The 72,089-nt window shown below is 49.6% G+C and overlaps 1 long non-coding RNA gene across 1 annotated transcript; it reads right to left on the bottom strand.

Annotated features, from left to right (window-relative positions):
- Positions 1 to 14,631: 14,631 nt before the first annotated feature.
- On the bottom strand, positions 14,632 to 66,512 carry LOC142301792 (uncharacterized). The gene is made up of 3 exons (XR_012752883.1): positions 66,428 to 66,512; positions 18,808 to 18,877; positions 14,632 to 17,535 (listed from the first exon to the last, which is right to left on the bottom strand). It is a non-coding gene; the product is annotated as an uncharacterized LOC142301792 (long non-coding RNA).
- Positions 66,513 to 72,089: the final 5,577 nt, after the last annotated feature.

The following is a 72,089-nucleotide window of genomic DNA, read 5'->3' as shown; positions in this document are numbered from 1 at the left end:
GGACACTGAGGCTTTCTGCGAACTGATGGTGCCGGCCATCCCTCAGAACTCAGTCTCAAGCCACTACCATTTTCCACTGTGTCCTGTCACCGACTTGCACATGTCCCATGTGTCCCATAACAACACCTATACTTTGACCAAAGCAGTTACTGGGAAGGTCCACTTAACCACTGACATGTGGATAAGAACTTGTAGTCAGGGACACTGGGTGAACCTTACGTAGGCCGGGCCCGAGTCGGACCCTGGGATGGAACACATGCTGTCTGTGCCTGATATTGCCTAGTTGAAACAGGGTTCCCCCCTACATCCTACACCAATTCCTGCACCCCCTTCCCATCCTCATCCGCCATCTCACAATTACTGTATCATCCATATCAGTCACAAGCAGGAAGCACTGCAGCACTGCCTCTGTGAAGTGGCAACAGACTCTGCTGAAACTCATATCTTTAAGTGACAAACAGCACACCACTGCAAAATTGATGAAAGGTCTACCAAACAGATCTGTGGCTCTCCCCACTGAATTTCAAACAGGCATGGTCGTGTGTGATAATGGCTGTAACCTTGTGGCTTGACAAGATGCCACACGTACCATGCCTGGCCCACATACTCAACTTAGTGGTTGGAATGCTGCTCACACGGCAAGCAAGGGGTAAGTTGATAAATTGGACGAATGGTACTGATAACTGACCTGGAGGAGCGACCTGAACATTTACGGAGTCTTCAATAAAGCCACTTGAAGTTGTGCTAGGCTGACACGCAGGTAGGTACCCAACAAGGGCAGCCCCAGGAGATCACGGTCCCAGCAGCTGGCACCACTGGTATATACAGTGTGTCCACCCATATCCTGTCCACCGCCATTAACTTGAGAACGGCGGCAGCTACAGGCATAGAAGTGGTGTCTAGGTATAGTAATGTAGTCATGCGCTACGCAATGAAACCACCTATAGAACCACCTGGTGGCAAACAACGGAGTTAGCATTTTTATCTCGAAAACGAAATGAGATAGAGAAAAAAAGTGAATTAAAAAATTGTAGGGCATCATCAATTCAATACGAATCGCTACCATGCATACAGAAATGCTATGATATGAAACTCATGACCCCCCCCAAAACATTGAATGCTGGTCACACATAAGGCGCTCATTTAATTTGATGCTCAAAATGGCCACCGTCAGCTGCAATGCACATCTGGACTTTGGACAGCATACTGTATCTTGCTGCACGTTGTGCAATATGGTAGGTGACATATTTGTGTGGCGCCCCTGAGGCTTCCGTCGCCACAGAGATATTGCACCTCAGCCAGAGGTGTGGTATCCCATCCTGGGTAAGAATGGGGTCAACTACCGGTGTACAGACTAAACTTGCACACATCAATTGGTAGGCATACACTTTGTATGGGATAGTGGCAGCAACCCCCATAGATGTATTCATGGGGCCGTAAGTCCCATTTCTGGTCCCAATAGTGTGGGTGGGGCCTAGTCAGTGGGTGTGTGGGAGGAGTCAGAAAGTGAGAGTAGAAAAAGGAACTAGGAAATTCAAGTGCCGTGAAGTGTAGTCAGCCTGTCAGGCAGTCAGAGAGAAGGAGTGAGGAGGTGGGCTGTCAGGAAAGGACAGCAGAGAGAAAGGACAGAAACAGAAGGTTCCTGGTGGAGAACCTGGGGTCTAGCTAGGCCCAGGTGACATCGACAGAAATAAAGAAAGGATTCCATGGCCACGGAAGGGCAATTGTCCCGTGACCTGTTCCACTGATAACATCGGGTGGAGGGATCTGGCTGCATTCAGGGACGGTCCCTAGACAGAGGGAAGAAAGACAATTCCTCAAAAGTAAAACCGAAGGCCTGGGAGATCGTTGCAAGTGCCCAGGGCCACTTCCCGCCACAGATCCCCGGTGAAGAGGGCAAGATACGACTGCGGTCAGCCCCCTTTGTACAGGTCCTGTGGTGAAGGCCAAGACCAGGAAAAACAGTTGAAGGCTAAGAAGTCAGTCAGAAAAGGAAACACACAAAAAAGGGTACACTGGGACTGACCCTTGACCTATCCGGGATCGGCAGCGGCCCTTGACAGCGGATCCTGGCATTCCGTGGGTAACCGGGTAGCTACCACATTGAACTGAACAGTGAGTAAACATCTTAACTGCAAGCCGTGTGTCGTCTGGTTTATCCTACACCTCGTCCATAAACACCATAGACTTTACCAAGCAGCCAAAGGTTGCCCTGGGGTACCCGCTCTACCTGTAGAGAGCAAGAAACACCTCAACTGCCATAACATCAGCCCCGGAGGTCCCTTCCAGCAGCTGCGGCTCCATAGCCGCAAATTACCACAGGTGGCGTCACGAATACTCATATAAACATTATTATCATCTCCCCAATACCGCCACATTAACTGACTCCACCAGGGTCACGGACTCGGGCCCCGCCACCGCTGACTACCCCGGACTAGTCCGGCCCGACATCGAGTCACCTAAGGCCCTGGGGTGGGTGAGTCATTTGCACAAGCATCTGTAATACATCGTCGTAGGTCCTGCAATGTTGGTGGAGGGGTCACATATGTGGCGCCCTGGACTAGCCAGGTCTACGCCCCCCTTTCACTTACGGGCGAGGAGCGCCACTCGAGTCCCCGGATCCGGCCCACCGCTCGAGCCACCGAGCAGCAGCGCCGGACCCGAGCGTGGTGAGCACAGCGCTCCGCCGCCCGCGACAAACCTGGCGTCACGAACAGGATCTTACCGTTCTACCGGCTGGTAGAAGTGCGCCTTGTGTCCCGCCGGCGGTGTCCGGCCGAAAAATTTCAGAATCCGCCATCTTGGGCGCGAAGATTTTCCCGCTCCAGTGTCTTCTCGAGCAGTGGAGGCGCGAAAGCCGAAGCCCCGCCCCTGAAGAGGAGGTGCTGGGAAATGACCAAGGGGGTGCGGATGGAGAGATGGCGGCGTCTAAGCTCTGTAGGGGCAGAGGAGGAGTAGCCTTTGAAGACTGCGGCCTGGGTGAGCTCCCCGCCGGGACTGCTGCGTGGCTGGAACGGGAGCTGGGCCAGTTCTGCTTGAAGGTGAGAGCACAGAGCTTGCAGCAGCTGCTGGATTGGAAGACGGAGGTGCGCAGAATGGTTGCCGTGGTGTGGGCCCGTGAGCAAGGGGCCGCGGCGGCCATGTCACATCGTGATCACGCCACCCAAGTTCCTGAACCAGCCTTGATTGAGTGGGAGCCGGGGGCCGGTACCGCAGCAGGAGGTCCCGAGAGAGTGCAGCTGATGGAAGATGAGGTCCCGAGCACGCTGCCCCCGCCACTGTTCCCAACAGCGATCAGCGGTTCTGGACTGCACTGCCTATGGAAGGAGAACCCGATGTACCGTCCGGTCCCCGATTGGGCCCACCCCGTGCGGTGGAAGCCGCCCCAAAGTCAGCGGTCCCTCCGTTGCACCGTTGTTCTCGTTGGGACCACCAGTACCGTTAACCTGTTGAATGAAAGTAATCAACCGAAGTTTTACCTAATTGTCGACTGTGATTGATCCGGCCGTTGCCGGCAAGTAGTCCCCGTAGGGACCCTTTGTACCGTTGCATAAGAAACTGCTTATGGACATGCCTGAGAACTTGCAGGGCACAAACAAACTAGTGGAAATGTAAATATGTTGGGCATAATTCCGTTGCTGCCTCCGGAGAGGCTGATTTGGAGGATGGGCCTAGAGGAAAGTGTTGGCCCAGGCCCGCCACTACCGCAACCAGTGGCCATCCTCCGGGGGTCAGGGGTCCCCCATGGACGTGGGGTTCCCTGAAGTGACAGTAGGGTACGAGACACCGTACCCGTTCCCGCTCGGGCAGCCTGGATCCTGACTGGGGTCAATGGGTGCTACCCACTTTTTAGGGGCAGCATCAGGGCCAGGTTGTTTGGGTGGGAGAGCGGAAGCCGACCGTTATTAATAAAAATGTGTTTGTAACGTTAAAGTACCGTGCCTCCCGTTAAGGGAAGATTCATAAACATGCTTTTGTTGAATGTTTTCATATGTTTTCTACCTTTTACAGTTGAAAAATAAAACCGGTGATGGACGAGCAGCCCGAGGACGGTCTGCATTTAACCAAGGGGAATGTTGCGCCCTGGACTAGCCAGGTCGTCACAGGGACTACAACACAACACCCCCACCCCGAGATAGGCACATCAGTCAGACACAAATCCTTGTTGCCCCCCTCCAGGGGCTGATGTCCACACCAGGTGGGGTGGAGCCAGGTGGTTGGCCCCACCCACTGAGGAGTTTACAGTCCTGGAGGCAGGAAAGGAAGTTAGTTCAGCTCGGGCAGAGCTCGAGTGCAGTTAGGGAAGTGGTAGTAGAGGAGCAAACTGACCATGTCTGGGTACGTGGCCCGGGCACCGAGAGCAAGGTTGGCAGATGGTGGTGGGCGTCTGCAGGAGAGGCAGATCAACGCGGAACCGTAGGACCGGGGACGGGCGGTGGCCCGCCGGTACCGAACCGGGGACCGAAGTGAAGTTAGCACAAACCGGCAGGGCCTGCGGACCCCGACCAGGCTTGGAGTCGCCGTTAAACAGGTCAAATCCATTAGTGACCGGAACCCCAGGGGTTTCCTAACAGCCAAGACCTGATTGAAGGCAACCGTCCAACCAGCAAAAGGGAAATACAGCTACCACCACAGCTGGAGTTCCCAGGACCGGAGCCTGCGGGCAAGGGGGCTCCTCCGGCACATATACACGCTGGGGAGCGGGTTACCGGTGGGAAGCCATCGGGACCGAAAATACACAAAAGGTGCAGGGAAAGGCAGCCACCACCACCCGTCTGGGAGAAACCACAGCAGCCGGCTGCGGGACACGTCCATCCAGCCGTTTGTTTTACCAGAGACTTTGCATCCATTTGTGGCTGAGTGAGTACTACCGTGCCATCCGGCACCGCACTGCACAGTCCGAGCGACCCTGCACCTTGCCAACCCTGCCTCCCCGACACCTCACCGGGCCCCGGGACCACCAACCCCCTACCCACGGAGGGGAGAGAAACATCCCAGCTGCACCCTGCCATCGCTCCCGGGATCCCCGTCAGTAGCAACGGTGGTGCCCAACCTCACCACGACCCGTGGGTGGCGTCATGGACCAAATCCCCAAACCGAACTACCCCCCCCTTTCACTCACGGGCGAGGAGCGGCGCTCGAGTCCCCGGATCCGGCCCACCGCTCGAGCCACCAAGCAGCAGCAGCAGCGACGGACCCGAGCATGGTGAGCTCAGCGCTCTGCCGCCCGCAACACATACACCTGTTTGATGTGACCTCACAGAAAGAAGTCCAATGGGGTAAGGTTAGGTGAGCGTGGAGGCCACTCCACGCAGCCACCATACCCAATGACTTGTAGGAAGGTCTCCATGAGGTATCGCTTCAAGTCCGCAGCCTTGTGAGATTTACACATTCTAATCTTAGCATTTATGTATGCAAGGTGTCGATTCGTATTGAATTGATGATGCCCTACAACTTTGTAATTCACTTTTTTTCTCTATCTTGTTTCGTTTTCAAGATAAAAATGCTAACTCCGTTGTTTTCCACCAGGTGGCACTATAGGTGGTTTCATTGCGTAGCGCATGGATACTTTAATATACCTAGACACCACTTCTATGCCTATAGCTGCCGCTGTTCTCAAGTTAATGGCGGTGGACAGGATATGGGTGGACACACTGTATACCAATAGTCTCTGTTAGTAGGTTCGGCCATTCAGGTCGCTCCTCCAGATCAATGATCGGTGCCATTGGTTCAGTGGATCCACTTACCCCTTGCTCACCCTGCGAGCATGCCAACCATTAAGTTGAGTACATGGGCATCATTAGGTTACAGCCATTGTCACACACGACCATGCCGAGTTGCAGCAGCGGTGGCCAGTGTGGACAATTGCAGCAGCAGTAGGTATGGATAGTTGCAGTAGCATGCACTGGAACACAGAAGAGCATCAGCAATACAGCACACATAGCAATAACAGCAGCAGCACAATGGGATCTGAAAACTAGCTACATCTCTTAAGGGGAAGGTGCCTTAAAAACCTGATGCCTCTTGGCCATAGGCTGAGAGGTACTTTTGGGCAAGTGCGTACTGGTCCTTTAAGAAAGGAGATGTGTGCAGGTGCCCTATGAACACTCCCTGGAGACCTGTGCAGTGTGCTCAGGCCCCGGGAGTCAGCGGCAGGAGCTGGGGACAGGGCAGTCGCAGCTGGGCGGCCGGGAAGGGGAGAGTGATGGCATGACTACCAGGGAAAAAGAGCAAGACAGTGCGGGGGTGTGGGAATAGGCATTACAGTGGTTCAGATCTTTCTGAAAACCTACCCATATTTGCCTGAGCTACTTATCCAGGAATGCCGCATGCGTGGCTATTTCTGCAAGTCACCTACAGTTGCCACCAGTCTGCCAGTGCAGCAGCAATAGCAAGTGCCACCTCACGAAATGATTTGCGACCTGCCCACATGCTGGGAATCAACATTACATATGTTTAGCAAGGCTTTGTGATCAGCAGAGGACTATAGTTGAATCCTAGTATTCCGGTCAGTCTACGCACATAAGAACCGAAAAGTGGCCATGGATGTCTGACATCTGTGTACATCTCCAAAAGTTTGAGTAATCAACCAAGATAGTGAGCGGCGATGACACCATAATCAGAGTAACCATCCTGCTACTGTGTCTACTGAAAAGCTCACTGTTCACAATTAAAGAGGAAGCTTTGCATGTGGACCAGAAGGAGATAGAGGAAGAAAGTACACAGGGTGATACTACTCAGCCTCATCTAATCTGTTTGGCCCTGGCTCGGTAACTCGAGCACTTTCCCCAAAAGTTGGTAATGTTCGGTTTTGTTTGATTGTTTTTAAAAAAATGCTTTTCAAATAACATGTTATGCTTTTAGATAGGATTGTGGTGCTGTATGATGAATGGGGGGATGTGTTTAATGAGTAGAGGGGGTGGGGACTCGGAACAAGCCAGATGCGCACTGCGCCATTTTTTTTTAACTTTATTTGTGGATGTTCCTGCAGCCAATCATGGCGCAACAAACATCCACAAGGTTCAGACACAAGGGCTTGGGTCATTGGCTGCCTAAGTCACATGTCATTCTGCATATAAATTGCGGGCATGCTGCATCAGCGCCATTTTGTGAATGTGAAACGTTAGGGAAAGTGCTCCTGGCAGGGCTGCTAGACAGTTAGCTTAGCTAAGGGTTTAATGATAGGTAGGAGAGCGATAGTGTAGGGAAAGCTGTAGTATAGGAACGTGCAGTATAGAGAAAGCTGTGTAACACATATCAGCATTTAATGATTGAAATAGGGTTAGCTACTTGACAGTACCTGCTAAAGAATTGCAAGTAAAGGAACTAAGTAGCTATGGCTACTTATTACAGATTGCTCCCAATTATCCAGTTAATCATATTTTTAGGTATTGTTAGTTAGTACTGGTTCTGTAAATTTGCTAGTGCACTAGGTAAAAAGGTCTTGCCAGTTTTCATTGCTTGGTCAAAATTACACAGTCAATCACATTTCTAAGTATTGTTAGTTAGTACTGGCTGCTGCAACTTTGCTAGTGAACTAGGCAAAAAGATCTTGGCAGTTTTCATTGCCTGCTCAAAATTATGCAGTCTATCACCTTTGTAGGTATTGTTAGTACTGGCTGTTGTCAATCTGCTAGTGAAACAGATTTAGAGTTATTGGTACTAGTTATTGCCAAGTGAGGCAGGAAATAAATAATGAAGCTTTTGGTGGAAGAGTAAATAGGAGGGCTGTTGTGGGTGTATGCTTGGAAAGTTCTGTTAGTCAAAGCTCTAGTGAGCAAACACTGGATCATCCTATCCCAAGAGTAATGAAAACAACTTACGTTACTGGACAGCCTACTCCACTAGATTTCTTTGGCATCGTTTCAACTTCCAAATGAGGCTGAAAAACAGCATGTGGTAAAGTGGATGGCAAGCGCTGCATCTAGTGGCCTCTCCTACTCTTCCTTCACTTCAACATCAAACCCAGTTCATTCCTTAGAGGTGCAATCTCAATTATGCTTGTTTCCCTCTGTGTCACAAATCTCCAATTGGCAAAATGACTGTGGGGAACCAAACATGGGCGAGTCTGCAGAGATGTTCAGACAGTCTCTCCCATGGGCATCAGAGGTCCGCTTCAAAGATTCTCACACTCATGAGGAGGAAAGCATCTGCACCAATGCCCCAAATCTTCGTCAGTTGGATCCTGTCTCGGATGAAGTAGGGTCCGAACAAGAGCTTAACCCTCGTCAACTGATGTTAACCCCTGGGGGTGGAGGTGATGATGATGAGACTCAGATACCTGAGGTGCCCGCATACTGTTATGTGATGTCAAGTCAGGAAGAAGAGTGGGACAAATAGAGCCTTATACTGAAGTTGTAGATTTCACTTGGTGTGAACCCAGAGGCATGCAGCTGTGTAGCTGAGCAGATGAGGAGGAGGGAGGAGGAAGCCGAGGAGGTTACATTGGCAATTCCCATACAAACACATAGTGATGCAACCATGAGAAGTACTGCATCCTCAGCCACAACTCTGGCTGTAGCCAGCAGCGGTAGCAAGTCTGCAGATTGCAGGAAGGGTTGGCTAGCCTGGGTCTTTTTGGATACTCAACTTTCGTTATCTGCCAAAGTTGTAAACTATGACTCAGTAATGCAACATGCATTACTGTGGGAATCTTACTATGCTAAAATGCAGAATACCAGGCCTACCCAACCACAGGCTGCCAAATCAACTGTGTCTGCTCCTTCTTCCTCTCCCTGCATCACCATAAAAACTATTCTCACACAGGTCTCCGACCGCAGAATCTTCACTTGTTTACCCGCTGTTACGAAAGTGAGCATGCCTGGTGTTTTTGACCCATGTGCGACCTCGAGGCCACATCATGTGTGTTACATGGACCATACCTCCCTGCTGTGTAAACACACTATGGGCAAATGATGCCACTGTCCTGCTGTCTGGCTGCAGTGTTTTTAAAAAATCAGGACTCCAATATAGGCTTCCAAGTTGTATCTTGTCTCTAGTGCCAGGGTTATCGGAGCAAGAGGCCTACGCCTGTCACTCATGCATCTCTTAATTTTTTAATTTTTTAAAATGTAAATGCCAGCCCACATCCTGTGTGTTGCATGAACCATACTTCCCTGGTGTGCAAACACAATATGGAGAAATGAATGGGAGGGAATTGATGCCCCTATCTGGTTGTCCTGCTGTCTGCTAGAAAGGTTTTTAATCTCAAGACTCCAAGATGGGTCTTCAAATTGTCTTTTGTCTATATTGCCAGGGTTCTGAGAGCAAGAGGCCTATGCCTGTCACTCATTTATCTCTTGATTTTCAACCCCTTCACCTCCCGGTCGATTTTCCTTTTTTTTTTTTGCTTTCCTGCTTCTGAGAGCCATAACTGTTTTATTTTTCATTAATCTTGCCATATAAAGGCTTGTTTTTTGTGGGACAAGTTGTACTTTTAAACAACATAAACATAAGTTTTACCATATAGTGTACCGGAAAACAGCAAAAGAATTTCTAGTGGAAAAAAATTTGCAAAAAAAAAGATTGCAATTGCATAATTATTTTTGGGATATTTCGTTCACTGTGTTCAACATATAGTAAAATTGATGTGTCTGTGTGATGTCTTAGGTCAATGCGAGTTCGTAGACACTAAACATGTATAGGTTTATCTATATATATAATTGCCTTATTCTGTCTGTCTGTCTATCTATCTGTCTGTCTGTCTGTCTTGCTCCAAAATTGTGTCCTTACGGTGACACAAAGCGGATTGGCCACTGGCCTCGCCATGGCCCCGCCCCCCCGCATGGATTGGTCGCTCGCCCTGGCTCCCCCCCTCACACTGATTGGCTGGCTGCTCGCACAGGCTCCGCCCCCCACATGGATTGGCCTCTCGCCCCGGCACCCTGCACGTATTGGCAACTCGGCCACGCCCCGCCCCCGTCACGCAATGCATGCTCGCTCTGGCCCCGCCCCCACACGCATCCCCCGAACTGACACGGAGACACGACTACCAGGTGAGTACTGTACCCCCGGGAGCCCACACCAGCATACTCCGCCATCCCAGCCGACACAAACCCTCGCATTGCTGGGGTTTGCCGCCGTATGCTGGTGTGGGCTCCCGTGCGAGTGGGGGACGTGATGCGCTGGTAACCATGGTAGCATAGTTACCAGCGCATCAAGGTCCTGCAGCGGCAGAAAATACACACACGCACACACATAACAACACACACATACACACACACACATCAGATCACACTCACTCTCACACACACCTCACACACACCTCACATCGCATCCACACACTCACAGCATCCGGAGATATCGCTTGCTTCTCGGCCGCGATACTGTGCTGTGAGCTTCCAGGACCTGCCGGAGGATCACATGGCCAGAAGCATGTGGTATCTCCGGATGTTGTGAGTATGAGCGCGTATGTGCAATATCGTCAATGTGTGTGTGCGTGAGTGTATGCGATCGGGTGTGCGTGTGAGTGTATGCGATCGGGTGTGCGTGTGAGTGTATGCGATCGGGTGTGTGTGAGTGTATGCGATCGGGTGTGTGTGTGAGTGTATGCGATCGGGTGTGTGTGTGAGTGTATGCGATCGGGTGTGTGTGTGAGTGTATGCGATCGGGTGTGTGTGAGTGTATGCGATCGGGTGGGTGTGAGTGTATGCGATCGGGTGGGTGTGAGTGTATGCGATCGGGTGGGTGTGAGTGTAAGCGATCGGGTGGGTGTGTGTGTGTGTGAGTGTATGCGATTGGATCTGTGAGTGTCGGCAGAGGAGCACGGCGTGCTGGAGGAGGCTGGGAGGAGAGAGGCTGATCCTGGGGAAGGCTGGGAGGGGGAGGCTGATGCTGGGGGAGGCTGATGTTGGGGGAGGCTGATGCTGGGGGAGGCTGATGTTGGGGGAGGCTGATGCTGGGGGAGGCTGATGTTGGGGGAGGCTGGGAGGGTGTAGGCTGATGCTGGGGGAGGCTGATGCTGTGGGAGGCTGGGAGGAGAGAGGCTGATGCTGGGGGAGGCTGATGCTGGGGGTAGCTGGGATGGGGGAGGCTGATGCTGGGGGAGGCTGGAAGGAGAGAGGCTGATGCTGGGGGAGGCTGATGTTGGGGGAGGCTGGGAGGGTGTAGGCTGATGCTGGGGGAGGCTGGAAGGAGAGAGGCTGATGCTGGGGGAGGCTGATGGAGGGGGAGGCTGATGCTAGGGGAGGCTGGGAGGAGAGAGGCTGATGGTGGAGGGGGCTGGGAGGAGAGAGGCTGATGCTGGGGGAGGCTGGGAGGAGAGAGGCTGATGCTGGGGGAGGCTGGGGGAGGCTGATGCTGGGGGAGGCTGGAAGGATAGAGGCTGATGCTGGGGGAGGCTGATGCTGGGGGAGTCTGGGAGGGGGAGGCTGATGCTCGGGGAGGTTGGGAGGAGGGAGGCTGGGAGGAGAGAGGCTGATGCTGGGGGAGGCTGATGCTGGGGGAGGCTGGAAGGAGAGAGGCTGATGCTGGGGGAGGCTGATGCTGGGGGAGGCTGGAAGGAGAGAGGCTGATGCTGGGGGAGGCTGATGCTGAGGGAGGCTGGGAGGTGGAGGCTGATGCTGGGGAAGGCTGGGAAGAGGGAGGCTGGGAGGAGAGAGGCTGATCCTGGGGAAGGCTGGGAGGAGGGAGGCTGGGAGGAGAGAGGCTGATGCTGGGGGAGGCTGATGCTGGGGGAGGCTGGAAGGAGAGAGGCTGATGCTGGGGGAGGCTGATGCTGGGGGAGGCTGGGAGGTGGAGGCTGGGAGGAGAGAGGCTGATGCTGGGGAAGGCTGGGAGGAGGGAAGCTGGGAGGGGGGAGGCTGAGAGAAGAGAGGCTGATGCTGGGGGAGGCTGAGGCTGGGAGGAGAGAGGCTGATGCTGGGGACGGAGAGGCTGATGCTGGGAGGAGAGAGGCTGATGCTGGGAGGAGAGAGGCTGATGCTGGGAGGAGAGAGGCTGAGGCTGGGAGGAGAGAGGCTGATGCTGGGGGCAGAGAGGCTGATGCTAGTGCAGCATGGGGGATGGAGCACGATGGGGGTGCGCAGCATGGGGGATGGAGCACGTTTGGGAGTGCGCAGCATGGCGGATGGAGCACGTTTGGGAGTGCGCAGCATTGCGGATGGAGCACGATGGGGGGTGCGCAGCATGGGGGATGGAGCACGATGGGAGGTGCACACCTCCCCCCAACACACACACACACAACACACCACACACACACTGGGAACCACAAACACCGCCCTACACAGACACCCACACACACAGACAATGCTGCAGACACACAACACCCAACACACAAACACTGCGGCATACATACATATACGCACATACCACGCAACACACACATTGCACAAAACATACCTCCCCCCAAAACACACCACACCCACACAAACCGCGCAACACACACACACACAACACTACAGACACACAGCGCTCCACAAACAACGCAACACACGCAACACACATACAACACCGCTCTCACCCCCCGCCACACCCAGACAACACCCAGAACATGTACAGCGCCCTACACAAACACTTGGTAACTACACACAACAACATCTATATATATATAACAAAAATCATACATTAACTACACAATACGTAAATTCTAGAATACCTGATGCGTAGAATCGGGCCACCTTCTAGTTTTTATATAAGGGGTTAAAAAAAAATCATAAGTTTGTCCAAAAAAAGAGGCACACTTTTTGTGCCATATTCCATGACTCATAGCATTCTCATTTTTTAGAATCTATGGCTCAATGATGGCTTATTTTTTCCGTCTTGAGCTGACATTTTTAATGATACCATTATTGCGCTGATGCTATGTATTGATCACCTGTTATTGCATTTTGCACAAAATTTGTGGTGACCAAAAAAATCTTAATTTTGGTGTTTGGAATTTCTTTTGTCACTACGCCATTTATCATTCAGATTAATTGATTTTATATTTTGATAGACCGGGCATTTCTCAATGCAGTGATACCAAATGTGTGTATATTTTTTATTTTTTTTAACCCTTTAATTTTCAATGGGGCGAAAGGGGGGTGGTTTAAACTTTTAGGTTTTTTTATTTGTTTAATTTTTAAAACTTTTCTTTCTACTTTTTTATTTTACTAGTCCCCCTAGGCACTATAAGGATCAGCAGTCTGATCGCTCATTCATTTCTGTTGATCACAGCTACACAGCTGAGACCACCAGAAATGCTCATGTCTTGTAACAGGCAGCACTTGACTGCCTGTTATAGGAAGTGAGTCATGTGAGCTACAGGAGCCATCACATGACCATGTGCTACCATGGCAACTATCGGCTCACAGTGATCACGTCATGTGCCGCCGATGGAGCCGGGTGAGTGAACATTTACAGCGACTGGCAATTAAATTGCGCTGTCACAATTTGACAGCACAATTTAAGGGATTAACAGGCATGGGTGGATAGCGAATCCACCAGTTCCTGCAAGGCACACATGTCAGCTGTTCAAATCAGCTGACATGTACAGGAATGAATCACCACTGGCTGCCCGCAGGTTATTACACCTATATGGCTTAGGACGTACCAGTACAGCTCGCAGTCGTTAAGGGGTTAAAATGAAACTGCCAGTCTACATTTTGGGTGTTGCATAAACCATAATTTCCTGCTGTGCAAACCCACTATAGAAAAATGGAGAGGCAATTGATGCCACTGTACTGCTGTCTGCCTGAATGGTTTTTAATATCAAGACTCCAAGATGGGTCTCCAAGTTGTGTATTGCCAGGGTTCTGGGAGCAAGAAGCCTACGTCTGTCACTCATGCATCTCTTGATTTTTTACTTTTCACTATGGGGAAATGGGGGGGAATTGATGCCATCATCCTTCTATATTGCTATCTGCCTAGAATGTTTTTAAATATCAAGACTACATGATGTGTCTTGTTTGTAGTGCCAGGGTTCTGAGAGCAAAAGGTCTACAAAAAGTCACTCATTCATCTCTTGATTTTTTAAAATGAAAATGCCAGCCCACATCCTGTGTGTTGCATGGACCATACTTCCCTGATATACAAACACACTATGGGAAATGGAGGCAGGAAATTGATGCCACTGTCCTGCTGTGTGCTTGAAAGGCTTTTAATCTCAAGACTCCAAGATGGGTCTCCAAATTGTTTTTTGTCTGTAGTGCCAGGGGTCTGGGAGCAAGAGGCTTACACCTGTCATTCATGCATATCTTGATTTTTAAAATGAAAATGCCAGGCCACATCCTGTGTGTAAGTCAACATTATCAGGCAGTGCTTAAATTAATATGCATTGGACAATGCAGTCACACAACTGCAGAGTTGTGGACCACTATTCCAGCCCAGTATTATCAATGGCTGTCTCCAGTGAACCTGGACCCAGGTAGGGCTATGTGCAATAACGGTGTAAACCTGGTGGCAGCACTACGCCTTGGCGACATCACATATGCATTGCATGGATCAACCTGGTTGTACCGAAATTTCTAGGGCATGCTGCAGAAAGCACAGTAGCTGGGTGCTAATTTTTTTTTTGTATATTCTTTATTTAAGATGTTTCTTAATATTACAGAAATGAAATAGTAAGAACAAATAAGCATAAACATGTATTTTTCAAAATTAAAATCCCAGCCCCCATCCTGTGTGTTGCATGGACCATAATTCCCTGCTGTGCAAACACACTATGGGGAAAGGGGGTTGGGGGCAAATTAATTCCACTGTCCTGCTCTTTGCCTGAATGTTTTTAAAATATCAAAACTCTAAGATAGGTCTCCAAGTAGTGTCTTGTCTGTATTGCCAGGGTTCTGGGAGCAAGAGGCTTACGCCAGTCACTCATGCATCTCTTGATTTTTAAAATGAAAATGCTAGCCCACATCCTGTGTGTAAGTCTATGCAATCAGGCAGTGCTTATATTAATATGCATCACATAACACAGTCACACAGCTGCAGAATTGTGAACCACTTTCCAGGCCCAGCTCGATCAATGGATATCTCCACTGAACCTGGAACCAGGGAAGGCCACGTGAGATTACAGCACTTTGTCTGGGCGACATCACATATGCACTGCATGGATCAACCTTGTTGTACCAAAATTTCTAGGGCATTATTTTGGCCTGGATGTGCTGCTGCAGAAGACATGGTAGATGTGTGTTCACTTTTTAAAATTAAAATGCCTGCCCAAATCCTGTGTGTTGCATGTATCATACCTCCCTGGTGTGCAAACACAATATGGGAAAGTGGGGGGGAATTGATGCCACTGTCCTGATGTTCTGCTATCTACCTGAAAAGTTATTACTATCAATGCTTCAACATGGGTCTCCAAGTTGTGCCTTGTCTGTAGTGCCAGGGTTCTAGGAGCAAGAGGCCTATGCCTGTCACTCATGCAACTCTTTAATTTTTTAAATGAAAATACCAGCCCACATATTGTGTGTTGCATGGACCAAACTTCCTTGGTGTGCAAACACACTATGGGGAATTGGGGTGAGGGGTGAATGCTGCAACTGTCCTGCTGTCCCGCATTCTGACTGCAATGTTTTTAAATATTTAGACCCCAAGATGGGTTTGCAAGTTGTGTCTTGTCTGTAGTGCTAGGTTTCTGTGAGAAAGAGGCCTAAGCCTGTCACTCATGTATCTCTTGATTTTTTTAAATGGAATTACAGCCTACATCCTGTGTGTTGCATGGACCATACTTCCCTGGTGGGGGGAAATGGGGGTGGAATTGATGCCATTGTCCTGCTGTCTGCCTGCAATGTTTTTAAATATCAAGACTCCAATATGTGTCTTTAAGTTATATCTTGTCTGTAGAGCCAGCGTTCTTAGAGCAAGAGGCCTACGCCTGTCACTCATGCATGTCTTGATTTTTTAAAATGAAAATGTCAGCCCACATTCTGGGTGTTGTATAGACCATGACTCCCTGTTGTGCAAACACACTATGAGGAAATGGGGGAGAATTGATTCCAGTGTCCGGCTATCAGGCTGCAATGTTTTTAAATATCAGGACTCCAATATGAATCTCCAAGTTGTGTCTTGCCTGTAGGACCAGGATTCTGGGAGCAAGAAGCCTATGCCTGTCACTCATGCATTTCTCATTTTTAAAATGAAAATGCTAGGCCACATCATGGAATCATCTGACATATGAGCCACTTCTTGCTGCAAAGTCTGCAACATGATGTCCATATTGTTAGAATTAGATATAGTGCTGACTACTGGGTTGCCACACACTAGATCCATGGTACAAGAAAAAATTTAGCAAGATGCTTCCCCCGCTGCAAAGGGATGCGTGGATGCTGGGGTATCGAAACACGCTTTTAAATCATCTTAACAGTTGTTTTCCACAAGACAGCAGTGAGGCACACAGCGTGTATTCTAGAATTCCAACCACGGGAACGTCGCATTGTCAATGCAGAAACATTAGCAGCAGTTCAAGTGGAAGAAGCAATTCTGTGAGGTTTGACACCATCACATGCACCAGCAGAACAGAGTAGAAGTCTGACAATAGTAAACGACTGGAGAAGATTGTGCAGGAGTATCTAGAGCTCAATATCGATGACATAAGGGGGATTGGACCCTTTTGTATTTTGTTTTTCAAAAATAGAAGAGTGGCCTGTGCGCACCAGTCACACCTTGGAAGTTTTGGCCTGGCTGACAGCCAGCGTTCTCTCAGAACATGACTTCAGCGCTGCTGCTGGTATATTGACGGATAAGCGTATCCAGCTGTCCTTTGAAACCATAGACCGTCTAACTTTTATAAAGATGAACAAGTCTAGATGTCCAATGACTTTGCCACCCCAGTCCCAGACTGTGCAGACTAGGCAAAGGTGTAGTACCAGGGTTCTGGGAGCAAGAGGCCTATGGCTACACCTACTTTGAAAGGTTCGCTTATCCCTAGTAGTGATCTGGGTCCTGCAACTCGGGTAATTAAAAAAACAATGGAAAAATAAATAAAAAAAGGGGAAAGCAGGCGCTTTATGCTTACCGAGTCTCTTGTGTGCCAGTACACTGCTTTTGGGCTGCTCATACTACTTCCAGGGCCGCTCATTATCCTTCATGCATATGCACTGCTTACCCTGCCCATTGACAGTCCCTCCATCTCTGGTTGTAGTCAGACGTGCCCCTACCCCATATGACAGCGTATTTGACTGCTTTCAATCAGAGACGCTATCTGTGTGTGTATATTGGTGTAAAAAAAAAAAGAAAATTGGTGTAGGGTCCCCCCATATTATGATACTGTTAGGACCAGGAGGACGGGTAGGCCCAGGAGGTGGATCCACTTGACTGAGCACCTCACCGAAGGCAAGGTGCCCGGTAGCCGGAGCACTACGGGTAGCAGGACAGTCCGTTCAGAGGAATGGAGTGAAGAAGTCCCTGGGACCACGGAGTCTCTGACGGTAGTCCGGGTGACGGAGCTCAGGTTCGGAGGCCGAGATGATGTCAGGCAGAGTCCGGAACCAGCGGAGCGAGGAGGTCGGTCACCACACGGATCCAGGGATCGGAGATGGTAGGGACTGACGAGATGGCGGACAGTCACCGTTCGGGGTTCTGGAATCGTCAGGACCGGTTGGCGAGACAGGAGCGACTCTACAAGAGAGATAGGTAAGTACGGGACAAGGCACAGGGAGACCTGACTCCTAGCTTAGCAAACACGAAGAACAGGCCCCGCCCACTTGGAAAGGGACCCCCTATATACCCTGTACCTGCATCTTCAATATCCTGTTGGAGGATGCTGGCCCTTTAAGAAAAGGTCAATGACCGCGCGCGCGCCCTAATGCGCATGCGCGAGGCCCGGGTGCCAGAAGCCAGAGCAGGATGCGGTGTACAGGAGGCAGGAGTGCCGGGCTGGCTCAGGGTAGCAGACGGGCGCCGGGACCGGGGACCGGGTTGCCTGGAGGATGCAGGTGAGGGAGCATGGAGGCTGAGGAGCGGGGTACCGGGGAGCGTAGCACGGGAGCGGGGAAGCGAGGTCCGGGAGCGGGGGAGCGTGGCAGAGGAGCCGGGGAGTGTGGCAGGGGAGCCGGGGAGCGTGGCAGGGAAACCGGAGAGCGTGGCATGGGCACCAGGGAGCGTGACAGATACCCAGCACAGATGAAGCCTATGGCTACCTGCTGCAGCCTCTAGCCATGTCCTTATCTTGGCTGTGTATCAAAATAAGAGGGACTATATGCGTCTTTTTTTTTTTAAAAAAATATTTAAAGAATTAACTTTTAAAAAATGGTGTCTGGTCTCCCCAATTTTGATACCTAGCTATGATGACGAGAAACCATAGAAAAAATAGGGGTAACTGACGGTGTAAATTTAAGGTAATTTATGGGTAAATAAACATGCCATAACATTTTCTTTTAAGCTGTTTTTTATTGTAGATAATACAATAAAAAGCAGCTTAAAAGAGAATTATATGGCATGTTTATTTACCCATCAATTACCTTATATTACCCTATATTTTCTATGGTGTTAAGGTATTATCATTGGACTTATTTGTCTTGGTAGTTTTTTCATACCATCCATGATAAAGCTGACAGCTGGGAGCTGGTATTCTCAGGCTGACCACCCCAGTCTAAAAATAGCCTGCAGCTGCCCAGAATTGTCACATCCATTAGATGCAACAATCCCGAAACTTTACCCTGCTCATCCCGATTGCCTTGGTGCGGTGGCAATCGGGGAAATAAGGACTTAATGACAGCTCCCAGCTGCCACTAAGCCCTAGATTAGTAATGGGAGGCATCTATGAGACCCTCATTACTAAACTGTAAGTGAAAAGAAATGAACACAAACACTGAAAAAAATCCTTTACTTGAAACATTATAACATTAGATGAATAAAATGCTGTTGCATAATAAAATTAAATATATTTACCTGTAATTTGTCAAATTATTAATAAATATATTTCCTGTGAAATGTAAATTTTCTGTTGTTTTCATACTTTCTAAAAAATAAAAATACAATAATTATCGCATATCACAGTCAAAGCTTAATAAACATTAATCTCTATTCCACATTTTTAACAAATTATTCAGAACGATACCCATGCAACTTATATTTAATTAATTCAATTGTTGACCCTTCACTCCATAAACATGATCAAAAACTTTTGAAATTATACAACCAGTCTATTTGCATCCACAATATAATATATATAATATACTCCTTTGGTTTCTAACCAATCAAGAAAATGAATTACTGAATTACAGACATTACTGATGTTTTTATACAGCTTTTTATTACCCCTTTCACCTTAACTTGCATTGCTATTGACTTGGGAGAAGAAATCGCCAGTCTATAACATGAAGCGTGGGCAGGGAATACCCTTTAATTATGTCTGTTAGCTGGAACTCTGCCTGAAATTTCTTCACATTTTAAACCAACCAGTTGGGTCATCAGAGGTCACGGTAAGATGGGGAAAGGGCCGGTGACAAGAGGGATGAGAAAATGCAGTAGACAGTCTTTTATTTAGACAGAACAAAAAGACCATGGGATTAAAAGGGAATCTACTGCTTCTATTGATTGAGAAGAGCTTATGTCTTCTAGGGTGAGTGACAGGTAAAGAAAGGCTATTCCCAGCTTCAGAAGACCCAATTAAAATTAGTCCTACTTGTCCTAGCACCTTCCCTTATTCATACAAAACTTGAAGGAATGATGAACTAAGTCGGGAACTTTGGTAAGACAATTACTCCTGAGTAAATAAACATCACAGTCCATTCTTAGATCAATGGCACTTTATTTCTCATACACATTTCACAATCTATAGCCCTCCTTTATCTCAGTAAATGAATTTACTGCAATGTCCTGTTGTATGGACTCATGGAATAAATATCTAGCAGAGCTGAAATTGACATGCAACTAATTGGATCTATATCAGTTGTGCAATGTGATAACTAATTTAAAGGGATTTTCCCCCTTAAAATGATAGAATAATGCTGTTTACACTATCATCACTTTATGAATGGTGGAAGTCCAAGCTCGTAGAATAGGGAAGCAGCACTGGTTTAGTGCTAAAGGTTCCCTTATTCATTAGATTAAAGCTGATATGGGCGAGATTGGCTGACAGTCTCCTGTGTTAGCAGCTACCCAACTCTTCCCTAAAAGAGGTTAAGGAAGGAATCCACCATAGGATTTTGAGTGACCGATTATTTTTTTCGTTGTAGAAATAAGCCACTACTAGAGAAGTGTGGCAGTGGCTCTGTCATGGAGAACACAGAATCACTTGGCTGAAACAAGCTTTTTGTGTACAGGAAAGTTGGGAGACATAGCTTTCAATAGAATATTTATGACGGATAGTTATCTAATGTGTATAGGGGTCTTACATTTTTTGTGAAATTGCTTAACCCTCTTTTAGTTTTCCCAAACAGGTGTGCTTCCAGCCATGTGTCTGTGCAGGGAACGGCTGATGGTTTGATTTCTATAAATGGGGATGAGTAAAGGTCCTGTCACACGCAGCGATATTGCTAGCGATATCGCTTGCGAGCGTACCCGCACCCGTCATTTGTGCATCACGGGAAAATCGCTGCCCGTGGTGCACAATATCGTTCGCAGCCGTCACACAGACTTACCTGCCTAGCGACGTCGCTGTGGCCGGCGAACCGCCTCCTTTCTAAGGGGGCGGTTCGTGCGGCATCACAGCGGCGTCACTAAGCGGCCGCCCAATAGAAGCGGAGGGGAGGAGATGAATGGCCGTAACATCTTGCCCACCTCCTTCCTTCCTCATTGCCAGCGGCAGGAGGTAAGCTGTAGTTCGTCGTTCCCGCGGTGTCACACGTAGCGATGTGTGCTGCCTCGGGAACGACGAACAACCTGCGTCCTCAACAATCAACGATTTTTTGAAAATCACTAACGTGTCAACGATGGACGATTTGGTGAGCATTTTCCATCGTTAACAGTTATTCGTTGACGCAATGACTTCGCTAACGATGCCGGATGTGCGTCACGGAATCCGTGACCCCGGCGATATATCGTTAGATATGTCATTGTGTGTGACGGGGCCTTTACAGTTGCTTGCACAGCAGATAGCCAGCGAGTTGTGAAAAGTAGTAAAATGGCTGCAACACTGAGCAGCACCATGCTATGACCCCTTAATGTCAGGAGTGGCGCCAAATAATTTCACGAAATGCACCTAAATTTTATCTTTTGCACATGTACCAATAACAAGCTCAGCGCTAGTGTGATGAGAACTCACAGCTTGTTTGGACATCTGGCTGGATCTACAGACTCTTCAATGCCATTCTTAGAACTCTTATCACTCCCTGATGAAGCAATTTAGCGAAACACACTCTGGAGTGCTTGTGTGGGCAGCAAGTTACAACATGCTATATTTAGTTAGCATACACATTCATTTTACTTGTGCATATATGTATTAATTTTACATTGCATTTTGTCATCTTAATTTCATGAGTATTGCAGCACTTTACAGTACAATTGTTATTCATTCTTTATGTTGATTTTTTTATGCCTCTTACATTTTAAATCATTTAGCATTAATACGTTTGATTATTTATCTGTGTTATATTACTTGCTTTGGTGTAGTTTATTCTAAATATAGGTTTTTGGGGAGCACAATAGCTCAGTTTTTTCCATTGTTGTTTTACAGCTCTGGGATCCTGTCAAATCTCACCAAGTACAACATGTGTACATTTGTACATTTGTATCTTCTCCCTGTCATTGTATAGGTTTCCTCGAGGTTCTCCGATTTCCTCCCACACTCCAAAGATATACTGATAGAAATTTTCATTGTGAGCCCCAATGGGTACAGTGATAACGTCTGTAAAGTGATGTGGAATATTATTTCACTATATATCAAAAGTATTATAATAATAATAACATCTATGGCAAACACTGATGCCGTTTTGCAGTTTGCACAGCTTTTGGCCTGTATAACTTTCCATGTGTTTTTAATCTTGTCTTCTTGTAGTTATGTCTCTTTAATATTGTGTAACCACACTGATAATACAATTGATTGCCTTGCAATATTGTATCTCTTCTTTTGTGGGGCTACTAGAGATAAGAAAACTTGTGGATGTTCGGGTTCAGCCAGTCAGCCAGACTTAAAAAAAAAAAAGAGTTGGGTTTGGGAACTGGACTTACAACAAACCCCATACAAGTCAATGTAGACAACTTCTGTGCTGTAAAATGTTGTAGTAAAGGCTAGAGGGGAGAAAAAGTAAGCAAAATCAGGGTAAGAGCAGAAACCGTGTTTCCTTGAAGATAACACAGCAGTTAGAGTCTTTTCTGACCCGCTCATTAATCTACATTAATATTCCGTGTCTCTGATTGTTTGAAATCAGACTCCTATACACTCCTCCCACCCTCTGTGCTGGCATCTGTGATTGGTGGCATTCAGTAAGCTGTATTACTGTAAAAAGTAATAAATAATTTAAAAAAATACGTAAGTTCCCTCCCTATTTTTGATATTAAGCGCATGTAAAACAGACAAGTAATGACTGCAACCCCCAGCAGCCTGCTTTACCTTGGCTGGTTATCAAAAACAGAGGGGGTTCCACACCAATTTTTTCAATTATTTAAATAACTAGTTAAAAAAACTGCATGGGGTCCCCCCCCTCATTTTTGATAACCAGCCAAGATAAAGCAGACTGCTGGTGGCTGGTATTATCAGTATGGGAAGGGTTATGGTTATTTGGCCATTCACAACCTAAAAATAGTAGCCCGCAGCCACCCCAGAAGTGGCACATTCATTAGATATTGCCCTAGTAGTGTGTTAGTTGGGGCAATTGTTAATGGAATTGATATCAGCTATGAATTTACAGCTGAAATAAACCCCAGAGTTAGTAATGGGTGTGCATCTGTCAGACACTACCATTAGTAATCTGGTAAGTGAATAGCTAAAAAAACACACACACACACACACACACACACACACACACACACACACACAAGAAAAAATACTTTATTTGAAAAAAAACTCCCCTACACCCCATCATTCACCAATTTATTGAGCAAAGTATAGAAGTATAGGATAGATTGGAGGGGAGCAAGATTGTTAGAAGAGAGGCCACTGAGCAGGAGGTTGGCTACTCAAAGCAGGAGATAATGAGGGCATGTGTGGTGCCCCTGAGGGTCCAGTCACCACAGAGGTCCTGCACCTCAGCCAAAGGTGTGGAACCCCATCCCTGGTAAGAAGGAGCACACAGACCACAGTACACACACACTCTTAGTATAGCTACATTCCATCAGGCCGTGGTTAGGGCAAGTTTCTCCTTAGGGAGAGCACAGTCCCGCAACGAGTCTGGAGGTGGGGTTAGTGGGTGGACACTTAGAACGGAGTGGAGAAAGTGAAACTACACAGAAGGAGAACGAAGAAGGAAGCGGAGGGGAGAGGTCCTGGGGACTGGAGCCGGATGAGCTTGTCCTAGGACAAGGGAGAAAGAAAGGAAGAAGGGGTCCTAGAGCCATGGGAAGTAAGAGATCCACCCGTTGGCTCGCATCCACATCTGACACACCAGTGTGGAGGGACTTGGCCACAAAGGGGACCAGCCCCTAGACTAGTGGAGAACAACCAGGCTCAGCTAGCAAAACCGGAGGTTGAGGTAACTTCATGTGCTGAAGCCACAACCACACGCAAATCCACTGAAAAGGTGACCACAAAGGGCCAGGGGATTAGGCAGAAGAGCCTCCCAAACAGGGTCCGCGGACAACGATTCAGGGCACTGTGTGTGAGATGCACAGCAGCAGGGCGAAGCCAGCGTAGGAAGATGACCAGGAAAGGGATACAGAAAGGTACACCGGTCTTGTTCCTCTGAATTACCTGGGGATCGGCTGGATCCCGTCACCGCAGGACTCAGCACTCCAAGGGCAGCATTTGACCGGCTGGCTGTGATAATCTGGAACTGACAACAGTGAGTAAAGACCTTGCGACTGCATCTCGCTGTGTCCTGGACTCATTGCCTGTGCCGCCAGCCCCGCGCTATTCAAATATCCCACTGGCTAAAAACTTCCTACGGTTGCACTAGGGTCCCAGCTCCACCTGTGGGGAGCTGTACCATCTCAGCTGTGTCACCATCTGCCCCAGCGTCACGAAACATCAACCCCTGTAAATATATATATATCCTACACTAATTTAAATGACACCACCAGGGTTTACGGAGTCGGGCCCTGCCACTGTGACATCCTCCCAGAACAGAACCGGCCGGGTTCCGGGTGTCCCCCTCTGATGGCCCTGGTGGGGTGTGTCCAAACCACTAATGTTTTTGCAGAATGTTGGTTAAGAAATGTAAGGATCCGGGAAATATTTTTGAGTTGAAGTCAGCAGGAGGTGGAAAGGGCTTGGATATGTGGCTTGAAGGAGAGAGTGGAGTCAAGAGTTACCCTGAGACAGCAAGCATGCTAGACTATGGAGAATGAGTAGCCATTGACTCTAATGGATAGATTTCTTGGAGTGGTTGAGTGAGATGGGGTGAAAGATGATGAATTCTGTTTTGTCCATGTTAAGTTTTAGAAATCGAGCGGAGAAAAAGAATGAAATAGCAGAGCAACATTGTTGGATTCTGGTTAGTAAGGACCTGATATTGGGTCCAGAGAGTTAGATCTGCATATCAACAGCAAAGAGATGATACTGAAAGCCGTGAGACTCGATGAGATGTCCCAGGCCAAAGGTCTAAATAGAAAAGAGGAGGGGTCTAAGAACTGAATGTAGGGGGATACCATCAGATGGAGGGCAGGATGATGAGGAAGTGTGAGACTGGGAGATGCTGAATTTGTTTAGGTATGAAGAGATCCAAGATAGGCCTAAGTCTGTGATGCCAAGAAATGAGAGAATCTGTAGTTGGAAGGAATGGCGGTTAGTAGGTCATTGGCGACTTTAATTAATTTCAGTTGAATGATGGGGTCGGAAGACAGATTTTACTGGTCAGAGAGAGAGCAGGAGGAGAGATGGGAGAACAAGTCAAGATGCTGTTCCAGTAGTTTTGAGACATAGGGGAGAAGTGATATGTGGAGATTAAAAGACAAAGAAGATTGATCAAGGGAGGGCTTTTTGAGGATGGGTGTGATTGAGGCGTGTTTAAAACATGAGAGGAAGACACCAGTTTTTAGTGATAGGTTGAAGAGAGGAGTTAAGGCCCCGTCACACACAGAGATAAATCTTTGGCAGATCTGTGGTTGCAGTGAAATCATGGACATATTGTTCCATTTGTACACAGCCACAAACCTGGCACTGATTGTCCACAATTTCACTGCAACCACAGATCTGCCACAGATTTATCTCTGTGTGTGACAGGGCCTTTAGGGTTGGGATGAGGACTGGGATGAGCTTGGGGTGGAGGTGGGATTAGATCGGAACAAGTGCACAGGTGTTGAGATGTTATCTGGAAGGTAGAGAGGATAATTTATCCTTTGTCATGGCGGAGAAGCTGGTTTTGGAGGAACAGGGATGAGTATTTATGAGAAGGGCAAAGCTTTTAAAAAATACAGGGGCCTATGAGCTAGTCTACTTGTTTTGACAGGTTATGTCATATTATTGGCCAAAATACATTTTATTTGTTATAATTAAAGAAAAAAAGATAAAAAATATTTAATCTTAAAAAATCTAATTATTTTTATTTATTTGTAGCATTTAAGAATATTCCCAGTACAAATTCCAAGAAAGAAAGAAAGGAGAAAAGGAAATCTGAACTTTCATTTCTATTAAATTTTCATTCAACATAAAAAAAACTAAATAATAATTATATAATAGTAAAAGCTTTGTAAAACTATCAAAATAGCTAATATCAATGTATATACAGATTATACCAGTAGATGGCAGTAAGGAACCTTAAAATATGTCATTTATTGAGCAATAATTAGGTTGTCTGGGCTTCTATCTGCCTTATCTGGAATATTCTTTAATGTCAGTTGATCGTGATGTAATATTTTAAAGTGAAATTATTTCCGTCATATAGAAAACATCATGTGGATAAAAAAATCAATTTTTTGTTGAGCAAGTTTTTGAAAAATATTTTTGTCTTTAGCAATCAGAGATTTTTTTAGGGCAAATTTATATGATGAACCTTCTTTTGCTCGGTAAACACAAAAGATCCCATATTGATTAGGTATACCATAACATACCAATCATATTCCAGATAAGTGGCCGTCCTTGGGCTTTTGCAAGCTTTTAAAATTATCTTACAAATCGGAAAGAAATGCAGGGTCTACACACCTTAGATTCCATCATGCTTGAGTTGTTGTGTTATACTTGAATACCGAGTACAATGGAAGTAAATAGGGAAGTTGAGCATTTTTCCCAGAAAATTTTCCAGAAAACTGCTCGAGTTCCCCATTGACGTCCATTATACTCGGTACACGAGTCAAACCCGTCTGAGTGTCCGACTGCTTGCTCATCACTAATTATAAGGGGTGATGTTAAGACAAAAGATTCAGGGCTTACCTTTAGGCCCTGTGCCCACGCTGCATATTTTGATGCGGATTTTGACGCGTATTTTCAGAAATCTGCAGCAAAATCTGCATGTCCATTGTGAAGCCAGCAAAGTCTATGAGAATTCAGAAGTGCTGTGCCCACGTTGAGTATTTTTCCCTTGCGTATTTGGTGCAGATTTCTTTTTTTTCTGCACCAAATCTGCACCAAATACGCAAGGGAAAAATAAGCAACATGGGCACAGGACTTCTGAATTCTCATAGACTTTGCTGGCTTCACAATGGACATGCAGATTTTGCTGCAGATTTCTGAAAATACTGTACGTGTCAAAACTACGCAACGTGGGCACTGGGCCTTAAACTGCTATTATTACATCAAACTCTGCCCACCCCTTTTCCCAAAGTATTGTTCTAAGTTCAGGAGGGGGAAGAGATGAAAGAATTCGGTCATATTTATAAGACTGTTTACTCCAATGTTTCTTTAAAGAGCACAAGTCATTAGATTTTTTTTTTTTTTTAAATTAACCCCTTCACCCCAGGGCGATTTTCCATTTTTCCTTTTTGTTTTTACCTCCCCGAGTAATAACTTTTTTATTTTTCCGTCAATATAGCCATATCAGGGACAAGTTGTTCTTTTGAATGATCCCAATCATTCTGCCACATATTCTACTGGGAAAAAAAAATCCAAGTGCGGTGAAATTGCAAAAAAACTGCAATTGCACAATTATTTTGGAAGTTTTTTTATTTACTGTGTTCAATATATGGTAAAACTGACCTGGCATAAGATTTCCCAGGTCAGTACGAGTTTGTAGATAGCAAACATGTATAGTTTTACTTTTACCTAAGTGGTGAAAAAAAATTCTGAAGTTTGAAAAAAAAAAAAAAAAAAAGAATTGCGTCGATCAGATTAATTGATTTTTTTCATTTTGATAGATCGGGCATTTCTGAATGCGGCAATACCAAATATGATTTTTTTTTTAATTATTGTTTTATTTTCAATGAGCCAAAAGGGGGGAATGATTTGTACTTTTAGGTTTTTTAATTTTTTTTTTAACATTTTTTATTGATTTAAGTAGTTCCCCTAGGGGACTTTATCACTACACAGACTGATCAGCAGAAATGCTGCTCTCCATTGAGTGCCGGTGATCTACCAGCATTCACAGGAAACATGTCATGGCAGTGACAGGAGTTATCATCTGACACCATGCTGCTATGGCAACCCATTGGTGCCAAGTGATCGAGGCCACTGGGGCAGCTGGGAATGGCGCTATCACTGCTGAAGCACTTTAGATAATGCTGTCAGAGTTTGACAGCGCGATCTAAGGGGTTAACAGGTTCGGGGGGGATCTACGATCCCCCCCAAGCCTGTCAGCCGCACATGTTTGCTGATCACATCAGCAGACAAATGTGGGGAATAATGCCGACTCGCCAAGTATAGGTCCGTCACTAGTCGTGAATAGGTCAAACTGAGCACCTTCTCCAATTGTAGCAATTACTGATTCTGGTATACTTTTTATTTTTCTACCGTCCCCCCCATTCCAAAGTTATGCCCTTCATAAATAAAGATGCAAATTTTCCTTCCAACCAACTGGGTATATACCACAGAACATCTTTGTAGGTGTGGCTATGTCTCAATTGGCCAGCAATAAAGGAGAAAAACCATATACCTAAGGGTACGCTCACACGAGCGTATAAATCGGATGAGTGCAATGCAAGAGAATCTCGCATTCCACGCGGCCCCATGTTAGACAATGCTGCAGCTCAGATCAGTGATTTTTATCTCAGCCCTAAACGGACTGAGGAAAAAATTGCAGCATGTTGCGATTTTCTGAGAGAGCCATGTCACTCGCATGCATTCAAGTGAATGGGTGCGAGAGAAACATCGGACTGCACTCGAATGTTATCCCAGTGCGCTGCAATATACGCCCAGGCTGACAATGGAGGAGATGGGGGGATTAACCCCTCCCTTTCCTCCGCAGCACCCGCCCTCTCCTTCGCAGCTGAGACCTGAACACAAGATCCGGTCACAGTCGCATGACACTTGGCTCAAGCTCGCAGCAGAGCCTGAGCCGAGGGTCATTAGTATATCGCATCTGTTGCTGTTGCATCGGATGGCATACGCTAATGTGTCTGCAGCCTTATGAAAAGTTCTGTGGCATACGCCCAGTTGCATCAATTTAGATGAGTCGCCCCCAGGCCACGGCAGTCGCCTCCAGGACTCCGTTCCACTTCCAGGGACTCTGCGGGGACTTCTCCTGAGGGTTTGCTCTGGTCACGGGTATGTCAGGCTTGTTTGTATGGGAGTCATGACGCCACCCATGGTTTGCAGTCAGGGTATGGGTGACCGCCACTGCAGCTTTTAACAAGCGTTTGGGGCTGATGGTGTTTGCAGTCTGGTGGTATGGCCTCCCATGAGTGAGGCTGGCCCCAGTGGCTCGTGTGTGTGTGGAACAACAGGTCGCAGAATAACTCAGTCGCAGTTCAAAAAGTCTTTCAACCTGTTTACTCACGTTCAGCTGGTTTTGTGAGGTAACCCGGGCAATACTGAGATAGACCAGGGAGAACTAGGTATCCTTCAGGCTGGTATAAGGGGTGACCGTTGGCTCGCCTTCCTAGCACTTCTTGTTTCGGACAACCCCTGACTTAAAGTACCGTGGGATTCATCCAGGGAAGTCGCAGCTGCCTTTTCTCCCCTTTCTGACCCGTTTGCTGGCAGCGTGGACCAAGGAAAGATGGCTCAAAGCTCAATCCTCCTTATGGGCCCCCTTGTTGCTGCTGATGCTCAGGCTCTGTGATGGTTGGTGAGGAACCTCTAGTCCCTCCACCCGCAGGATTTAGCAGACCACTAAATCGATGTCTGGCTCTAGGGACCTGTTCCCCGTGCGTGCTTCATTACCAGGAGTCCACATACTTAACTGTCTGCAATGTACTCCCCTGCCAGTGGCCACTACACGTGCAGGGTCTGACTAGTGTGTTCGCTCTCTTGCGTCCTCACTTCAGACTCGGCTACCTCCAGCTCCTGTTCCCTTGACTGCCACTGCAACTACTCACTTCCAGGCTCTCCACTGCACCCCTTGATTGGATGTGAAGGCACGCCCCCTCCTGGGTCTGCCCAGGGGTCCCCTCAATGGTGTGTGTATGACCTGGCTGCAATGTGTCTGTGCGTACACACCCTATTTCAGCCTTCAGGATTACCTGTTTGCACTCACCCAGCATGGGTGCAGTACTCAGTGGTGCCTGACCATGTCATGGGGGCTACATCCCCCCTTGGTTATCAACAGCACGTTCTCGGACTGCAAGACAGCAAAATTTTGCTTTTAATACAAACTTTTCAATATAAACTTTCCCACACAAGGGAGGCATTCAAATAAAACATTTAAAACATACCATGTACCATTCTTCACCACCCACCACCCACAAGTCCGAAACCCACCCAAAACCTCTCAGGAGGCAGGTTACCGGTCCATTTGGTAACCAGGTCTGTGCCAGCTCTATCCCAGCCTTTCCTCCAATCTTCTTCTCCTGAGGATGGTGGTTAAGGTAGGCCCCATAAACAGGCGTACCAGCATCTTTGTGGTTGGAGAGCCAGGCCCCATAAACAGGCGTGCTCCCTTGTCGTTGGCGAGCCAAGCCCCATAAACAGGCGTGCTCTAGGCTTTTTGGACAACGGGCCCATCAATACGTGTGCTTCCTGGTGGTGCAGAGCCAGGCCCCATATACAGGCGTGCTCTGAGGTTGGTACCACTGAGGTAACTTTTTACACTGCGAGGGTTTGTGGTTATAGCCAGTTCATAACCTTTGGTCCATATTTTAAAGTGCACACTAACCTGGTGCAACACATTTTAGCAGCAAAGTTCTCGCAACAGTCCTTGCGGGCGCATTTCTTTAATGCTACTTTAACTTCAAAACAGGTTAACAGTACTTTTACTATGAAGACATTTAAACGGAGTTTCTTCTTTCAAAACCAGGGTTGACACTCTCAGTGCTCTGGAATCTGGAGATTGGCCTTGGAGCATTTGCATCTTGAGCTGTATCTTGAGCTGTATCTTGAGCTGTATCTTGTTCTGGAACTTGTTCTGTAACTTGTTCGTCCTCTGGGGGCGGTGACTCTGGGGATCTGGTAGCAGCAGTAGGGGTCGAGCTTGGACTTGCCACGGTTTTCTTAGGGCACTGCATGACATCTAAGGCACACCAGCCTCTTTCACCCATGTGCCTGGTGAATTCCACAACATCTCCCGCATAGAGGTCTCAATCTGGGTGTCCTCGCTGTAAGTGGGACTGTACATCCCTTCTTGAGACGAAGATGCCTTCTTTTATTCCAGACTCTACGATGAAGCCATATCCTGTGCGAAGGTTAAATTCCTCCACTACCCCACGGTGGAGAGGACCTCTGGCCTGGAACCCGGTCTGCCGCAGGGACTGCTTCTCCTTCAGGTCCCTGGCATCCACTTGCTCTTTCTCAGGGGTAGGCTGCAGAAAGGGGTGTCTTGTCCTCACATGTCGCTGTCCTCTGCGGGCTGGCCTCTGCATCACCATCACTTGTTCATCAGCTGGCTCCCAGGTCACATACATGCCAAAGATGTAGGCAATCAGATCTTCCTCCTCAGTAGGGGGTGCTGCAATCTTCTCTGGTCGTTGGAGGCACATCAGCACGACCTCCAGGCCTCCCTTACTCTTTAAGGGTGCTGTTTCCTCCTCAAGTCGGTTAAATGGCAGCAGCTCTGGGGACGAGCCTCTAGCAGCCGGGCAGGGTGATGAGTACCTCTCTAGTGGAAAGGGTGCTGGGACCGCTTCAGATCGGACTGGCAGCTTTGGAACCAGGTATCTGTCTACCAGGTGTGTGGGGAACCGGGCCTCCAGCTCTCTCCTTATCCGCATCATTGCGGTTGCGGCCTGGTCTGGTCTGGCCGGGACAGGAGGTGTTGCAGCCTGGTCTGGTCTGGCCGGGACAGGAGGCGTTGTGGCCTGGTCTGGTTTGTCCGTGACAGGAGGCGTTGCGGCCTGGTCTGGCCGTATGCACCGCTCTGGACGTCGCATCATGGACCGCATCAGGGATCACATCCGGGATCGCAGCAGGGATCGTATCAGGGATCGTATCAGGGATCGCATCCGGGATCGCAACAGGGATCGCCTCGGCCTCTGGTAACAACGCCGGCAGGGTCAGGACACCCGATCGGGCAGGGGCAGTGCAAGACTCACCCTGGGTTGGGCCGGAGATCTCCCGCAGCAGGGTCACTATCACCGGTGATGACTCCTGATTGGCGTGGGCGGCACCACCATGCGGGCCTCGCTGCACCAGCATCTGCAAGTTTCTTACTGCCGTCACCATTTCTGTCTTCCAGGTGGCTATCTGTTGCCTGCTCTGCGCTTCCATGTTATCAGCCATCCTTCCGACTTCAGCCTCTAGCTCAGCGGCGGTCATTGGCCTGGTCCATCCCAGCTCTTCCTGGGCACCACTTGCAGATGCCGTCTTGCCTTGCTTGCTGTTTAGTATCGTTTCTTCCACCAGCCTGGGACGTTCCCGCCATCTAGGGCCAGGTCCGCCCCCATCTTCTCCTCTCGCGGGGCCAGAGTGCTCCAGGGGTTTTGGGTAAGCCACACCTCTTCGTGGGCGGTACTCTCCTTCTGCGCAGGCTGCAGTCTCCAAATTTGCGCGCTTTTGCAGTGTCAATATGGCGGCGATCCAAATTTTCTGAACGGACCTCCAAGGCACACGGTCACCTGTCTTAACAGGTCTAGTCCTTATCCTGTTCGTGACGCCAGATGAGTCGCCCCCAGGCCACGGCAGTCGCCTCCAGGACTCCGCTTTACTTCCAGGGGCGCCACAGGGACTTCTCCTGAGGGTTTGCTCTGGTCATGGGTATGTCAGGCTTGTTTGTATGGGAGTCGTGACGCCACTCATGGTTTGCGATCAGGGTATCGGTGACCGCCACTGCAGCTTTTAACGAGCGTTTGGGGCTGATGGTGTTTGCAGTCTGGTGGTATGTCCTCCCGTGAGTGAGGCTGGTCCCAGGGGCTCGGGTGTGTGTGTGGAACAACAGGTCGCAGAATAACTTAGTCGCAGTCCAGAAAGTCTTTCAACCTGTTTACTCACGTTCAGCTGGTTTTGTGAGGTAACCCGGACGATACTGAGATAGACCAGGGAGAACCAGGTATCCTTCAGGCTGGTATAAGGGGTGACTGTTGGCTCGCCTTCCTAGCACTTCTTGTTTCGGACAATCCCTGAATTAAAGTACCGTGGGATTCATCCAGGGAAGTCGCAGCTGCCTTTTCTCCCCTTTCTGAACCATTTGCTGGCAGCGTGGACCAAGGAAAGATGGCTCAAAGCTCAATCCTCCTTATGGGCCCCCTCGTTGCTGCTGATGCTCGGGCTCTGTGATGGTTGGTGAGGAACCTCTAGTCCCTCCACCTGCAGGATTTAGCAGACCACTAAATGGATGTCTGGCTCTGTTCCCCGTGCGTGCTTCATTACCAGGAGTCCACGTACTCAACTGCCTGTCCTTTCTCTTCTGCAGGAGTCTTTCAGTCTGACTGTGTGGCAATGTACTCCCCTGCCAGCGGCCACTACACGTGCAGGGTCTGACTAGTGTGTTCGCTCTCTTGCGTCCTCACTCCAGACTTGGCTACCTCCACCTCCTGTTCCCTTGACTGCCACTGCAACTACTCACTTCCAGGCTCTCCACTGCACCCCTTGATTGGATGTGAAGGCACACCCCCTCCTGGGTCTGCCCAGGGGTCCCCTCAATGGTGTGTGTATGACCTGGCTGCAATGTGTCTGTGCGTACACACCCTATTTCAGCCTTCAGGATTACCTGTTTGCACTCACCCAGCACGGGTGCAGTACTCTTTAGTGCCTGACCAGGTCAGGGGCGCCACATAGTCAAATATGGTGGAGGTTCAAAAGTGTTTGGGGTTGTTTTGCTGCCTCTGTAACTCCTTGACTAAATGCAAGGCATTATGAAATCTGAAGATTACCAAAGGATTTTGGGTCGCAATGTAGTGCCCAGTGTCAAAAAGCTGGCTTTGCATCCTAGGTCATGGGTCTTCCAGCAGGACAATGACCCTAAACATACCTCAAGAAGCACCCAGAAATGGATGGAAAAAACAGCAGTTTTCCAAAGAGTGGTCTAAAGTTCCAGGTGAGAAGTGTAAGAAGCTTGTTCTTGTTGATGGTTATAAGAAGCGATTGATTGCAGATATATATTCCAAAGGGTATGAAACAAATATTAAGTTCAGGGTGCCAACAATTTTGTCCGGCACATTATTTGAGTTTTGTGTGAAATTATGTCCAATTTACCCTATTGCTCTGTTTTTTTCCATGTTGTCCCAATACACACAAAGGAAATAAACGTGTATAACAAAATATTTGTTAATGCAATCATTTTCTAGGAGAAATACTTCATTTTCTGTAACAATTAGCCATGACTATGTATAAATGAGTTTCTTTCTGATAATGTTCATGTTGAACTTTGCAGATTGAGAAGGTAGTGGTCTATTCTAAAACCTTCATCCTAGACACTAACAGTAGTTTTCCTGCCTCCGGTATGAAAGAATGTGTTAAGGATTTCTACAGATGCTCATTATTTTTTTTAATGTCTTGACAAATTTGCTATTACGAATAGAGAAGGGTGATATCATTTCAGTGGAATTGAATTCTACTTAATTTTACTTAAATCTGTATTCTGGAGAACATATATTGTTTTGTAATGTTTCACAAGAATCCACTAAAATAGTGACCAGCTGTGGCCACTATCTTGGTCAACAGTAAGGGTCCTACAAAATGTAAGAAAAAGAAAACCTCACCTTATAGCTGCCCTTTGTAGTCGCCCTCTTCTGCTTCCTTCCCGCCTCCATCACACTGAATCGCCAGCCCAGTATCATGTTAGGCTGAGGCTTCTGGCTACATGTAGGCCCTTGAGTTCAATGCACTTACGTCGAGGTCTACTTGAAGCTAGAAGCCTCGGCCTAGAGTGAACACCAGGACAGACATCCAGCCAACTTGTACAGTGAGAAACACTTTTAAACAGTCTTTGATTTTTACTTAAGTGGTCACTTTTCACTTAAAATTTGGCAAGGACAAAGTTTAGTTCACCATATGCACTAAAGACTAGTTTTCCCATTTATATCTAAAGGAATCATATTCAAAGAATAAGTAAAACAGAATGTTTCCACATTTTGTTTTTTTGTAACATTTTTCAGAGAGGAAAAAAGTGTGCCGTCCCCGTGCCAGCAGCCAGGCCGCTGCTCGGATACGGATCCGCGGTGGCTCGACGGGTCTCCGAACCCGGGGGGTCGCGCGGTCACTCGATGAAGGGAATGGGGGCTATGTACAGTGGGACTAGAAGCGGTGGTAAGGCAGCATGATGTTTAACCCCTCCGTGGGTAGGGTTTTTTTGCCCCGGGAGCCAGGTGATGGTGGTGAAGGGGTGCCGTTGAGAAGGAAAGGGTTTTTGCGTACTCACTCAGTCTAAGAATACTGACACCGACACCTTGTAAACCAGAATTCTGAGCACCACTGCAGAAAGGAGGGAGCACACTTGGATCCGTGCCCTTGCCGTTGCTTGTTAGCCTGTGACCTTTTCCATGGCACCTTCTTCACTATTTGGACCCTGTAGTGTGGAACTAGTCGGGTCCCGCTCACCCGTATGGCTAATAGAGTGAGCTTGCTCTCAGGGTTCACGCTTGGGATTTTCTGGACTGTGTTTGGGAAAGTCCTATGCCATTGGTGCGCTAGTACCCCGATTTTGGAGCGGGTGAGGGATGAATCCTGAAGACTTCACCCCCGTCCAGTAAATTACCAGGCTACATGAAGCTACTTCCTGGCCTAGGGTCCACGTACCCCGTCGTGCCCTGGCCCCTGCCCGGAGATGGCTCAAGGCCGACGGCTGCCCTCCTTGGCAGATCCGTGCCCCTTGACATGATCCCCTGCGACCAAGGTTCCAGCTCTTATCAGGCCCAGACCAACGTCTGCCACCTAGTACTCTACAGGGAGCCCAACTCCTGACCTCGCCTCTCCTCTCCTCAAACTTCAATGTTCTCAACTGACACTTCTCACTTCTCCTTACCAACCCCCCAAGTGGGTGGCCCTATTCCCTTCAGGCCCCCCCAATGGCATGTCTGGTGGGTGTGGTGCAAAGTGTTCCTAGGATTTTGACTGGCTTAGCTCTTAGCAACACCAACAGACAGGGATCCGTAACCAAGGAGGATGCGGATACTGTGCAGAAGGGCAGATTGCACAATACCCTGTGATGACCTGATAGGCTAGGGCGTCACAAAAGCAACGTCAGTTTTTTAGATGTATCTAATAAGAAAAGCTTCAGATTTGACCCTATACAATTTTTTTTTCTAAAATTGCACCAAGAAAGAGTTGAAGTACGGAGAGAGTATAACTGGATTGCCAACCGTCCTTAAATTTATGGACAGCCTGTAAAACTCAGGTGTTTTTCTCTGCCGTCCACAGCGTCCTGCAGAAAAAAACACCGTCTGTCAATTTTATTTATTTTCCACCAGTTTGTGCATACTGGAATGTATGAGCTTCTGGTAGGTGTGAAGTCATTTCCGGCACATGTTAGCGCCACTTCTGGTCCGGAGAGCGCTCATCTTAGTCGGAATGGCCGTGACTCAGGAGAGATGTGACGCACACACTCTATCTCATATGTAGCCTTCATTCACTGCAACAATAAGAAGCTGCAAGTGAAAAGGGGATAAAGGGTGTTGGGATTTTGAGGGACTATAATGCTGTAGGTATGCCTATGGTGGGATTGGATTTTTTTGTGGAATGGGGATATATATATCTGGGGTATGCCTATGGCGGGATTTGTGTGGTGTACAATGCTAGAAGGATACAAGTAGTTGGATTCGGGGGTCTCTAATGCTGTGGGGATGCCTGTGGTGGGAGCTGGGGGGCATGCGATGCTGATAGGATACCTGTGGTGGGATTTGGGGCATGTGAGCTGCTGGGGGGATGCCTGTGGTAGGTTATGGAGGAGGAGTACGATGCTAGAGGATGCCTGTGATGGAATTTGGGGGAGTGTGAAATGCTGTGAAAATTTAATTAACGAGATAGAGATGGTCAAGGAGACAATAAAAGACCTTCTGAAACAAGAAAACTTCCTGAGACAAGCTGTAAAGAGTCGAGTAGATGAGCTGGAAAAAGAAGTTTCTGGGCTCAAAGGACACCAGTCAAAGGGTCAAGCAATGACCAAGGCAGCCTTGCGAGATATGGCGGTGCTCAAGGAAGCATTTAGAAAACTTCTACAGGAGAAAGGGTCATTGGTCACAGATTTACATTGTCAATTCCAGAGTTGTAAGGAGGCTGAGCTGCAAATGTCCATCTTGGCAAAACTGTTTGCAGAATGTGAAGTTCAGAAAGAGCTGGCTCTGAAAGCTGAACAAGACAATCAGCTGGTGGCAGCGAAGAAGAAGGAGACTTCTCTTTTCAAGTGCATGGTAGATGTACCTGAAGACTCGAAAAAAGCGTTTGGCAGTGAGTCTGTCCATAACGTATTTAAGAATGGTGTGGGAGCATGTAGATTGTACAGGAACCCTGAGGCTAAACAGTTAAGGCGACGTCACACTAAGCAACATCGCTAGCAACATCGCTGCTAAGGAACAACTTTTGTGACGTAGCAGCGATGTTGCTAGTGATGTCGCTGTGTGTGACATCCAGCAACAACCCGGCCCCTGCTGTGAGGTCGTTGGTTGTTGCTGAATGTCCTGGACCATTTTTTAGTTGTTGCTGTCCCGCTGTGAAGTACACATCGCTGTGTATGACAGCGACAGAGCAACAACTGAATGTGCAGTGAGCAGGGAGCCTGCTTCTGTGGACGCTGGTAACCAATGTAAATATCGGGTAACCAAGAAGCCCTTACCTTGGTATTTACCTTCGTTACCAGCGTCCGCCACTCTCAGCTGTCAGTGCCGGCTCCCTGCTCTCTGCACACGTAGCCGGAGTACACATCGGGTAATTAACCCGATGTGTACTGTGGCTAGGAGTGCAGGGAACAGGGAGCCGGCACTGGCAGTGTGAGAGCGGTGGACGCTGGTATCGAAGGTAAATATTGGGTAACCAAGGTAAGGGCTTCTTGGTTACCCGATGTTTACCGTGGTTATCAGCATCCGCAGAAGCCGGCTCCTGCTCTCTGCACACGTAGCAGAGTACACATCGGGTAATTAACCTGATGTGTACTGTGGCTAGGAGTGCAGGGAGCCAGCGCTAAGCGGTGTGCGCTGGTAACCAAGGTAAATATCGGGTTGGTTACCCGATATTTACCTTAGTTACCAAGCGCAGCATCGCTTCCACGCGGCGCTGCTAGCTGGGGGCTGGTTACTGGTTGCTGGTGAGATCTGCCTGTGTGACAGCTCACCAGCAACCTGTGTAGCAATGCTCCAGCGATCCCTGCCAGGTCAGGTTGCTGGTGGGATTGCTGGAGCGTCGCTTAGGGGTACTTTGCACGCTGAAACATCGCAGGCCGATGCTGCGATGCCGAGCGTGATAGTCCGCGCCCCCGTCGCAGCTGCGATATCCTTGTGATAGCTGCCATAGCGAATATTATCGCTACGGCAGCTTCACATGGACTCACCTGTCCTGGGACGTCACTCTGGCCGGCGACCCACCTCCTTATTAAGGGGGCGGGTCGTACGGCGTCACTGCGACGTCACACGGCAGGTGGCCAATAGGAGCGGAGGGGCGTAGATGAGCGGGATGTAAACATCCCGCCCACCTCCTTCCTTCCGCATGTCCTACGGGAGCCGCGGTGACGCCGGTAGGAGATGTTCCTCGCTCCTGCGGCTTCACACACAGCGATGTGTGCTGCCGCAGGAACGAGGAACAACATCGGACCGTCGCGTCAGCGTAATTATGGATTACGCCGACGCTACACCGATGATAAGATTACGACGCTTTTGCGCTCGTTAATTGTATCATCTAGGATTTACACACTACGATGTCGCCTGCGATGCCAGAAGTGCGTCACTTTCAATTTGACCCCACCGACATCGCTCCTGCAATGTTGTAGTGTGCAAAGTACCCCTTAGTGTGAGATCTCACTAGCGACCTCCTAGCAACTTACCAGCGATCCCTATCAGGTTGTATCATTGTTGGGATCGCTGGTAAGTTGTTTAGTGTGACTGGGCCTTTAGTTTACTGTCCACAACTGAAATCACAGTGAAGTGGGTAGCTATCCTGAGTGATATGCACTTAAGATGTATTCACACAAAGCGGATGATCTGGTTGAGGGATTAAGAAGCCACTAGATGGCTGAAGCATATGAGGAAAGGTCAAAGTCTTCTAGATGATGTTGTCCAGGTGCCTAATGCTCTGGTGAGGAAAATCATTGCAAAAAATGGACGAGTCATACAGGAAATGGTGGGTAAGTCCAGAGTGGCGAGAATAAGAATTCCCTGTGATAACGAAGACAAGATACTTAGGGAAGATAGTATTGGTTCTGTTTTTTGTGATGGGAATGATGGAGAGTCTTAGAAATTTGCACGTTCTTCTTGAGTATCGTGTGGCATATATAAGAGAATTTAGAGCAGTTAAGGCTTGAAAAACTGCGAATTGATGAACATGTTCATCAAAGGTATAGAAGATTGCAGTCACCTTCAATCAAGGTACAGGCAAAAGAAGGGGTTCTGTCAATAAATTGGAAGTGAAAACCGAAAAAAGAGAGTGATAGATCTATAGCTGGTGAGAGTGATAGAGAAGTTTGCCAACAGAGAGACAGCCGAAAACACCCTGCAAGAAGAAGCTATGGCAAATCTTTTGTCAACTCGATGCTGAGGGACCCAGACTACTAGTAGCCTCTGTAGTGTACTAGATAGCTCAGAGTTAGGCCAGACAGTAGATTCGACTGTAAGTGAGTCTCACTACCACACTAACCATTGGAGGCGGTCATGGAGAGAAATGTCTGGCAAAGAGATTTATCCAAGAGGTGGGTTGACTAAAAAGGGTCTGATGACAGTGACAGACTGTGTTTAAAAAGCTGAAGTCCAAAGTAGACAGAGAAGATTCTCTGGTCTAGAAAGGAACGGTGCCAAGCCCCATGGTTTTAGACAGAGGGAAGAAATGTAGGATAGCGGCTGGCTATGTTGTAAATGGCCATTATGTACCATAGAAGTGGTGTAAACCTGGAAATCCATTTTGGTACTTGTAGTGCCATTTGTTTGGCTAAAGTCTATTTGGCACATGTCAGAGTGTGAGAAGCAGTGTGTGAGAGTGTGAGATGTGCAACCCAAGTTACTAAGTCTTGTCTTTAAGAAACAACTGCGAAGGTGACTGTGCAGTAAGAAGTATTATAGCATAGTGTTTCTGTGTTGCTAGTCACTACTTACAGATAGTATAGACGGATGAGTAGTCAAACAATCTAGGGTCAGGTAACAGGAGGACACGTCAGGACACAGGGTGTAACATAAGTGCAGTCAATTCACAGGCCGAGGGTCAGAATTCCAGAAGCATACGTATAAATTCAGGGAGCAGACAGAGACGAGGTCAGGGAGTGGTCCAAGGTCCAAAGCCAGGAGGTGACGGCAAAAACAGGGAGCGGGCAGAGAGGAGTCAAATAACGGTCCAGGGTCAAGAACTTAGATCAGAACACAAACACAAACTAAGAGTACAACTGCAGAACCAGAAAGTATGACTGGCAAGGTTCTGGGAGAGCATGCCCAGTAAAGAAAAAGAGCAATTACCAGGAAGGTGGAACACTTGAGTAATCAGCACCTCCCAGAACCTACATGGGTAATCTGCTGTCAAACAACTTGCCAGCAAGTATTCAGAGAAACATAGCATGTCCAAATATTCAAAATGCTCTGCAGACATGGACATTTGTTACTGCCGGCTCTGTAGTTCAGGAAAGCACAGCAGAACATCACCTGTGTGCACAATGCTCTGCACATAAGAATAATGTCACTGCCGGCTCTGTAGTGTGTGTTGCCCTGGGCAAGCCAGGGGACACAGGTCACAACACCTCCACACCCCACACTCCAGGTAGGCACATCATGCTAACCAGAAATCCTTGTTGCCTTCCTCCAGAGGCTGATGATTCACACCAGGGGGTGGGCCAGGCGGTTGGCTCCGCCCACCTAGGAGATCACAGCTCTGGAGGCGGGAGAAACCAGGCAGAGTAGCCCGGGCAGGGCAAGTGTGAGGAGCTAAAGAGAGAATAAACAAGCAGTGAAAGTAGAGAAGTGGTAAAGGAGGAAAGCAAGTGAAGTGAGAGTAAAGAAAGAAAGCCTGAAGGGTCCAGCTTTGTGGAGGGCCAGATCAGCAAGGTCAGCGACGGCGGTGACTGTCTGGAGGGGGACCGTTTGGAAGTTCCTGGAAGGACCCCGTTGGCTGTGTGCCCGGTGGTCTGGAGCAGTGTTCCGAAGGACAGTCAGCACCAGGGCAGGGGCCTCTCGGACCCCGGCAAGGCTAGGAGTCGCCAAATTTGCCGAATCCGTCAGTGAAGGGGACGTAGATCCCCCAACAACCAAGTCCCGATTGACGGCAACAGCCCAACCTGAAGCAGAGAGACACCGCCACCGCCACGGCACCAGTTTCTCAGGGCCAGCGCCTGCGGGCAAAGTGTAGAGCTCCTCCGGCCCAGATTGCAGTCGGGGAGCGGGTAACCGGAGGGAATCCACCGCTACCATCAGTCACACATAGGTGCAAGGAAGAGGGACATCACCGTCACCTACCGGGAGTGCAGGTGCAGCCGTCTGTGGGACCGTCCTACCAGCCGTTTGGTTTACCATACAAACTGTGTCCATGTCTCAGGCTGAGTGAGTACCACAGTGCTGCAAGGCACAGCGCTGCCCCCGCGTCCCTGCGCCCACCAGGCCCCGCACCTCCTTCTCCACCACAGGGCCCCGGGATCACCAACCCCTACCCACGGAGGGACAACACAACACCTGGCTGCTCCACTTCACCATCCCCGGGACCCCCGAATTGAGCAGCGGTGGTGAAATCACCACAACTGTGGGTGGCGTCACGAACTATAACAATCCCCCACACCCAACCAACAACCCCCTTTCACTCACGGGCGAGGAGCGTCGCTCGAGAAACCCCGGGATCCGGCCCACAGCTCGAGCCACCACTGAGCAGCTGCCGGACCCGAGCAGAAGGGGTGAGCGTAGTGTGCCGACACCCTCCTCCCCGCCCGCGACAACTTGGTGTCACGAACAGGATCTTACCGCTCTGCCGTCTGGTAGAGGTGCGCCTTGTTACCGCCGGAGGCATCCGGCAGAAAAATTTCAGAAGCCGCCATCTTTGGCGCGAAGAGTTCCCGCTCGAGCGTCTTCTCGAGCAGTAGAGGCGCGAAGGCCATAACCCCGCCCCGAGAGAGGAGGGGCCGGAAAGAGCTAAGGGGGACGCGATGGCGGCTGGCGGCATGTAGTCGCGGATATAAAAGCAGGGACGCCAGGACCTTGCAAGCAAACCGTTCCTGGAAGAAAGAGAGAAAGACACCATGTGGATGCCGTCCCGAAACACCGTGGCCCCCGCACCGGGAACCGCAGCGTGGGTGGAAATCCGGACCGCGCAGCTCCATCTAAGGCTGCAGGTCAAAATGCAGCTCCTCTTGGAGGAGTGGGAGACCGACATGGCGGACGTTATAGCCACCGTGCGGAGACGCGAGGAGGAAGCGGAGGAAAGGAGGGTGAGTGACCCACGCCCCTATGTCCCGGAGGGACCGGTCGCTGCGGCTGAGGGACCCGGTCCAAGCCCTCTCCCCCTGTTGCCTCCCTCGCCACCCGTCTCGGGGGCCGTGACCCCGCCACTAGGCCCGCTACCACCGCAACCGGTAGCGATACCCAGCCCGTCCGCCACAGCGGACTGACCTGTAGCCGGAGCCCGTAGCAAACCGGAGGTGTTGCCATGGAAGGCCCCGAAGATTGTGCCAGAGACAGTCCCCGAGCAGTTTCCCGAGCCGGAGCCGATGACTCGCTCCGAGCCGAAGGCCCAGCTGCGGAAAGCCCCTGTGCCCATCCCCCACACCTCGGCCGAGGTGGCGCCGGGTTGTTGCTGCAAGGCAGCGCCCAAGGCCATGACACCGCGGGATACGCTGCCCACCATCCTGACAGTGGGTAACGTTCTGGATGTCCCGCGGGGCCCGACCCGTGCGCCGGCGCTGGCAGCCGCGCCATACTGGGACAGGGAGCCGACAAAGCTGGGCCTGGAGATCGCGGAGAGGGAGCGAAGGAAAGCCGAGCTGGTGGCCCGAGCCATACGGGAAAAAGAGAACCTGCGGCAAGCGACCTTCCGTGTCCGGGGCCCGTTCTACGAGGGGCAGGTGAGGCGGTTTGATGTCCGCCGGGGCTACAGGTTCATATACGAACCGGGCCTGGAGGCCGAGGTGTTTGTAGCCCGGCGGGATGTGAACGCCCACCTGCCCGAGGAGCATCCTGGCCGTAATCTTATACAGGGAGACATGGTGCGGTATACCTGGCACTGCGGAGAGAGGGGGTGGTTTGCCCTGGATGTAAAGCTGAGGGGCAGCTCGGAGAGCAAGGTGAGCTCTGCACCTCCTCCCTCGGATGAAGCAGCAGAAGGACCGGAGTAGGGCAGCGGATGCCCGTTGCACCGTCCCCGTTGGGACCACCACTGAGTTGTGTGAGTTTACAGTTTGTTGTTTGAAAAGTTTGAAAAATGATAAGAAAATGATGACCGAGTACATTACCTGATTTACTTGTGATTTGCAACCGGCAGGAGCCGGCACCGTTGTCCCTGTGGGGACTGTTTAAAGTTTTGCATGGGAACTATCCATGGACAAGCCCGTGAACTTGCAGGGCACCACAAACGTTAAGTGGCTTGTAAATATGTTGGTTACCGTTACCGTTTCCGCAATGCCGCCTCCGGAGAGGCAGGTTGGAGGGAGGGCCCTGAGCAGAGCAGGCTGGGGCCCAGCCACCAAAGGAACCGGTGGCTACCCTCTGGAGGGGAAGGACAGATCCCGCTCGGGTAACTTGTGCTGGACTGTGGGTCAAGGGGTGCTGCCTGGGCTTTAGGGGCAGCATCAGGGCCAGGTTGCTTGGGTGAGAGAGAGCGGAAACCGTAGCCGTAAACCGTTGCAACGTTAAAGTAAATGTGCCTCCCGTTTTGGGATGAGTTATTAAAAATGTTATTTATGTTTGCTTAACCTTGTTACCCCCTTTTACAGAAAAATAAAACCGGTGTAGGACGGCAGCCCGCGGACGGTCTGCATTTTGCTAAGGGGGAATGTGTCGCCCTGGGCAAGCCAGGGGACACAGGTCACAACACCTCCACACCCCACACTCCAGGTAGGCACATCATGCTAACCAGAAATCCTTGTTGCCTTCCTTCAGAGGCTGATGATTCACACCAGGGGGTGGGCCAGGCGGTTGGCTCCGCCCACCTAGGAGATCACAGCTCTGGAGGCGGGAGAAACCAGGCAGAGTAGCCCGGGCAGGGCAAGTGTGAGGAGCTAAAGAGAGAGTAAACAAGCAGTGAAAGTAGAGAAGTGGTAAAGGAGGAAAGCAAGTGAAGTGAGAGTAAAGAAAGAAAGCCTGAAGGGTCCAGCTTTGTGGAGGGCCAGATCAGCAAGGTCAGCGACGGCGGTGACTGTCTGGAGGGGGACCGTTTGGAAGTTCCTGGAAGGACCCCGTTGGCTGTGTGCCCGGTGGTCTGGAGCAGTGTTCCGAAGGACAGTCAGCACCAGGGCAGGGGCCTCTCGGACCCCGGCAAGGCTAGGAGTCGCCAAATTTGCCGAATCCGTCAGTGAAGGGGACGTAGATCCCCCAACAACCAAGTCCCGATTGACGGCAACAGCCCAACCTGAAGCAGAGAGACACCGCCACCGCCACGGCACCAGTTTCTCAGGGCCAGCGCCTGCGGGCAAAGTGTAGAGCTCCTCCGGCCCAGATTGCAGTCGGGGAGCGGGTAACCGGAGGGAATCCACCGCTACCATCAGTCAAACATAGGTGCAAGGAAGAGGGACATCACCGTCACCTACCGGGAGTGCAGGTGCAGCCGTCTGTGGGACCGTCCTACCAGCCGTTTGGTTTACCGTACAAACTGTGTCCATGTCTCAGGCTGAGTGAGTACCACAGTGCCGCAAGGCACAGCGCTGCCCCCGCGTCCCTGCGCCCACCAGGCCCCGCACCTCCATCTCCACCACAGGGCCCCGGGATCACCAACCCCTACCCACGGAGGGACAACACAACACCTGGCTGCTCCACTTCACCATCCCCGGGACCCCCGAATTGAGCAGCGGTGGTGAAATCACAACCGTGGGTGGCGTCACGAACTATAACAATCCCCCACACCCAACCAACAACCCCCTTTCACTCACGGGCGAGGAGCGTCGCTCGAGAAACCCCGGGATCCGGCCCACAGCTCGAGCCACCACTGAGCAGCTGCCGGACCCGAGCAGAAGGGGTGAGCGAAGTGTGCCGACACCCTCCTCCCCGCCCGCGACAAGTGCAGCAGAGCATCACCTGTGTGCAAGATGCTCCGCACAGAGGAATCGTGACAGTATCTGAACACATATGTAGATACAATTTTATTGTACGCTTTATGGTCAAACACTATTTGATGTGTCTTATGATCTAGCATGTCTGACAGATCCAAATGTAAAAACTCTAATGATGCGAAAATATGCTTCGCTGAGTAAAACACTTCTCCGTCACTGTCACAATAATAAAAAGCAAACATAAAGACAGTATTTGTGGAAGTCTAGCCAAGTTTTGTTTTCTCGGGTTTCTTTGATTCTTTGTTTTAGCCTCGTTTTTTTTTTCTTGCTTTGTGTTTTTCTTTTCATAGAGCTTCAATTGCCTCTACTTCTAGTCTGCAGACAACAATATGCTAAGTGACAATGTATCAAGGCTAAGGAACTAATAAAACATATTTTAGAATTTGTCATTTCTAAGCTGTGTCATGATACAGAATATCTCTAATTTTTTTTTGTTTGTTTCAATAATCCGTGGAAAAATTGTTCTTAAAATTGTTAAAGCTGACACAGCACCAAAATAATCACAGAACTAGAATATGGAACTAAGATCCTTTGCCACCAAAATAGTAATAAAAAAATATATAAATCTGCATATAGGGCCACGTTCAGACAGAGATATTATCTCTGGGTACAAGAACTGTCTGTATTTCTAAAAAAAAAGAAAAAATACCAAGTCCCCAGCAGTTTTACGAAATTGAATTTATACCATTGTAGCTCTGAATGGTGCAGTATAGCACAGTATAACTGCGCAAACTCTTTCTGCTACATCCAGGGTTCAGTTATAATATGTTAGTCTGTATGAGGTCTTTGTTATATATTTTCCATAGAAAGTTGCTAAGGTGGCTACTTATGCTCATTAATGGAGTATCAGCTTAGTTGAGCCATAAAATCAACCGCACCCCTTATAAATGCTTTACAGCAATGTCGGACTGAGCTGCCAAGGGCCCACCAGTAGCACTGACTCTGGGATTCCACTGTTCAGCTGTATGATAATATTACATTAGCCTTATTCACACATTTCACCTACTAAAAACAAAAAGACAAAAAAAAAAAATGTAAGATGTTTTGCATATCAAAATGGCCATTTTCATACCTGCCCAGTAGCCATGCCACGGCAATCTCATTATACTGGGTCCTACTCTATCTTGCTGCCTCTCACTGGGTTTAAAACCTACATATATGGGCAAAGAGAGACCCACTACTAAAGGATAAAAACACCTGTAGCTAATGGGGGAGGGTGTTTGGAAGCATGGTCAGTCAAATGGACATAATTTATATACACTACAAACAGACAAAAAGATTTTCATGCCAAAGCTTTCAACTAAACAAAGCAAAAAGACAAGAAAATCTAAAAAAAATTTTGAGATGTTTTGCATATCAAAATGGCCATTTTCATACCTGCCCAGTAGCCACATCATGGCAATCTCATTATATATTTTTACTTTTTAGATTTTTTTTGTCTTTTTGTTTTTTTTATTATTATTATTATTATTATAATTACGTCCATTTGATTCACCATGCTTCCAAACCTCCCCCTCTCCCCATTAGCCACAGGTGTTTTTATCCTTTAATAGCGGGTCTCTCTTTGCCCATATATGTAGGTTTTAAACCCAGTGAGAGGCAACAAGATAGAATAGGACCCAGTATATTGTGATTGGTGTGACGTGGCTACTGGGCAGGTATGAAAATGGCCATTTTGATATGCAAAACATCTAAAAAAAATGTTAATGCTGAGTGAATAATGAGATGCTGCTTTTCTCTGTACATAGTGAATAATGTAATGGGGTCAAATACTGCTCATATTGGAGGGCAAATGGCTCACTCCAGAACAAGGGCCCACTGGGGGATTCCTCTGCTCCCCTATGGGGAAGTCCGAGACTGTTTTACAGTATAGCCAGCATTTCTGAAGCTTTAATGGAGGTCAGACTGGTTGATACCTGACTTTATTTGGACCAATCCTGAGAAATTAAATATTTTTAATGACTTATGGACACCCCAACAACTTAAAATGAGCTGCACAGAGATGACAGAGACAGAAAGCCCACAGTTAGCTAAACTCAACATAGAGAAGTCAGAGAGTATACTAAGTGCTAAATGTGCAATGCCAGTCTGAATAATTGTTTCCAACCATGTCCCTGAAAAAAAAAATCATGTCTGAAATCTAAAAAATAAGGATACATAAAGGACAATACAATGTAAAATGTATTTAGTGGTCATTTGTGTTATAAAAAGTTTTTTTTTAAAGAATGGGAAAAGCAGATGGATATTTACTTTTTTCTTTATATATTCCATATCGGCAAAACAAAAAGAATAAAAAAATGAATAATTAAAGCTAGATATGTACAGCACTGTGCAAAAGTTGTACCCAGGTGAAGAAAAAATGCTGCAATTTAGTAAATGGAGTTTGGAATTTGGTCAAGATTAGTGGTGTATCAATGCTGAGAAATACAAGCAGATATTTATATCTCATGCGATAACATCAGGGAGACTGATTTATTCTGTCTGACTTATTCTGTGGGAAGACAACAGCCCCAAACATGCAGCCAATATCATTAATAACTATCTTCTGTGAAATGTAAAAATAAAGAGTACTGAAAAGGATAATACATCACACACAAAGCCCTGATCTCAACATCACTGAGTGTGTGTGGGATTACATGGAGAGACAGAAGGATTTGCACAAGAATACATCCACAGAAGATCTGTGGTTAGTTCTCCAAGATGTTTAAAATTACCGCCCTGCTGATTTCCTTCAAAAACTGTGTGAGCGTAGCTAGAAGAATTGATGCTTTGATACTGTTTTGAAGGCAAAGGTTAAAGTGGTGGACCACGCAAAAGAGAGCCCCTGTGAATGATATAACGGACCTTTGCAGTCCAATAACTCATAATAATGACAATTCCACCCCCTTTAGAGGTGGTAATGAGTCATGTTACCTATTGAGCTCCTGTGCGGTTGCATATGTTGCACCAGATTTTGTTCATTCAGCTTACATTTTGTCAACTGATGCAAAAAAATATTAACATTTCTAGTTTTGAGAGCATCCTTACTTTGCTGAATTTTTTCACACCAATTTAATATTGCACAATACTGTATATATATATATATATATACAGTGTGTCCACCCATATCCTGTCCATCGCCATTAACTTGAGAACGGCAGCAGCTATAGGCATGGAAGTGGTGTCTAGGTATAGTAAAGTAGCCATGCGCTGCGCAATGAAACCACCTATAGCGCCACCTGGTGGAAAACAACAGAGTTAGCATTTTTATCTCAAAAACGGAACAAGATAGAGAAAAAATATATATTTTTTTGACCTCATTGTTTTTCTGTGGAATTTTTTTCTACATTTCTTTTCTCCTATGTATATATGTATGTATACAGTGTGTCCACTCATATCCTTTCCATCGCCATAGGCATAGAAGTGGTGTCAAAGTATAGTAAAGTATCCATGCGCTACGCAATGAAACCATCTATAGCGCCACCTGGTGGAAAACAACGGAGTTAGCATTTTTATTTCGAAAACGGAATGAGATAGAGAAAAAAAGTGAATTACAAAGTTGTAGGGCATCATCAATTCAATGCAATTCAACACCTTGTATACACAAATGCTATGATTAGAACGTGTAAAACTCACAAGGCTGCGGACGTGAAGCGATACCTCATGGAGACCTTCCTACAAGTCATTGGGTATGGTGTCTGCATGGAGTGGCCTACACGCTAACCTGACCTGACCCCATTGGACTTCTTTCTCTGAGGTCACATCAAACAGCAGGTGTATGCGACCCCTCCACCAACATTGCAGGACCTACGACAACAGATGGTTGTGCAAACGTGTTACCTACCATAGTGCACAACAAGCAGCAAGATACAGTATGCTGTCCAGAGTCCAGATGTGCATTGCAGCTGACGGTGGCCACTTTGAGCATCAAAGTTAAATGAGCGCCATATGCGTGACCAGCATTCAATGTTTTGGGGGGGGTCATGGGTTTCATATCATAGCATTTCTGTATGCAAGATGTCAATTCGTATTGAATTGATGATGCCCTATAACTTTGTAATTCACTTATTTATTGGTTAAAACAGAGACCGCCACAATGGCAGTACAAACCAGAAAACAAAATGTTTGTCTTGCCATAATCTGACCTTTCTGTGTTCATTAAATAATATTTCAGCTTTGCAGCAACTTTATTTTCATAACCTAAACCAAATCTGGGAGGGTTTCAGCTTTCAAATGAGTAATTTATGAAACCAATGGATGAATTTAAAAGTCAGGTTAAAAGCTTTTATTTACATAACATGGATATGCGACAGAACATCTGTCAGGGACTGTATATATATATATATATATATATATATATATATATACAGTTAGGTCCAGAAATATTTGGACAGTGACACAAGTTTTGTTATTTTAGCTGTTTACAAAAACATGTTCAGAAATACAATTATATATATAATATGGGCTGAAAGTGCACACTCCCAGCTGCAATATGAGAGTTTTCACATCCAAATCGGAGAAAGGGTTTAGGAATCATAGCTCTGTAATGCATAGCCTCCTCTTTTTCAAGGGACCAAAAGTAATTGGACAAGGGACTCTAAGGGCTGCAATTAACTCTGAAGGCGTCTCCCTCGTTAACCTGTAATCAATGAAGTAGTTAAAAGGTCTGGGGTTGATTACAGATGTGTGGTTTTGCATTTGGAAGCTGTTGCTGTGACCAGACAACATGCGGTCTAAGAACTCTCAATTGAGGTGAAGCAGAACATCCTGAGGCTGAAAAAAAAGAAAAAATCCATCAGAGAGATAGCAGACATGCTTGGAGTAGCAAAATCAACAGTCGGGTACATTCTGAGAAAAAAGGAATTGACTGTTGAGCTTGGGAACTCAAAAAGGCCTGGGCGTCCACGGATGACAACAGTGGTGGATGATCGCCGCATACTTTCTTTGGTGAAGAAGAACCCGTTCACAACATCAACTGAAGTCCAGAACACTCTCAGTGAAGTAGGTGTATCTGTCTCTAAGTCAACAGCAAAGAGAAGACTCCATGAAAGTAAATACAAAGGGTTCACATCTAGATGCAAACCATTCAACAATTCCAAAAATAGACAGGCCAGAGTTAAATTTGCTGAAAAACATCTCATGAAGCCAGCTCAGTTCTGGAAAAGTATTCTATGGACAGATGAGACCAAGATCAACCTGTACCAGAATGATGGGAAGAAAAAAGTTTGGAGAAGAAAGGGAACGGCACATGATCCAAGGCACACCACATCCTCTGTAAAACATGGTGGAGGCAACGTGATGGCATGGGCATGCATGGCTTTCAATGGCACTGGGTCACTTGTGTTTATTGATGACATAACAGCAGACAAGAGTAGCCGGATGAATTCTGAAGTGTACCGGGATATACTTTCAGCCAAGATTCAGCCAAATGCTGCAAAGTTGATCGGACGGCGCTTCATAGTACAGATGGACAATGACCCCAAGCATACAGCCAAAGCTACCCACGAGTTCATGAGTGCAAAAAAGTGGAACATTCTGCAATGGCCAAGTCAATCACCAGATCTTAACCCAATTGAGCATGCATTTCACTTGCTCAAATCCAGACATAAGACGGAAAGACCCACAAACAAGCAAGACCTGAAGGCTGCAGCTGTAAAGGCCTGGCAAAGCATTAAGAAGAAGGAAACCCAGCGTTTGGTGATGTCCATGGGTTCCAGACTTAAGGCAGTGATTGCCTCCAAAGGATTTGCAACAAAATATTGAAAATAAAATTTTTTGTTTGGGTTTGGTTTATTTGTCCAATTACTTTTGACCTCCTAAAATGTGGAGTGTTTGTAAAGAAATGTGTACAATTCCTACAATTTCTATCAGATATTTTTGTTCAAACCTTCAAATTAAACGTTACAAACTGCACTTGAATTCTGTTGTAGAGGTTTCATTTCAAATCCAATGTGGTGGCATGCAGAGCCCAACTCGCGAAAATTGTGTCACTGTCCAAATAATTCTGGACCTAACTGTATCTGCAATCAATCGCTTCTTATAACCATCAACAAAAACAAGCTTCTTACACTTCTCACCTGGAACTTTAGACCACTGTCCAAATATTTCTGGACCTAACTGTATATATATATATATATATATATATATATAATTGCCTTATTCTGTCTGTCTGTCTGTCTGTCTGTCTGTCTTGCTCCAAAATTGTGTCCTTACGGTGACACAAAGCTGATTGGCCGCTGGGCTCGCCATGGACCCGCCCCCCCGCGCACGGATTGGCCGCTCGCCCAGGCTGCGCCCCCACACAGATTGGCCTCTCGCCCCGGCACCCTGCAGGCATTGGCAACTCGGCCACGCCACGCCCCCTCACGCAATGCACGCTAGCTCTGGCCCCGCCCCCCCACGCATTCCCCGAACCAACACGGTCAGGGAGCCACGACTACCAGGTGAGTACTGTACCCCTGGGAGCCCACATCAGCATACGCCGCCAACTCAGCCGACACATACCCTCGCAATGCTGGGGCTGGCCGGCGTATGCTGGTGTGGGCTCCCGTGCGAGCGGGGGACGAGATACGCTGGTAACCATGCTAGCATAGTTACCAGCGCATCAAGGTCCTGCAGCGGCGGAACATACACACACGCACACACATAACAGCACACACACACACACATACACACACATCAGATCACACTCACTCTCACACACACCTCACACACACATCACATCGCATCCACATACTCACAACATCCTGGGATATCGCTTGCATCTCGGCGGCGATACTGTGCTGTGAGCTTCCAGGACCTGCCGGAGGATCACATGGCCAGAAGCATGTGGTATCTCCGGATGTTGTGAGTATAAGCGCGTATGTGCAATATCGTCAATGTGTGTGTGAGTGTATGTGATCGGGTGTGTGTGAGTGTATGCGATCGGGTGTGTGTGAGTGTATGCGATCGGGTGTGTGTGAGTGTATGCGATCGGGTGTGTGTGGGTGTGTGTGAGTGTATGCGATCGGATCTGTGAGTGTCGGCAGAGGAGCACGGCGTGCTGGAGGAGGCTGGGAGGAGAGAGGCTGATCCTGGGAAAGGCTGGGATGGGGAGGCTGAGAGAAGACAGGCTGATGCTGGGGGAGGCTGAGGCTGGGGTAGGCTGGGAGGAGAGAGGCTGATGCTGGGGACCGAAAAAGCTGATGCTGGGAGGAGAAAGGCTGATGCTGGGGGAGGCTGAGGCTGGGGTAGGCTGGGAGGAGAGAGGCTGATGCTGGGAGGAGAGAGGCTGAAGCTGGGAGAAGAGAGGCTGATGCTGGGGGAGGCTGAGGCTGGGGTAGGCTGGGAGGAGAGAGGCTGATACTGGGAAGAGAGAGGCTGATGCTGGGAGGAGAGAGGCTGATGCTGGGGGAGGCTGATGCTGGGGACAGAAAAGGCTGATGCTGGGAGGAGAGAGGCTGATGCTGGGAGGAGAGAGGCTGATGCTGGGGGAGGCTGAGGCTGGGGTAGGCTGGGAGGAGAGAGGCTGATGCTGGGAGGAGAGAGGCTGATGCTGGGAGGAGAGAGGCTGATGCTAGGGACAGAAAAAGCTGATGCTGGGAGGAGAGAGGCTGATGCTGGGGACAGAAAAGGCTGATGCTGGGAGGAGAGAGGCTGATGCTGGGAGGAGAGAGGCTGATGCTGGGATGAGAGAGGCTGATGCTGGGGACACAGAGGCTGATGCTGGGAGGAGAGAGGCTGATGCTGGGGACAGAGAGGCTGATGCTGGGGACAGAGAGGCTGATGCTGGGAGGAGAGAGGCTGATGCTGCGGGTAGAGAGGCTGATGCTGGGAGGAGAGAGGCTGATGCTGCGGGCAGAGAGGCTGATGCTGCGGGTAGAGAGGCTGATGCTGGTGCAGCATGGGGGATGGAGCACGATGGGGGGTGCGCAGCATGGGGGATGGAGCACATTTGGGAGTGCGCAGCATGGCGGATGGAGCACGTTTGGGAGTGCGCAGCATGGCGGATCGACCACTTTTGGGAGGCGCAGCATGGCGGATGGAGCACGTTTGGGAGTGCGCAGCATGCCGTATCGACCACGTTTGGGAGTGCGCAGCATGGCGGATGGAGCACGTTTGGGAGTGCGCAGCATGGCGGATGGATCACGTTTGGGAGTGCGCAGCATGGCGGATGGAGCACGTTTGGGAGTGTGCAGCATGGCGGATGGACCACGTTTGGGAGTGCACAGCATGGCGGATGGAGCACGTTTGGGAGTGCGCAGCATGGCGCATGGAGCACGTTTGGGAGTGCGCAGCATGGCGGATGGAGCACGTTTGGGAGTGCGCAGCATGGGGGATGCAGCACGATGGGGAGTGCGCAGCATGGCGGATGGAGCACGTTTGGGAGTGCGCAGCATGGCGGATGGAGCACGTTTGGGAGTGCGCAGCATGGGAGATGGAGCACGATGGGGGGTGCGCAGCATAGGGGATGGAGCACGATGGGGAGTGCGCTGCATGGGGGATGGAGCACGATGGGGAGTGCGGAGTATGGCGGATGGAGCACGTTTGGGAGTGCGCAGCATGGCGGATGGAGCACGTTTGGGAGTGCGCAGCATGGTGGATGGAGCACGTTTGGGAGTGCGCAGCATGGCGGATGGAGCACGTTTGGGAGTGCACAGCATGGGAGATGGAGCACGATGGGGGGTGCGCAGCATAGGGGATGGAGCACGATGGGGAGTGCACTGCATGGGGGATGGAGCACGATGGGGAGTGCGCTGCATGGGGGATGGAGCACGATGGGAAGTGCACACCTCCCCCCAACACGCACACACACGCGCGCGCACTTCACAACACACCACACACACACACTGGGAACCACAAACAACTGCCCTACACAGACACCCACACACACAGACAACGCTGCACACACACAACACCCAACACACAAACACCGCGGCACACACAAATATACGCACATACCGCACAACACACACATTGCACAAAACATACCTCCCCCAAAACACACCACACACACACAAACCGCGCTACACACACACACACAACGCTACAGACACACAGTGCTCCACAAACAACGCAACACACATACAACACCGCTCTCACCCCCCGTCACACCCAGACAACACCCAGAACATGTACAGCGCCCTACACAAACACTTGGTAACTACACACAACAACATCTATATATATATATATATAACAAAAATCATACATGAACTACACAATACGTAAATTCTAGAATACCCGATGCGTAGAATCGGGCCACCTTCTAGTATATATATATATAGTGAAGCAAACAAATATTTGATCCTAAGCTTGCCCACTGACAAAGACATGAACAGACTATAATTTTAAGGGTAGGTTAAGGAATAGGGTATCCAAAATCGAATTTAGAGAATCACATTGTATAAATTATATACATTTTTTTGCATTTAACTTCACATCTAATTTTACTTGAAGTACTACTAGCTAGATGTCCATCTATAGGTGTTTCACTGACCTTAAAGCCTCTTTCACACGTACCTGCCTCCGGTACGTGTTTGGCAGTTTTCTCACATACCGGAGACACAGACACATGTAAACCTAGGTATTCCTATGGTTTTGGACACACGTTAGTATTTGCGCACGGAACGTGTGTCCGTTCCGTACTTATGTGTGTCCGTGTGTTTCTCACGCCGACATGTCCGTTTTCTCTCCGGCATCACGGGTGTCACACGGAACGAAAACGTGTCACACGTAATGCAAACGGACCACACAGATGTGTTCCGTGTGACACGCACTGGAGAGAAGACGTGTCTGTGAGAAAAAAAAACCTAAACTTTACTCACTTTCTCCAGAGCTGCTGTCTCTGCCGCTGCTGTCACTTGCGGCCGCTCATTATGCTCATTGAATATTCACTTCACTGCGGCTGGAAGCAGCAGCAGCGGGGAGTCGGCAGGACCGGAAACTGAAGATCAGCACCACGGACAGCGACGCCAGGGACAGGTGAGTAGAAAGTTCCCGTTCTCCGTGTGTTATCATGGATAACACACGGAGAAAATAAGTAGCCCATAAACAAGGGTCACGGAGGGCAAAACGCACCTCTGACATGTCTGTGAAAAACGTGCGTGGTTTTTCTCGAACGTGTGAACGAGGCATAAGACACCACTCTCAAATGCTATCATAGTGCAATGCAGGACAGCCATTTAAGCCTATCTTCTTCAATGATATGGTCTGCTTTTGTCTTGGACACAATCATAGCTGGAGACAGTGTGCTCAATGCCATAAAGAGGCCTTCACGATGGAGTGCAGAAGTGTCCCAGAAGCCATGTTTCTTTACAATCCGAGGCCTCAGGCCTGTTGCTCAGGCTACTGTGTGTAATATGCATGGCCTCAACCTCTTACCATGGACTGCAGTATCTCTAAATTTGTCTTCCATCAAGGACATCTAGGACATCATTGGTCACTAATAGCAAATGGAGCTTCCAGCAGCAAATATTTATAATTTTCATGTCAACATGAATTTGGCATGGCAGAAATTTTTTCAGACAACTGTTGTTAAAGAAGCACTCCCTATTTTTTTTTATTCTCTTAATATTTTGCAGTCATAATATATATAGCACTGTGTACTTACATTTGCTCATTTTTCCCTTCTACCCAGTTAATCTCTTTTTCATTAGGTCTATGACATCATGTGATTAAAAACAGATTAGTTGAATCCTTCTAAGATTCATGAAGAAATAGGCAGTTTCTTTTCCCTGTATGAGTCAAAACTGCAAGGTCCCTGCAAGAGAAAGTACTGGAGCAACTGGGCCAGCAGTTGTAGAGGGGGATGATTCATGCAAGAAAAAGAGACTTCCTGTCTCGCTAAACTCTACATAGAGTTTAGAAGGATTCAGCTAGTCTGTTTTAATCATGTGATGTCATAGACCTAATGAAAAAGAGATTAACTGGGTAGAAGGGAAAAATGATCAAATGTAAGTACACAGTGCTATATATATTATGATGACTGCAAAATATTAAGAGAATAAAAAAAATTAGGGAGGGTATGGGCAGAGCAGAACAGTCCTCGTCAAATCATGCCCCAGCGTGCAGTGGCGTAATGAGGTCTTGATGCTGTGACCTCATCACAATGCTGCTCTTGCTGGCATTGCACCATAGCAAGGACACGGCCAAAATCAGTAAGCGATCCATAGAGGAGTCAAAGAGTAAATATCCTGTATGAAGGAGGAGGGGGGTTGGTGTTACTTTGAGGACACCTTATGGGAAATGGAGGGGGGGATTGTGAAGGAATCACAGTATGCAGAGGGGCAGTGTATGGGGGACGTTATGGAGATGGTCAGTGTGCAGGAATATTACAGACTAGGGCACTGTGTGAGGGACATTATGGAAAGGGGTAGTGTTGTGGACTATTACAAAGATGAGCTGTGTGTGTGGGACATTACGGAGAGGGGCATTGTGGAGGAATATTACAGACAGGGACAGTGTGGAGGGAATATTACAGAGAGGGTCAGTGTGGGGGGATATTCTAGAAATGGGCAGTGTGGGGGAAATATTATGGTGAGGAGCAATGTGGTGGAAATATGGTGAGAAGCAGTGTGGAGTAAATGTTATGGAGAGGGGCAGTGTTTGAGGGGACATTACTGACAAATGCAGTGCGGGAAAGTATTAGTGAGAAGGGCAGTGTCGGGGAGACATTATGGAGACATGCCATGCAGTGTGGGGCTACTCGGTAGCCATTCAGGTCCGCTCCTCCGGGTGTGTGAAGAGTATCTTGGACTGGTGGTTCCACTTCTTCTGTGACAACCTGGCAAAACCAGGTAGTCACACAAGAGGCCCCCGCATAACACCATCCCTCACAGGGTTATATACAGCCGACCTGAAACCCTAGCCACACCCCTCAGGGCAAGACAGGCACACCAGTGGGCGGGACCAGGCCGTTAGGAAACGCCCACCTAGGGGTCTAGACAGCCCGGGGCGGGAAAAGAGTGGAGTTCAGATCAGATCAGATTAAGTCGAGAGTTCAAGTTGAGAGGAGTGGAGGCTGGGGCTAGGTGTAGCTCCAGCGGAGGTGAAGCTCAAGTTAACAGGTGCCAGGGTCGGAGCCCTGGTGCCTTGGCTAGGTGGCAGACGGTGGTCTCCATCAGCAGGCGACGGGAAAAAGGCATCCGTAGATCCGAGGTGGACCGGGACAGGGTTGGACCCCGCCGGTACCGACACCGGAGAACCGACTCGGAAACCATGCACAGAGGGGGTACTTGGACCTTGAAGCCAGGACCAAAACCAATGGCCTAGCTAATTAACCAATTGAGGGCAGGATTTTAGGTCCTGTCCCAACAAAAGTCCCAAAAGCAGACAACCACCCACAGAGAGGGATAAGGCAACCACCAGGGCCCGATAGATCCCACAGGTCAGCGTCAGCGGGCACGGCTCCTCAGGTACACAACAAGCCAGGAGCGGACTCCCGTGTTCCATACCGGGAAGTCCAACACAAGCAAAAACAGTGCAGAGGGAAAAGACGGCGACCACCAGCCCGGGTGGGGGACCAGAGTACAACCGGCCGCGGTGGCTGGCCACCAGCACCTTGGTTTACCAAAAGACTCGTTGTTATTAGTGATGAGCGAGTACTAAAAAGCTCGGGTGCTCGAAGCTCGGGCCGAGCATCCCAAGATACTCGTGTACTCGGGCCGAGCAACGAGCCCAATGTTATCCTATGGGAGACCCGAGTATTTTTGTGAAATGACCCCCCGGCAGCATGGAGAAACCCTAAAAATGTCACAAAAGTCTCAGAAGAGTGCTCAAATGACATGGCAACAGCATGGGGAAGACCCCTTGAAGCATTTATCACTCAAAAGTCACAGCTGTGAACAATTTTGTCCGCGTTTCACGCCATTTTTACGGACTCACCAGAAAACCTTCCAAAATGACCCCAAAATGATTTTTCATGGCAGAAATGTTAAGGGCACATACCCAATAGTGAGATAGAGCTGGTGTATGTTACTTTTTGAGATTAATACATGAAAGATTTTACGTGAAAACATTGTGTGGCACTCCGATGTCCCTGAGAAGAGACGTACATAAAGGCCTCTGAGTCTAATGTGCCCATTTTGAGGAACTGAGTCTTTGTAGTATTTTCCTTTGCCAGGGCAGTCCAAAATTGTGAGGTTCACCAATGCCCCTGCATACAGACGTGCATGATGGCCTGTAAACCTGAAGTGCCCATTGGAAGGAAGTGGGTCTATTGTAGTATAGCCCTTTGGCAGGGCAGCCAAAAATTGGGAGGCTCCACGTTGTCCCTGGATAGAGACGTGCATGAGGGCCTGGAAACCTGAAGTGCCCATTGTAAGGAAGTGGGTCTATTGTAGTATAGCCCTTAGGCAGGGCAGCCAAAAATTGGGAGGCTCCACGTTGTCCCTGGATAGAGACGTGCATGAGGGCCTGTAAACCTGAAGTGCCCATTGGAAGGAAGTGGGTCTATTGTAGTATAGCCCTTTGGCAGGGCAGCCAAAAATTGGGAGACTCCACGTTGTCCCTGGATAGAGACGTGCATGAGGGCCTGTAAACCTGAAGTGCCCATTGTAAGGAAGTGGGTCTATTGTAGTATAGCCCTTAGGCAGGGCAGCCAAAAATTGGGAGGCTCCACGTTGTCCCTGGATAGAGACGTGCATGAGGGCCTGTAAACCTGAAGTGCCCATTGGAAGGAAGTGGGTCTATTGTAGTATAGCCCTTTGGCAGGGCAGCCAAAAATTGGGAGGCTCCACGTTGTCCCTGGATAGAGACGTGCATGAGGGCCTGTAAACCTGAAGTGCCCATTGTAAGGAAGTGGGTCTATTGTAGTATAGCCCTTAGGCAGGGCAGCCAAAAATTGGGAGGCTCCACGTTGTCCCTGGATAGAGACCTGTTAGGTTCTTAGTGCCTCCGTGCTTGCATTTAAAAACCGCACGTGTGTGCCTGTTGGTGGCAGCTTTCCGCTGCACTTGTGTGCATTTTGCAAAAACTTGGATATAACGCACAAGTCTAGTGAATACACATCAGCACAGCATTGCAAAATGCGCAAGGGCGTTGTCAACGAACAAGGAAGTGGACGTGATGGTGGTGCAGGCAGAGACCGAGGTCGTGTGCAAGCTCTAATTTCGCCACAACAAAGGGCCACATCTACTCGCTCGCACGTCCTGTCCCAAATTCTTGGGGACCGCAGCAGTACACCGCTCTTGAACCAAGACCAGTGTCAACAGGTTGTTAGTTGGATAGCGGATAATGCTTCCAGTCAGATTGGCACTACCACAAACACTCTGTCTTCCACACGGTCAAGTGTCAGTAGCCGTGATACTGCACCGCACATTTTGGAACCTGATCCTCCTTCCTACCACCAGGCCGAGTACACGTCCACGGACATTACTGATCCCACACTTGGACACTCGGAAGAGCTGTTCGTTCACGTTTCCATTCACACATTCTGGCCTCTCGCCAGCTCCTGTTGAAGTGGGTCATGAGGAGATCGTATGTACAGATGCCCAAATATTTCAGCAGCCATTTTCTCACGAAGTTGGCAACATGTCTCAACAAGGGGTGGACGATGATGAGACACAATTGTCAGGAAGTCAGGAGGAGCAGGGTGCGGAAGACGAAGACGACGTGGTGGCTGATCCAGTAACTGACCCAACCTGGCAGGAGGATATGCAGAGCGAGGACAGCAGTGCACAGGGGGAGGGAGGCGTAGCATCCCAACAGGCAGTAAGAAACAGGGTGGTGGCCCCAGGCAGACGTCAGGCAACTGTTCCCCGGAACAACACGACACAAGGTGCCTGTACAAATGTTAGGTCTTCCCGAGTCTGGCAGTTTTTTAAGTTGGCTCCAGATGATTCTAAAAAGGCCATTTGCAACACCTGCCGTGCCAGCATCAGCAGGGGTACCAAAACTAGCAGCCTGACCACCACCAGAATGATCAGGCACATGTCAGCCAAGCACCCGACTTTGTGGGATGTACAACAGAGTCGAGGAGCAGTGCTTGCTGATGTCACTGCTACATCTTCGCTTGTTGTGCATGCGAGCCAATCCCCTGTCCATGCTGCCCGCGAACAAGCCTCCTCCGGCCCTGCACCTCTGCGTTGCCCACGCAGAAATAACACCATCATCAAGCACGTCCTTGTCCCAGCGCAGCGTTCAGTTATCCATTCAGCAAACCTTTGAACGCAGGCGCAAATACACTGACAATGCCCCACATGCCACACTTCTAAATGCTAACATTTCGCGACTGCTTGCGCTGGAAATGTTGCCTTTTAGGCTGGTTGAGACAGAAGCATTCCGCGACCTGATGGTGGCAGCTGTCCCACGTTACTCGGTCCCCAGCCGCCACTATTTCTCCCGGTGTGCCGTCCCCGCATTGCATAACCACGTGTCACAAAACATCACACGTGCCCTTAACAACGCTGTTTCACCCAAAGTCCACCTAACCACAGGCACGTGGACAAGTGCATGTGGGCAAGGCCGCTACATCTCGTTGACGTCACACTGGGTTAATATTGTGGAAGCTGGGACCCAGTCTGAGCGAGGGACGTAACACGTCCTTCCCACACCAAGGTTTGCAGGCCCTACCTCAGTCAGTGTTTCACCCACACTCTACAGCTCCGGAATGTCATGCTCCTCAGCCTCCTCCTCCTCCTGCGCATCCTCATCCACTTTACCCTCCACACCAGTCCCAAGCTGGAATTGTCGCGGGCGGAGGAGGGGACGCTGCGCTCTCCCACTGCTCGGGTCCGGCTGCCGCTGCTCTACGGCTGCTGCTGCTCGGTGGCTCGAGCGATGGCCGGATCCCGGAGGCTCGAGCGGCGCTCCTCGCCCGTGAGTGAAAAGGGGTGGTTTGGGTTTTGGGGATATTGTCCGTGACGCCACCCACGGTTGTGGTGATTGTGTGGACACCACCGCTGCTCTGGACGGGTATCCCGGGAGCCTGTGACAGGGAGCAGCTTTGTTGTTATTTCTCCCCTCCGTGGGTAGGGGGGTTGGTTGTCCCGGGGCCCGGTGATGGGGTAGAGATGGATGACAGGCGGGTAGCGGGGCCTGATGAGGTGCAGGGTCGCAGGGGCAGCGCTGTGCCGCACGGCACGGAGGTACTCACTCAGCCCAATGATGATGACACAGTTCACGGTAAAACAAGTGGCTGGATGGATGGGTCCCTCGGACGGCTGCGGTTGTTCCTCCCTGCAGGTTAGTGATGACTGTCTCTCCCTGCACCTAAGTTCAGTGTTGGTAGTGATGGTTTCCCACCGGTAACCCGCTCCCCGACCTGGATATGGGCCGGAGGAGACCCTTTTGCCCACAGGCGCTGGCCCTGGGAGACGGTTGCCCTTGGCGGTGGCGATGTCTCCCCTTCACGGTTGGACGGTTGCCTTCTATCGTGACTTGGCTGTTTGGAAACCCTGAGGTCCCCTTCACTAACGGATTTGGCAAATTCACGGCGACACCAAGCCTTGCCGGGATCCGAAAGGCCCCTGCCAATGGTGCTGTCTTCTCTTTGTATACCGGTCCGATACGGCCGGGTCACCACCCGTTCACGGTCCTTACGGCAGACTCCAATCGGCCTCCACTGCAGACGGTCACCACATCCTGCCAACCTTGCTGTCCTGTCCGGGCCACACACCCGGACCAACTTCAGGCTCTTTGCTGTCACTTTTCTCCTCTCTACTACTTTCCTCCTTCCACTTCCTTAGCTTAACTCTCACTGCCTGTGTTTTCCCTCCTCCTTGGTGAGTGGAGACCAACCGCCTGGCTCCACCCCCTGGTGTGGACAACAGCCCCTGGGGAAGGCAACAAGGATTTTGTGTTTTGACTATGATATGCCTGCAGGGAGTGTGGGGTGTGTAAGTGTTGTGCTCTGTGGCCCCTGGCTTGTCCAGAGCGACACAGAAGCACTGCAGCACTGCCTCGGCGAAGCGGCAACAGGCTGTGCTGAAGCTAATCTGCATAGGTGACAAACCCCACAATGCAGAAGAGGTGTGTACAGCTCTGAAACAGCAGGCAGATCACTGGCTCACACCTCTGAACCTAAAGCCAGGAAAGGTTGTGTGTGACAATGGCCGGAACCTGGTGGCGGCTTTGAGGCGAGGCCAGCTGACACATGTTCCATGCGTGGCCCATGTGCTCAACCTCGTGGTTCAGCGGTTTCTAAAGTCATACCCAGAGCTGTCTGATCTGCTGGTAAAAGTTCGCCGCCTGTCTGTACATTTTCGAAAGTCACCTACTGCTTCAGCCGGCCTTGCCGGCTTTCAGCGCCTTTTGCATCTTCCGGCTCACAGACTGGTGTGTGATGTCCCCACGCGTTGGAATTCAACTCTGCACATGTTGGTCAGGATATGTGAGCAGAAGAGGGCAGTTGTTGAGTACCTGCATCACCTAAGCCGTAGGGAAATGGGTCAAACTCCACACATAACACCTGAGGAGTGGAGATGGATGTCCGACCTATGTACCATCCGCCAAAACTTTGAGGACTCCACCAAGATGGTGAGCGGCGATGACGACATTATTAGCGTCACCATACCGCTTCTCTGCCTTCTAAAATGGTCTCTGCTCAAAAAACAACCATGATGCATTTCAGGCGGAGCGCGATGAGTTTGAGCAAGAAACAGTAGTGGGTGTGAGTGATAACACACAGCCCAGCCTCGTCTCATCACAACGTGCAGTGGAGGACTATGACGAGGAGGAGGATGAAGACATGGAGCAACTCTCTGGCCAAATTGAGGATATGACATGCAGTCATATCCTCGGTTCAGCGTGGCTGGCCAGAGGACAGGGTAGATGAGGAGGAGGAGGAGGAGGAGGACAGCATGTTCAGTCATCGTGTTGGTCAGGATACTGAAGTGATGGCTGTTAAGAGTCTGGCACACATGGCTGACTTTATGGTAAGCTGCCTGTCTCGTGACCCTCGCGTTAAGAACATCTTTGCCGACAATCATTACTGGTTGGTAACACTGTTACACCCACGCTACAAGGAGAACTTTATGTCTCTTATTCCCGAGGCGAAGAGGTCAGGCAAAATGCAGCAGTTCCAGAAGGCCATAGTCACGGAAGTAGGCAAAGCATTCCCCTCACAAAACGCTAGCGGCATAGGTCAGGAATCAGTGGACAACCAAGGCGTACAGCCGAGAGGGGCACAAGTCCAATACGCCAGAGGTAGGGGAACAGTCTTTAAGATGTGGGACAGTTTTCTCAGGCCCTCACATACCACAGCCCCTGAGGTGCGGGGTAGTGCCACAAAAAATCCTAAGTTTGCCCAGATGCTCAAGGAGTACCTTGCAGATCAAACAACTGTACTCCGACATTCCTCTGTGCCTTACAATTAATGGGTATCCAAGCTGGACACGTGGCATGAATTGGCTCTCTACGGCTTCAAAGTCCTGGCATGCCCTGCCGCCAGCGTTTTGTCAGAGCGTGTTTTTAGTGCCGCAGGTGGAATCATTACAGATAAACGCACCTGCCTGTCAACTGTAAATGTTGACAGGCTGACTCTGATCAAGATGAACAAGGGTTGGATTGGGCCAGACTTCACCACACCACCAGCAAATGAGAGCGGAATTTAAAGTTTGCCATGTACCTACACTCACCCATGGGTACACACTTCTGGACTTTGGCTAATCGCTGGACTGCTCCTCCTTCTCCTCATGCGCCATCATGATGACCGTTACAATAGTTAGGCCGTTGTTTCAGGTATACCCCCAGTGGTAAATTTTTTCGACCATTCTTTCAGAATGGACATTACAACGACAGGCGACCCGCTCCTTTGCAATGGGAACAATGTTTTGAGGCCCTTATGCACATCTCTATCCAGGGACAATGTGGAGCCTGACGCTGCCACCGACTGCAACACACACGTGCGGTTTTTAAATGCAAGCACGGACGCAATAAGAACCTAACAGGTTTTTAGGAGCGACAATTACTGAGAAGTCTGACACTATCAGCCACTGCTGTCTGACGTGTATTATACACTAGACTTGTGCGTTATATAATAGTTTGTGCAAAACGTGCACCTGTACGCTGCCACCGACAGACACACACGTGCTGTTTTTAAATGCAAGCACGGACGCAATAAGAACCTAACTGGTTTTTAGGAGCGACAATTACTGAGAAGTCTGACACTATCAGCCACTGCTGACTGACGTGTATTATACACTAGACTTGTGCGTTATATAATAGTTTGTGCAAAACGTGCACCTGTACGCTGCCACCGACAGACACACACGTGCTGTTTTTAAATGCAAGCACGGACGCAATAAGAACCTAACTGGTTTTTAGGAGCGACAATTACTGAGAAGTCTGACACTATCTGGACTGTTTTAGACTGTGTACACCAGCCCCAGATATGATGAAGGCTGGTATACGGTCACCACTAGGAATGGCTATATACCCTGCCTGCATGCCTGCCTGTATACTGCTACAATAGTCCTGACAAGGACTCTTCTGGTCACTAGCCTGTATTCCGACCTGGCTATACCCTGCCTGTATATAGCAACAATAGTCCTGAGAAGGACTCTGCTACTGTACTCCGACCTGTCTATACCCTGCCTGCCTGTATACAACTATAATAGTCCTGAGAAGGACTTCTGGTCACACTGTTTGCAGCCCTGCTCCGGAACTAACTATAAAGGGCCGCAAAGCTTTCCCTGAATCAGCGACACTCTCCCTGCACTGACTGTCTGGATAGCTGTGAGCAGAGCACAGCGCGCCGGCCGGTATAAAGGCTCGGTCACTCTGTGCAGGCCGGCCAATCACTGCAATTCCACAACTAACAGGGCTGTGGCATTGCAGTGGTCTGCCAGCCAATCCCTGCATGAGGGCTGGCTCTCAAAAGAGCGCCAACATGCAGGGATGAAGACCACGAGTACAGCACGAGTATCGCGAGATTACTCGGTCCCCGCCGAGCAGCCCGAGTACAGCGATACTCGTGCGAGTACCGAGTAGTTACAAGCATGCTCGCTCATCACTAGTTGTTATTTATTCAACTGTTAGTAACCAAACATCCCCTGGTACGTCTGGGAGCGCAGGCCCCTGCCATCGCCATTTTCTGCACAAAGCCACTGGGCCCCTGGGGCAACCATCCCTAATCACGGAGGGGTTAACATCCAGCTGCCATTACATCTCCCCGGGGTGTCCCACAACAGCAGCGGTGGTGCCACCTTTCACCACACACCGTGGGTGGTGTCACAAACTGAATACGGCCAAGCCTGTACAACTATGTCCCCCTTTTCATTTGGCGTGTCCGGAGGATCCCTCGAGCCACACAACGGGTCCAGATCCGAGCAGCTCAGCTGCTACAGGCGTGGGGGCGGCATACTTCCCTGTCTGGTGTGACACCAAATATCCCTAACTTACTTTTTGTTAGTAGTGAATATAAAAAGGAATAAAAATGACCTAAATGGGGGAACATTATCCAGTCCTTAATTGGTTAACAAATTGAGGATTTATATTTTCATTATTCAGGGGGAATGCAATGAACATTAATGATTTGATACAGTTCTGGAAGTATTGCCTTGAACTCATGGCTGTTAGGAAAGTTATTGACCAGATTATGTATGATCTGATAAACGGAGTATTCTTGCCTCAAATGCATTAAACTGAAAGGAGGGACCATTTGCAGCTACAAGCAAAGAAGCATTCACAGGCCAGAATAAAGCCCCTTTTCCATGGTAGTCCTGAGGCTTGTCCTGTTGCTAAGCAAGGTATTAAAGCTTCTGATTGCATGCAGGGCTTCAGTTTGGCACAGTACTGGGGTGTGAAGAGATCTCTAGATTCACAGCAGACATCTTGTTTTGGGTGTTTGTTATATTCTAGGTCTGATTGGCACATAACAGCTAACCCAAATTCTTCGTTAAATCTCTCAGCTTCCTCTTGTCTGAGGTGACTCAGTGAGCTGCATTCTGCCGGCCATGAGCTCCGAGCCAGTATGTCATGGATCAGAGGTGACTCTTTGAAATGAAAGAGCAGTTCAGCCATTCTCACGCCGTGTGAGAGAGAGGAAGGCCCATGTTCAATGTTTTGCTCCTCTATAGATTTTTCAATTATTCAGCTTGATTTATTAACCTTCCTACAGGAATTGTGACTTTGTTTTATCGCTATGCAGTAGGTCTATATTTTTTTAAGCTTATGCAAATACATTGTCAGCTGTCTAATTCGAATCCTGAAGCAGCTCTCGAATGCCAATTCTCAGTAAACTGTAGGCAAGATTGTGCACGCGGGGCCTAATGATCTCACTAAACTCTCTGGTTTACATAACCACTTACTTTGTATAGAGGTTCAACATCTGCTTCAAATGTGATTGCTATTTTGTGTGTGCAAATATGGCTACCCTAACCTTAAATTCAACAATGGTTTGCGCTATATGCCATCCTACTTGTACATTTGGATTTATAGAAGTGATTCAGGTATGGTAGATGTTCTGGTTAGCACTATAGTAATCTTGGGTGGTAGTTACTGTATTTTTCTTATTTATTAAACTTTTTGCAAAGTGGGCTACACTTTTGGGGTGGACTGTGGCTGACCACAGTTGGCAAATTCATCTTAATTTGCACAAAAATGTGGCTTAAACAGAACCTGTCACCAGATTTGTCCACTGTAACCTGTGGCCACTACCAGTGAACCCTTATATACGACATTCTAGAATACTGTATATATGAGCCCAGGTCGCTCTGTATAACGCAAAAAAGAGCTTTTATTATACTCACCTGCGGGTCGGTCTGGTCCGATGGGCATTGCTGATCTTGGTTCAGTGCCTCCTCTCTTCCTACAATCACCCTGCTTCTTCACAACTCCCTGTGGATAATGCGTCCTTCATCATTCACACATAGGCTTTCACTGCACTCCAGCACAGGCGCCCTTTGTTCTACCCTGCTGAGAGCAGAAGCAAAGCACTGTAATGTGCAGGGAAAGGTCAAAAACCGCCCACGCATACACACTACAAACTGTGATCTGCCCTCATCAGGGCAGATCAAAGTGTGCTTGTGAAGGAACACAAAGGAGGCCTCTGTGTGCATGACATAGGAGGCATCATCCACATGGAGCTGGGAAGGAGGACAGTGACTGCACAGGATAGAGGACCCGAGACCAGCGATGACCATTGGACCTGACCACCCCCCAGGTGAGTATAATAAAGGTCTTTTTTTATGTTCAACAGAGTGATCTGGGCTCCTATATACAGTATTCTAGAATGCTCTATACAAAGGCTCACTGGTGCTGGCCACAGATCCCCAATGATCGCACAAAATACTGTGACGCCCTGGGCAAGCCAGGGGTCACAGGTCATGACACCACCACACCCTACACCCCGGATAGGTACACCAAAGCTACACAAAAATCCTTGTTGCCTTCCTCCAGGGGCTGATGTCCACACCAGGGGGTGGGCCAGGCGGTTGGCTCTGCCCACCGAGGAGTTCACAGCCCTGGAGGCGGGAAAAACCAGTGAGTCGAGTTCAGCTAGGGAAGTGAAGGAGTAAACAGTGAAGAGTGAAGTGGTAGAGGAGCAAGAGAGGAAGGAGAAGGAGGACAGTGAGAGTAGTGACAGAGAAAGTGACAGTTGAGAAAGCCTGAAGTTGGTCCGGGTGTGTGCCCCGGACTGAGAACAGCAAGGTCAGCAGACGGCGGTGACCATCTGCAGGAGAGACTACTTGGAGGTTGCCAAAAGGACCGTGGACGGGTGGTGGCCCGGCGGTACCGGAGCAGTATACGAAGAGAAGCCAGCACCATCGGCAGGGGCCTTTCGGATCCCGGCAAGGCTAGGAGTCGCCGTGAATTTGCCAAATCCGTCAGTGAAGGGGACCTCTGGGTCTCCCAACAACAAAGTCCCGATTGAAGGCAACAGTCCAACCGTTAGAGAGAGACACCGCCACCGCCAAGGCACCAGTTTCTCAGGGCCAGCGCCTGCGGGCAAAGAGGGGCTCCTCCGGCACATATCCAAGCTGGGGAGCGGGTTACCGGTGGGAACCCATCGCTACCAACATAGACTTAGGTGCAGGAAAAGGGACCGTCACCGTCAACTACCGGGGAAAAGCAACAGCAGCCGTCCGTGGGAACCGTCTTTCCAGCCGTGTGTTTTACCGAGAACTGTGTCACCGTCTCAGGCTGAGTGAGTACCACAGTGCCGTGAGGCACAGCGCTGCCCCCGCGTCCCTGCACCCCACCAAGCCCTGCACTGGCCCCGCCATCCCTCATCCCCCAACTCATCACTGGGCCCCGGGACAACCACCCCCTACCCACGGATGGGAGAACTAACAACTTTGCTGCTCCCTGTCACCGCTCCCGGGACTCCCATACAGAGCAGCGGTGGTGTCCCTACAATCACCACTACCGTGGGTGGCGTCATGGACAATAAACTATCCCAAAAACCAAACCCCTTTCACTCACGGGCGAGGAGCGCCACTCGAGTCCCCGGGATCCGGCCCATCGCTCGAGCCACCGAGCAGCAGCAGGCCGCAGCAGCAGCGGCAGCCGGACCCGAGCAGTGGGAGAGCGCAGCGTCCCCTCCTCCGCCCGCGACAACTTGGCGTCACGAACAGGATCTTACCGTTCTGCCATTGGGTAGAGGTGCGCCTTTTGACCGCCGGAGGTGTCCGGCTGGAAAATTTCAGAAGTCACCATCTTTAGCGCGAAGAGTTCCCGCTCGAGCGTCTTCTCGAGTAGCAGAGGCGCGAAGGCCAAAACCTCGCCCCGATAGAGGAGGGGCCAGAAAGAGGCTAAGGGGGACGAAATGGCGACTGAGTGCATGTAGCCGCGGCTATAAAAGCAGGGACGCCAGGACTCTGCAGCCATCTTGTTCCTGGAAGAAGCCGCCAGCAGCATGTGGATGCCGCCCCGAAGCACCGTAGCCCCCGCGCCGGGAACCGCGGCGTGGGTGGAGATCCGGACCGCGCAGCTCTACCAGAGGCTGCAGGTCAAAATGCAGCTCCTCATGGAGGAGTGGGAGACCGACATGGCAGACGTGATAGCAACCGTGCGGAGACACGAGGAGGAAGCTGAGGAAGGGAGGGTGAGTGACCCACGCCCCGATGCCCTTGAAGGGCCGGTCATCGCGGCTGCGGGACCCGGTCTAAACCCTCTCGCCCTGTTACCTCCCTCGCCACCCGTCTCGGAAGCCGTGACCGCGCCACTAGGCCCGCTGCCACCGCAACCGGTAGCGATACCCAGCATGCCCGCCCCGGCGGGCCGACCTGTAGCCGGAGCCCGTAGCAAACCGGAGGTGCTGCCGTGGAAAGCCCCGAAGTCTGAACCGGAGGCATCCCCCGAGAAGTCCCCCGAGCCGGAGCCGACAGCCCGCTCCGTGCCGAAGGCCCAGGAGAAGAAAGCCCCTGTGCCCATCCCCCACACCTCGGCTGAGGTTGCGCCAGGTTGCCGCTGCAAGGCGGCATCCAAGGCCAAGACACCGCGGGACCTGCCGGCCAGATCCCTAACAGTGGGCAGCGTCCAAAATGTCCCGCGGGGCCCGACCCGTGCGCCGGAGCTTGCAGCAGTGCCGTACTGGGACAGGGAGCCGGTACCGCTGGGCCTGGAAATCGGTGAGAGAGAAAGAAAGAAGGCAGAGCTGGTGGCCCGTGCGATCCGGGAGAAAGAGAGCCTGAGACAAGCTACCTTCCGGGTCCGGGGCCCGCTGTATGAAGGGCAGGTGAGGCGGTTTGATGTCCGCCGGGGCTATGGATTTATTTATGAACCGGGCCTGGAGGCCGAAGTGTTTATAGCCCGGCGGGATGTGAATGCTCACCTGCCAGAGGGAATCCCGGTCATAACCTGATGCCGGGCGACATAGTCCAGTACACCCGGCACTGTGGGGAGAGGGGGTGGTTCGCGCTGGATGCCAAGTTAAGGGGCAGCCAGGAGTCCCGTGTGAGTGCCGAGCCCCCTCCCTCAGGTGATGCTGAGGACTCCGAGTGATGGCAGCGGAGCACCGTTGCACCGTCCCCGCTGGGACCACCAGTTTAAAAGTTTTGAAAGTTTTGAGATAAAATGAAAGTGATCAACTGATGGAGTAACCTGATTGTCAGCACCGTGATTGGAACTGGCCGTTGCCGGCATTGTTGTCCCCGTGGGGACCATCCACAATGTTTTGCATAGGGAACTCTCTATGGACAAGCCCGTGAACTTGCAGGGCAACCACAAACGTTAAGTGGCTTGTAAATAAAAATGTTTCCGTTGCAACTGCCACCGTACCGCCTCCGGAGAGGCAGGTTGGAGAGAGGGCCCGCAGTAGAGCAGGCTGGGGCCCAGCCACCACAGGAACCGGTGGCTACCCTCTGGAGGGGAAGGACACATCCCGCTCGGGTAACTGGTTCAGGACTGGGGTCAAGGGGTGCTGCCTGTTTCTTAGAGGCAGCATCAGGGCCAGGTTACTTGGGTGGGACAAAGCGGCAGCAGCAACCGTTTTAATGTTCCGTAACGTTTAAAAAAAAAAAAAGTGCCTCCCGCTGTGGGATGAAGTTATTATGCTTGTGTTTATGTTTTTATCTTTTCCAGAAAAATAAAACCGGTGTTGGACGGGCAGCCCGCGGACGGTCTGCATTTTGCTAAGGGGGAATGTGACGCCCTGGGCAAGCCAGGGGTCACAGGTCATGACACCACCACACCCTACACCCCGGATAGGTACACCAAAGCTACACAAAAATCGTTGTTGCCTTCCTCCAAGGGCTGATGTCCACACCAGGGGGTGGGCCAGGCGGTTGGCTCCGCCCACCGAGGAGTTCACAGCCCTGGAGGCGGGAAAAACCAGTGAGTCGACTTCAGCTAGGGAAGTGAAGGAGTAAACAGTGAAGAGTGAAGTGTGTTACGAGGGGGACCCGGGGAAGCGTGCCAAGATGGGAAATGGACAGCTTCCGCCGGTCAAGGTCCACTGTGCGGTGTAAGGGACCGCCGCTATGGTGGGTGAAGAGTGAGCGGGTTGCTGCTAGCGATCGTCTGGAATGTCACAGACGATCTATGTACACCGATCTGCCCTAACCCGTGAGGGTTGTATGGCAGGGATCTCACGGCTCGGTGTACCTGTTGCACGGGGAAGCACAGAGGTGCCCACGCACGTGTGCCAGTGGAAGTCACGAGAATATGGCACGAGGGTAGCACAGAGGTGCCCACGCACGTGTGCTTTCAATAACCAGGTGAGTCCGGTGGAGGCTTGAGGAGCTCACCTGGGACAGGAACACGGCCTGTTGAAGGGGATACTGCCGGAGCAGCAAGGCAGGAACACGGCCTGCAAACGAGGTACTGCCTAAGCAGCAAGGGCAAAGCCCACAGAAGACAGTAATGCCTGAGCAGTGGCGTGGCAGCACGCTGCCAGACATCCAAACATAGAAGGACGGTCGCACACCGCCATGATGGCAGGGGGAGCTTTTAAGGAGGTGTAGCTCCACCCAAGGGCGGGCGCGAGACGGGCGTGAGCCAATCAGGGTTCGTGACGTCCTGGCCCAGCCAGTCAGGATTCAGCACATCACCAGCCTCGTCATGGGGCCGTGTGATATCAGTGAGCGAATCAGAAGACGTCACGTGGAGCACATGCTCATCTTCCTGCCTCTGGGTCATAAAGGCGGGATCCTCGGTTTCACAATGTGCAGAGACATGGGAAGTCTTGCTGCTTCCCTGAGCATCTATTCTTTGCACACTGCGCAACCTCCCAGAGCCTCTGTGATGCTGAGCAGGAGAGCTCGTGGCAGGCAAGGGATGGGAGACCGCTCCATTCCTTGCAAGGGGAGAACCACTAGGTGTCACCCTTCTGCTGAATCTCTGAGGAGGCAACTCCTGCAGACTGCACAGTCTCCCAGACCTTTGGCGGTGCCGAGCAGGAGGGCTCGTGGCAGACAAGGAATGGGGGACCACCTCATTCCTTGCAACAAGAGAGCCACGACGTGTAACAGAAGTGGTAGAGGAGAAGGAGGACAGTGAGAGTAGTGACAGAGAAAGTGACAGTTGAGAAAGCCTGAAGTTGGTCCGGGTGTGTGCCCCGGACTGAGAACAGCAAGGTCAGCAGACGGCGGTGACCATCTGCAGGAGAGACTACTTGGAGGTTGCCGAAAGGACCGTGGACGGGTGGTGGCCCGGCGGTACCGGAGCGGTATACGAAGAGAAGCCAGCACCATCGGCAGGGGCCTTTCGGATCCCGGCAAGGCTAGGAGTCGCCGTGAATTTGCCAAATCCGTCAGTGAAGGGGACATCTGGGTCTCCCAACAACCAAGTCCCGATTGAAGGCAACAGTCCAACGGTTAGAGAGAGACACCGCCACCGCCAAGGCACCAGTTTCTCAGGGCCAGCGCCTGCGGGCAAAGAGGGGCTCCTCCGGCACATATCCAAGCCGGGGAGTGGGTTACCGGTGGGAACCCATCGCTACCAACATAGACTTAGGTGTAGGAAAAGGGA

This window comes from Anomaloglossus baeobatrachus, chromosome 4, assembly GCF_048569485.1.
Source record: "Anomaloglossus baeobatrachus isolate aAnoBae1 chromosome 4, aAnoBae1.hap1, whole genome shotgun sequence".
Lineage (NCBI taxonomy): Eukaryota > Metazoa > Chordata > Amphibia > Anura > Aromobatidae > Anomaloglossus > Anomaloglossus baeobatrachus.
This window is presented reverse-complemented; position numbering and strand designations above follow the sequence as displayed.